This window comes from Coregonus clupeaformis, chromosome 12 (assembly GCF_020615455.1).
Source record: "Coregonus clupeaformis isolate EN_2021a chromosome 12, ASM2061545v1, whole genome shotgun sequence".
In the NCBI taxonomy this organism is placed as follows: Eukaryota; Metazoa; Chordata; class Actinopteri; order Salmoniformes; family Salmonidae; genus Coregonus; species Coregonus clupeaformis.
The window spans coordinates 23793428-23865516 of NC_059203.1; the positions used below are offsets into that span (position 1 = coordinate 23793428).

At 42.3% G+C, this 72089-nt stretch overlaps 2 protein-coding genes across 3 annotated transcripts in view; both read left to right on the top strand.

Moving 5' to 3' along the window:
* The first annotated feature begins 15022 nt into the window (after nucleotides 1–15022).
* LOC121578016 (thioredoxin reductase 1, cytoplasmic) lies at nucleotides 15023–37847 on the top strand. 2 transcript variants are annotated; one of them, XM_041892054.2, is made up of 16 exons: nucleotides 15023–15348; nucleotides 15837–15897; nucleotides 17184–17293; nucleotides 18336–18443; nucleotides 18862–18934; nucleotides 19199–19321; nucleotides 22763–22905; nucleotides 23351–23466; nucleotides 27664–27889; nucleotides 28412–28504; nucleotides 28789–28865; nucleotides 32295–32451; nucleotides 32833–32940; nucleotides 35069–35164; nucleotides 35508–35642; nucleotides 37618–37847. In XM_041892054.2, exons 1-16 carry the CDS (start codon nucleotides 15232–15234, stop codon nucleotides 37678–37680), a joined length of 1806 nt encoding a protein of 601 aa, XP_041747988.1. In that variant the 5' UTR covers nucleotides 15023–15231; the 3' UTR covers nucleotides 37681–37847. The 2 variants fall into 2 exon arrangements, with proteins under 2 accessions (XP_041747988.1, XP_041747990.1); XM_041892056.2 differs by lacking the exon at nucleotides 15023–15348 and adding an exon at nucleotides 15541–15570.
* An 8277-nt stretch (nucleotides 37848–46124) lies between these two features.
* The window catches only part of LOC121578015 (carbohydrate sulfotransferase 11), a 29527-nt gene continuing 3562 nt past the window's right edge, over nucleotides 46125–72089 (top strand). Inside the window, exons 1-2 of the mRNA XM_041892053.2 lie at nucleotides 46125–46628; nucleotides 67574–67656. Of these exons, the coding sequence (XP_041747987.1) occupies nucleotides 46535–46628; nucleotides 67574–67656 (177 nt within the window). The 5' untranslated portion in view covers nucleotides 46125–46534. The remainder of the gene's footprint in view (nucleotides 46629–67573; nucleotides 67657–72089) is intronic.

The window sequence follows — 72089 nt, forward strand, 5'->3', positions numbered from 1 at the left end:
CTAGCTTAAAAATGGACCAATAGAATTATAAAGAGGGGTTCCTGCAGATGTAGGAATGTCTACATGCAGGAACGCCCCGAATTGCGGGCCGCAATTGCACCCTTCTCGAGTTTCACTGAGTGTACAAAACATTAGGAACACCTTTGAATTGCACCCCTTTTTGCCCTCAGAACAGCCTCAATTTGTGGGTGAATGGACTCTACAAGGTGTCGAAAACGTTCCACAGGGATGCTGGCCCATGTTGACTCCAATGCTTCCGACCGTTGTCAACTTGGGTGGATGTCCTTTGGGTGGTGGACCTTTCTTGATATACTTGGGAAACTGTTGAGTGTGAAAAACCCAGCAGCATTGCAGCTCTTGACACAAACTGGTGCGCCTGGCACCTACTACCATACCCCGCACTTAAGTATTCTGTCTTGCCTGTTCACCCTCTGAATGGCACACATACACAATCCATGTCGTAATTGTCTCAATGCTTAAAAATCCTTCTTTAACCTGTCTCCTCCCCTTCATCTACACTGATTGAAGTGGATTTAACAAGTGACATCATTAAGGGATCATAGCTTTCACATGGATTCACCTGGTCAGTCTATGTCATGGAAAGAGCAGGTGTGCCTAATGTTTTGTAAACTCAGTGTATATTTCCACACTATGAGGTTGGAATAATACTGTGAAAATTATGATAATGCCCTTTTAGTGTAAGAGCTGAAATTTCAGCCTGTTTTGGTGGGATGGAGTTTTGGCCTACCTGGTGACATCACCAGGTGTTAAATTAGTTAAGAGATCAATAAGAAAGAGAGTTCCAAACCTCTCTGCCAATAACAGCTAGTTTTCAGTTTTACCCTCCCCATTCAGACCACTCCCAGGCAGTCGTGGCAAAATTCTTGCTTGAGAAATTGCTCTTTGCTAAGAATCTATTTTGGTTTCTTTTTTTACAATTTTAATTGAAAACAATCACAGTAAGGTACATCATTGTTACCCAGAAATGATTTGATATTGAGATTTTTTTTTACCAGCTGCACTGGACCTTTAAATTAACTCTGATAATCAAATCAAAAAAAGTTATTTTTTCTGATTTTACACACAGAATGTTTCACATAGTAGAATTAATCATCATGGGTTGAGGATGGCATGTGTTACAGGCCCCCTATGATTCCAGATACAGATCTGTAAGGCACTGATGAGAGAGGAGGTGCCTGATGAAACCTGGGGTTTATCTGATATTAAAATCAGTTACACTAAAGGTAAGAAGACATTCTCATGTGGCAAAATGCATTAACAATGGAGATTCTGCTTCAGTGGATATACTAGTGTATATACTATTTAAGTCCTGCATTTGGTTAAATCTGTTTCTTGAAAACAAAACTTTATAATATGGGTTAATAAACTGAAAATGAAATGAAAGTGTTAAGTTAACTCGCATAGTGTATTAGTTGCTAGACATGTTTGCCAACTTCCTGACTACAATAACATTTCTTATGAGTGTAATAACCACTAATGCACTTCAACATTAGAGGCACTAATAGGTGGATATCCAGGGAAAGTGAGGATGAGGGGCAGACTGAGAAACAACCAAGGCTCAGTCCAAGACCACACAGAAGAATCAGGGACAGAGTTTACCTTCTGCACCAGTCATTAGACCACCACTGTGTCCAGGCACTCCGCATTGCGTCGTGCTTAAGAACAGCCCTTAGCCGTGGTATATTGGCCATATACCACACCTCCTCTGGCCTTATTGCTTAATTAGAGTTTGGTGAGAGCATGGTTGTCCTATGGTTATTTTGCATACTGTCACGCCCTGACATTGAGATCTCTAGTTGAGTTGGTCAGGGTGTGAAATCTAGTTTATATATTTCTATGTTGGCCGGGTGTGGTTCTCAATCAGAGGCAGCTGTCGGTCGTTGTCTCTGATTGGGGATCATACTTAGGCAGCCGTGTTGCCTACCTTAGTTGTGGGATCTTGTTTCTGTTTGGCTTGGTTGATGTTTAGCCTCTTGAACTTCACGGTCTGTTGGATTTTGTTATTTTGTCGGTGTTTATTAAAATAAACGACTATGTATGCATACCACGCTGCACCTTGGTCCGATTCTTTACACAACGAACGTGACAGAAGATCCCAACCACCAACGGACCAAGCAGCGTGAACAAGTGGGGAAAACATTTTGGACATGGGAGGAGATATTGGCCGGTAAGGGACCCCAGCAGGAGAGAAAAAACGGCGACTCAAAAGGTCCCGATCACGAAGGAAGCCCGAGAGGCAGCCCCAAGAAAAAAAATTGTGGGGGGCACACGGGGTGGTTGGCGGAGCAGCAGGAGGCCCTGGAAGGGCTGATTGTGGAGAGGGAGATAGCGTTAGAGGAAGCCGCTATGATAGATGCCCTCCAAGACCTGCAGCTCAGTACTCTGAGAGAGGAGACCACCGCCTTACGGGAGCTGTTAGTTAAGAGGGAGCAGGGGCTCTTCCTTCAGAAGGAGGCGCTGCAGGAGGCCCACAGGGAGAAGGAGTTAGTGGATGCACGGAGAGAGGAGCTGGCCAGGTAACAGGAGGAGCTGAGAGAGGAGTTAACCCTCCAGCAGCAGAGAGCTCGGTCCTTAGAGCAGAGGCTGGCGGAGCCAGGTTTAGCAGAGCCAACTCCCGCACTCGCTTTGAGGAGCGTGTGACCGTGCAGGCACCAGGCTATGCGCCGGCTTTACGCACTGTGCCGCCAGTGCGCCTTCACAGACCGGTACGGCCCATGCCTGCTCCTCGCACCAAACCAGTGGTGCGTGTCCCCAGCCTGGTACGGCCCGTGCCTGCTCCTCGCATCAAACCAGTGGTGCGTGTCTCCAGCCCGGTGCGCCCTACCTGCTCCTCGTACCAAACCAGTGGTGTGTGTATCCAGTCCGGTACGGCCCGTTCCTGCTCCTCGCACCAAACCAGTGGTGCGTGTCTCCAGCCCGGTACGGCCCGTGCCTGCTCCTCGCACCAAACCAGCGGTGCGTGTCCCCAGGCCGGTACGGCCCGTTCCAGCACCACGCACCTGATCTCCAGCGAGGGTCAGCTGCTCCAGTCCGGAGCCAGAGCGGTCCGCTCCACCGGAGCCCAGTCCAGCTCCGGTCAGCTGCTCCACTCCAGTGCTAGAGTAGTCCGCTCCACCGGTGCCTAGTCCAGCTCCGGTCAGCTGCTTCACTCCAGGGCCGGAGCCAGACGTCAACCCCTCTCCAGGGTCGGGGTCTCCCACACCAGGGTCCAGACAGGACTTGGTGCATCACGGTAGGACTGCCGAGCCGGAACCAGACGTCGGCCCCTCTTCAGGGTTGGGGTCTCCCACACCAGGGTCCAGACAGGGCTTGGTGCATTGTGGGAGGACTGAGAGGGGGAGCATCGCGCCGGGGTCCAGACCGGACCGGCCATGCAAAGGGGAGGCAGGATGGAAGAAGAGTTTACTGCCTACATCACGTCCGAAGCCGGAGCCACCACCGAGGCTAGATGCCCACCCGGACCCTCCCCTAATGAGTCAGGTTTTTGCGGCCGGAGTCCGCACCTTTGGGGGGTACTGTCACGCCCTGACATTGAGCTCTCTAGTTGAGTTGGTCAGGGTGTGAAATCTAGTTTATATATTTCTATGTTGGCCGGGTGTGGTTACCAATCAGAGGCAGCTGTCGGTCGTTGTCTCTGATTGGGGATCATACTTAGGCAGCCATGTTGCCTACCTTAGTTGTGGGATCTTGTTTCTGTTTGGCTTGTTTGATATTTAGCCTCTTGAACTTCACGTTCTGTTGGATTTTGTCTGTGTTTATTAAAATAAACGACTATGTATGCATACCACGCTGCACCTTGGTCCGATCCTTTACACACCGAACGTGACACATACAACATTCCCACAATGTTATGGGAATAGTGCAGGATAGTTGCTTGGCTTTGGAACATTCTCAGCACATTTGAGGAACTTAACAAAAACGTTATTTTCTTGGTATTTCATTACATTAATAGAATGTTTCCTAAAAGTGTAAACATGGCTTCATTTCAATTTTGGTAATGTTCTAGGAACGTTCTCCAACTGGTTTGACATTGGGAATGTTCTCAAATATGAAAGAGAATGTTAAGAAACAATGTTCTTCTGTGGGAATTTCAGCACTTTAGCAGAACATGGTTCTATTTAAAGTCATGTTCTCAAATTGTTCTGAGAACGTTAAGAAAAAAATTCAACTTTATTCAAGTTCAGAGAACATTCTAAGAATGTTATTTAATAACATATACATTCCCTTCTCAGCATTAACAAAACTCTCTCTATCCTCTCTAAGTGTGTTCAGGTGTGTTGGCCCGGCAGCGTCCACTAATTGGCCACACCTGAGATTAGTCACTGGCGTAGCACCAAACTGGGATAATGTTCTAGGTTACACCGCCAAGTATAGAAATATTTGCCAGGGCATATTATTTAATTATTAATCTGATTATTTCACATGGAAACTCTTTCATATTTGTTTAGCCAACTAGCTAGCAAGGGAGCTTAGATGTTGCTGATGCCTGACAGATCTTGCAACGCCTGGATCGGTATTTTAAGTATTAGATAACCACATATGTTATAGCAATCTGTCAGTCGATGACACAGTTGATGGCAAGTTTGTTGTGTGGCTTCGCCTTAGCTGTGGAACTCGCCCAACAAGAGAATGTGACTGTTCTTTTCCATTCACCACAAATGAGAAGACAAGAAAACCTCTGCTATCGCCCCCTTGTGAATGTTGCTATTTGAGAGTCTGGACCAGTGAGGTATTATGTTACAAAAGGTGCACGTTGCTCCAGAAAATCAGACTCCACCAAAGCGCACGCACGCGCGTAGACAGCTTTATGCGAAGAAACCTAAAGTTTCAAGTTTTATTAGTCGTATGTATGGGGTCCACATGGTAAACAGCGTCTAACGAAATGCATACTTGCAGGTACCTTCACGACAATGCAACTACAATAATACAATTTATAAAAAATAAGAATACGAACATAAAGTAAATGGCTCAGTAGAATAGAATAAATGTTTTATCATAAGTACAGTGAGGGAAAAAAGTTTATGATCCCCTGCTGATTTCGTACGTTTGCCCACTGACAAAGAAATGATCAGTCTATAATTTTAATGGTAGGTTTATTTGAACAGTGAGAGACAGAATAACAACAAAAATATCCAGAAAAACGTTAGAAAAATGTTAGAAATTGATTTGCATTTTAATGAGGGAAATAAGTATTTGACCCCCTCTCAATCAGAAAGATTTCTGGCTCCCAGGTGTCTTTTATACAGGTAACGAGCTGAGATTAGGAGCACACTCTTAAAGGGAGTGCTCCTAATCTCAGTTTGTTACCTGTATAAAAACACCTGTCCACAGAAGCAATCAATCAATCAGATTCCAAACTCTCCACCATGGCCAAGACCAAAGAGCTCTCCAAGGATGTCAGGGACAAGATTGTAGACCTACACAAGGCTGGAATGGGCTACAAGACCATCGCCAAGCAGCTTGATGAGAAGGTGACAACAGCTGGTGCGATTATTCGCAAATGGAAGAAACACAAAAGACCTGTCACTCTCCCTCGGCCTGGGGCTCCATGCAAGATCTCACCTCGTGGAGTTGCAATGATCATGAGAACGGTGAGGAATCAGCCCAGAACTACACAGGAGGATCTTGTCAATGATCTCAAGGCAGCTGGGACACTAGTCACCAAGAAAACAATTGGTAACACACTACGCCGTGAAGGACTGAAATCCTGCAGCGCCCGCAAGGTCCCCCTGCTCAAGGAAGCACATATACATGCCCGTCTGAAGTTTGCCAATGAACATCTGAATGATTCAGAGGAGAACTGGGTGAAAGTGTTGTGGTCAGATGAGACCAAAATCGAGCTCTTTGGCATCAACTCAACTCGCCGTGTTTGGAGGAGGAGGAATGCTGCCTATGACCCCAAGAACACCATCCCCACCGTCAAACATGGAGGTGGAAACATTATGCTTTGGGGGTGTTTTTCTGCTAAGGGGACAGGACAACTTCACCGCATCAAAGGGACGATGGACGGTGCCATGTACCGTCAAATCTTGGGTGAGAACCTCCTTCCCTCAGCCAGGGCATTGAAAATGGGTTGTGGATGGGTATTCCAGCATGACAATGACCCAAAACACATGGCCAAGGCAACAAAGGAGTGGCTCAAGAATAAGCACATTAAGGGGTGGTGTCCAGACTTTGAGCTTGGTGTCGAGGTTGGAGGGAACAATAGTGTTGAATGCTGAACTGTTGTCAATGAACAGCATTGTTACAGGTGTTCCTCTTGTCCAGATGTCTTACGGACATGTGAATAGCAATGGAAATGGTATTTTCCGTAGATTTGTTGGAGCGGTAGGCAAATTGGAGTGGTACCAGTGTGCCTGGCACGCTGGCCTTGATGTGGGCCATGACCTGCTTCTCGAAGCACTTCATGATGACCGGGGTGAGCGCGACAGGGCGATAGTCATTTGGGCATGTAACCTTGTTTTTCTTGGGCACTGGGGCGACGGTGGTCTCCCTGAAGCAGGTGGGGACTACAGGTTAAAGTTGTCAGAGAAGATGCCCGCTAGCTGTTCAGCACACACTCTGAGGGATGCCATCTGGGCCGGAGGCTTTGTGAGTATTTACTCTTTTGAGAGTATCTAACGTCAGCTTCGGAGAGCAAAAGCACCTGGTCGTCCGGAGCAGTGAGAGTCTAAAATCAAATCAAATCAAATGTTATTTGCCATATGCGCCGAATACAACAGGTGTAGACCTTGCAGTGAAATGCTTACTTACCTTAACAAACAATGCAGTTTTAAGAAAATAAAAAATTAAGTTTTAAGTAAAAAATAGAAAAATAAAAATAGCAAATAATTAAAGAGCAGCAGTGAAATAAAAGAACAGTTGGGAGGCTATATACAGGGGGTACCGGTACAGAGTCAATGTGCGGGGGCACCGGTTAGTCGAGGTAATTGAGGTAATATGTACATGTGGATAGAGTTAAAGTATAGTATCAGCAGCGTAAAGGAGGGGGTGGGGGTGTGGTGGGGTGGGTGGACAATTCAAATATTTCAGGTAGCCATTATTAGCTGTTCAGGAGTCTTATGGCTTGGGGGTAGAAGCTGTTAAGAAGCCTTTTTGACCTAGACTTGGCGCTCCGGCACAGCTTGCCGTGCGGTAGCAGAGAGAACAGTCTATGACTAGGGTGGCTGGAGTATTTGACCATTTTTAGGGCCTTCTTCTGACCGCCTGGTATAGAGGTCCTGGATGGCAGGAAGCTTGGCCCCAGTGATGTACTAGGCCGTACGCACTACCCGCACTAGCCATGACCAGCCTTTCAAAGCACTTCATGGCTACAGACGTGAGTGCTACGGGTCGGTAGTCATTTAGGCAGGTTATCTTAGTGTTCTTGGGCACAGGGACTATGGTGGTCTGCTTGAAACATGATGGTATTACAGACTTAGTCAGGGACATGTTGAAAATGTCAGTGAAGACACTTGCCAGTTGGTCAGCGCATGCTCGGAGTACACGTCCTGGTAAATCGTCAGAGCCGGTGTAGTACAATTCAATCTTAGTCCTGTATTGACTCTTTGCCTGTTTGATGGTTCGTCGGAGGGCATAGTGGGATTTCTTATAAGCGTCCGGGTTAGAGTCCCGCTCCTTGAAAGCGGCAGCTCTACCCTTTAGCTCAGTGCGGATGTTGCCTGTAATCCATGGCTTCTGGTTGGGGTATGTACGTACGGTCACTGTGGGGACAACGTCATCGATGCACTTATTGATGAAGCCAGTGACTGATGTGGTGTACTCCTCAATGCTATCGGAAGAATCCCGGAACATATTCCAGTCTGTGCTAGCAAAACAGTCCTGTAGCTTAGCACCTGCGTCATCTGACCACTTCCTTATTAACCGAGTCACTGTTGCTTCCTGCTTTAGTTTTTGCTTATAAGCAGGAATCAGGAGGATAGAGTTATGGTCAGATTTGCCAAATGGAGGGTGAGGGAAAGCTTTGTACGTGTCTCTGTGTGGGGAGTAAAGGTGGTCTAGAGGTTTTTTTCCCTCTGGTTGCACATTTAACATGCTGGTAGAAATAAGGTAGAACGGATTTAAGATTCCCTGCATTAAAGTCCCCGGCCACTAGGAGCGCTGCCTCTGGATGAGCGTTTTCTTGTTTACTTATGGCCTTATACAGCTCATTCAGTGCAATCTTAATGCCAGCATCGGTTTGTGGTGGTAAATAGGCAGCTATGAAAAATATAGATGAAAATTATCTTGGTAAATAGTGTGGTCTACAGCTTATCATGAGATACTCTAGCTCAGGCGAGCAAAACCTAGAGACTTCCTTAGTATTAGATTTTATGCACCAGCTGTTGTTTACAAATATACACAGACCGCCACCACTTGTCTTAACGGAGTCAGCCGTTCTATCCTGCCGATGTAGCGTATATATCCTGCCAGCTGTATGTTATCCATGTCTTCGTTCAGCCACGACTCGGTGAAACACAAGATATTACAGTTTTTAATGTCCCGTTGGTAGGATAACCTTAATCTTAGGTCGTCCAATTTATTTTCAAACGATTGAACATTGGCTAATAGGATTGATGGAAGAGGCAGTTTACTCGCTCGCCGTTGGATCCTTACAAGGCACCCCGACCTACGTCCACGACATCTCCGTCTCTTTCTCATGCGAATGACGGGGATTTGGTCCTTGTCGGGTGTCTGTAGAATATCCTTCGCGTCCGACTCGTTGAAGAAAAAATCTTTGTCCAATACGAGGTGAGTAATCGCTGTCCTGATATCCAGAAGCTCTTTTTGGTCGTGAGACAGAAAGCCAGTGAAAGATGCGGGTGGGGTATGAAGAAATCAGTATGGCATAGAAATCTACTGTGCACCATGACAGTGAATCCTGTAACTTTAGAACTGTTTATTACTGTGTCAGTGTGAAAAGTAGGGACTTCGCTATGGAAACTGACAGATCAATAACTTTACATGCCATACTGACTAATAAAAACACACATTACAGTGAAAAAACGTCAGAATATCGGTCTTCAATCATTTGGGTTTGATTCAGGTCTAGTGTGACTGAGGCAAAAAAGAATAGCTAACATTAGCCAACTTTTGGCCAGCTCTCTCTCTAACAGTAAATAAACTGGCAAAAGCTAGCCAAGTTCATTTACTTCTGTTGAAACGGGACAAAACAAAAGCTACAAAATAATTCCATACAAACAACAGCTGTTAGATAGCATATGAGGTGGCTATTATTACTATCTGCCAGATAGGTAGCTAGAGGCTAAAGCTGACCTGGCTGTGGTAGCTACTAGTTAGCGTAGCTAATTCATTCACCTCAGTCTAGAGGGGATTAAAGATTTTGTAACATTACATGTCAGTTACAATACTAGCTCAGTACTGAAAATAAACACTAGTTTCGTTTTTTTCTGTTAAGTTAAACAGTAGTTACCTTGCAAGCTACATCAGTCAACTAAAGAGTAGCCAGTTTCTGCTCTGCTTACTTTTACAACTCGGTGAAAGAGTGCAACACATACACACTGAACTATGCTCAACTCTCCTGTGCTGGTCAAATCAAATCAAGCTTTATTTATAGAGCACATTTCAGACATGGAATGCAACGCAATGTGCTTTACAGGAAAAACTAATAAAAAACAATGAATATAAAAGTTGAAATATTTACTACACAACAAACATAAGATAAAAAACAAAAGAATGACACAAACTGAACGACTAAAAAGCCAGCCTTCCAGAAGCTTTGCCTTCACACAGCCCCCTCTGAGGTGTCTACCTGGTCCTAAATCCAGCCAATCGCTTTGAGGCGTCCACATGGTCCTAAAACACACGATTTGCACTTTTTGTATCACATTGCAATGATACAACTGGAGGGGATGACATAAATGCCATTTCAGAATGTGGGGTGGACATGCCCCCCCCAGTGATAGTTGCGCCCCTGAACAGTCAACCACAAAATACCCTAGTCTCCAGATTAACAAGGGTAGTCTGTGTTTCATTGGACTTTTCTCAAATGTTTTTCCTCAACTCCTGTGTCCTCTCTGGACTCCTGTGTCCTCTCTGGAATCGATGAGAGGCTGCGAGGAGAGGGAAAGTGGATGAAAATGCGCTTGAATGAAATGACTCTCATCCAATCTCGCGTCATCAGGCAAATTACATTTACAGGGTGGAATCCCAAAATAAATGTATGAAGTGATAAAAACAAATATAGCTACTTGTGCAAGACATTTTATCGATAAAAGTATAAGTAGCATCTAGTTTTTATTAAAAACGTTTTAAATGTTTGCATACTTTTCTCCTTTGAGAAAACATTAGCTGATTGAAAGGGGGTGTGTGACCATCAGTCCGACCGACTGAGGGGTGGAGCATGGCGTCTTCAGCGAAAAGACGAGCAGTTGGAAAGGGAGTAAGTCCCGATGATAGTGAGGATAACAGCTCCGATGAGGGATCGGAAGACGATGGTGATTCAGGAGAGGAGGACAGCGGATCAGAAGAGGAGAGCAATGAAGAGGTCAAGGCCGAGGATAGAATGGACACAGGAAGGGAAAGGAGGGGGAAAATGGAGTCCTTAGAGAAGGTAAGAAACAGATATAGGTTTGGAGAAACGCAGTATTATCATAAGGAGACATATACTTGGGTGAATGAGGAGGAATGGAGGGAAAACAGAGGCAGAGGAGGTCTAAGAGAGAGATGGAGGAAGATTGTGAGTTTGAGTCAGTTAAAAATGGCGGGGAAAAGGGAGAAGGTTTGTTAAAGAAGAGTGGTAGGAAATGTAAGCAAAGTGAGCTGAAGACAGGAGTAGAAATGGAAGTGAATGAGGGTGATGTATCGGAGGTGGAAGGTGTGGTGAAGTACTCGGAGCCCGAGGATTGCACAGCGGGTCAGGATAAAGATGAGTCTGTGATAGTAGGAGTGAAGTTTGTGGAAAAAATGGATCCTTGCCTTTTGGCTGATCCAATTGTGGTTTCATGATGGGTGAAAAGAGCGTTGGGTAAAGTGGAATCTGTGAGGGTAACCAGAAGTGGTCTAGTGATAATTGTTTGTGTTTCTGTTGGGCAGAGGGAGAAGGCGCTCAGAGTTAAACAAATGGGGGAAAGAATTGTGAATTGTTTCGCTCTTAAGAAAAGGGAGCCATTGAGAGGAGTGATTACTGGAGTAGCAGTGAATGTAAAAGTTGACCAACTGAAGGAGATGATTCCCGGTGTGTGTGATGCTCGTCGTTTGGTGCGACGTGAACAGGGTGCCGAGAGTGGGGAAACAGAAGAGTCATTGTCTGTTGTTTTGAGTTTTGAAGTTGAGTCTTTGCCTGAGAACGTGAGGTTAGGATATATAAGTTATCCAGTGCGAGCATATGTGCCGAATACCTTAAGATATTACAGGTGTCAAACTTATGGGCATGTTGCAGCAGTGTTGTTAGAAATTGCGTAATTCAAATCTGGTATTGGAATAAGAGAAAACATAATCAAGAGATATTCAATCCAAGCTAAATTTATTATATGCAAAATGTATGTATGATAAGTATGTTGGTTCGTATACGGGCTCACTGAAATACCACACAGGGCAGACAGAGAACTGATCCATTGTTACAGGTTCTTCTTCAAATACTCTGACAGAGATATTTCCCACTCCCTGCTGGCCAATCAGAGTAGAGACTGAGCGTGGTTTAGACTTACTCAGCCTATCCGTTGGCGCACGGGCTGGTCCCAGCCCCTTGGCGCTCCACTGTTGCACACTGTTGCCAGGCATAAGTTGTTATCATAACAACCTGTAGAGTCAGCACCCAAAAGACACCGTTCCACTGTACTGCAAGTACCTATGTTCAAGGACGGTTCACAGACAACGGTTCACAGACAACAAAGAGGCAGTGTTCGTATCTGTAAGAAATACAAGTCTTATCTCATCCTTCCCCCTAACGTTCCTCACATGAATCACAGCTTGTTATGTGAAACAATTCATATCAGTACAGTACAAACCTTCTATGTTTTAATCACCAATGAATTCCTTCTAAGCTATTCATTCCTCCAGTTATGAGAAAATAGATCCCCACAGTGTGTAGGAGGGAGATTCCAAGGTGTGAGAAGTGTGCAGAAGGGCATGAGACAAAGGAGTGTGAAGCAGTGGGGAAAGTGGTGGTGTGTGCTAATTGTAGGGGTGGCCATGCGGCTGGGGATCAGACATGTCCAGTGCGAGAGAAGCAGGTTGAGGTATCCAGGGTAAGAGTAGAGAAGAAGTTGTCATATGCGGAGACAGTGAAGAAAGTAGAGGAAGATGGGTTAAGGGGGAGGGATCCTGAGAGAAATGTTGTGAGTAGTAGAGATGTACCAGTACAGAGGGATAAACCAAAAAGTGATATATGGTTCAGCAAGATTGGATTTTTAGCGTTTATAGCAATGGTTATTAATTGTACTGCAGGGATGGAACGCAAATTGATGAAAATTGAGGTGGTGGTGGCAGCTGCAGAGAGATATTTGGGTGTGCGAGACTTGACAGCAGAAGAGTTACAGGGAGTACAGAGGGATAAACCAAAAAGTGATATATGGTTCAGCAAGATTGGATTTTTAGCGTTTATAGCAATGGTTATTAATTGTACTGCAGGGATGGAACGCAAATTGATGAAAATTGAGGTGGTGGTGGCAGCTGCAGAGAGATATTTGGGTGTGCGAGACTTGACCTGAATTCAGGTCGAGGGCATGAGGTAGGAGTGAGTGTATTTAAACAGTGGAGAAGGGTGGGGTTAATTATTAATTGTAGTGTTGAAGGTGTGAGTGTAGTGTTAGATGGTAGGATATTTATTTGCTTTGGTTTATTTTATTTTTCAAGGAAAGATAAGGGAGTTGAACTCCAGTCTAGTAGGTGGCGGTAATGCAACAAATTGGATGCCAACCGCCGTTAAACCTCATTGAAGAAGAAGACGAACAAGCGTGGCCGATTTCAAAACTCAGGTAGATACGCTTGCAGTTCCTTGCCAAAAGGAGGCTATCGAGGAGGGGAGGACAATATTCTGTTTGCCTACTAACGAAACGAATTGAGGGAGGGACAGCCTAAAAACACGCCACTTCTATACAGCTATGACCGAAAGTGACTTTTTCGTAGCAGGTTAGGAGAATTTACGCAGCAGGTTAAAATAATTAACATACCAGGTTAGGAGAATTTGGTTAAGGTTAAGATTTAACGTATAAGGGGATATCCGTGAACAAATGCCGGGGTCAAGGCTACGACGGCGCCAGTGCAATGAGTGGAGCATACTCAGGTGTTCAAACGCGCATATCAGACCGAGAGCCTGATACTTCTTAGGTCGTTCTTCATGAGTTTTAGTTTAGGAAACGATCTATCCGCAGAAGCGACAGTTACAGGATGGTAAAAACAGATTGATTGTCGTACCAACGTCAGGGAAATTGGGCAGAAGGGAGTTGTTCTTGAAATACAGCAGTTCTGCAACATCTTTTATTGAATCTCTCATGCTCCTTAATTGGGGGGGTTGATATGTGATTTACTAGTGAACATTTGAAAGTGGAATGTGAACAGTTGAAGATATAAATCATTAATTAAAACAATAATGAAAAGACAGCAAGTGGTCTAATTTACTGTTTAAAGCGCATTCTATGGTTGGGACACTGGGAGTGGGACCTTGATGTACACTTGCTTTCCAGCAGATGGTGCTATGAGCCAAAACATTGGGTCTGAGTAATCGCTTTCTAATTGCAATGGATTATAAGAACCATATATCAAATAATTAATGTAGCCTAAAAAAGTACAGACACAGAGAATTTAAGTTTATAGTCTTTAAGAAAAAAACGTGTAATCCTTATACTGAGTAATACATACATGTGGAAACAGATGCATCGATCGATGCAAATAGAAACATATTTATGCATTTCTTTGTGCTCTCCCCCTCAAGAAAATTGCATGTGGCTATCAAGTATTTTTCTTTGCTATCCGGAATCCTTGGGACGTCCTTGGCTATATCATAAACATTTATGAAAACTAAAATGAGCTTTTTGGTAATTTTAGGTTAGGGTTAGGCATAAGGTTAGCAGTGTGGTTAGGGTTAGGTCAAATATGATCTGTTTTATTGATTGAGGCTTCACCTCTTCTTCTCTGGTTAGATTTAAAATCCGATTTTAAGAAGATAAATTGTTGAAATAGGCGGTTTTGTCTTTTTTTAATACCTTTGTTTAAGGTTATCTAAAAGGGATACAGCTTTTGTCCAAATGGACTTTACGTAGCAGGGTTAGGATAATTTGGTTAAGGTTAGGAAAACGGTTAGGGTTAGCTAAATTGCCCCCAAAAATATACCTTTGACGTGAAATTACACAAAAGCTGTATTTCATCTAGACATGACCAAAATATTCATCTAGACATGACCAAAATATTCATCTAGACATGACCAAAATAGGCGGGGTTTAGGACCCTCTGAAAGCTGTCGAATGCAATCTTATAGCTGTCTGAAAATATTGCCTGTTGATCCTCCAACAATTTTATGAATTCGTATTAATATTACATGCATTATCGATATCAGTTTCACTGATTCATCAGTTTTATTTTATAATATGGTTGGATCACATATAAATACATTTATTCCGAAAAAGGTTTAAACAAGTGTTAGTATTCATTCAGGCATGTAAACAGACATCCCGCTGACACACACGGACGCACAGGGTTTTCACTAGTTACCACAGCCACAAAGTCAAAATTGCCTATATCTTAAAAATTAATGAAAAAAATAAAATATGTTTTTGTCTTAATTTAAGGTTTGCAGTGTGGTTAAGGTTAGGGTTAGGTTTAGGTTTAAAATCAGATTTTATTTTAAGAATTGAAATTGTAGAAATAGGCGGGGTTTAGACATTTGTGGCGGCAGGCAGGCAGGCAGGCAGGCAGGCAGGCAGGCAGGCAGGCAGGCAGGCAGGCAGGCAGGCAGGCAGGCAGGCAGGCAGGCAGGCAGGCAGGCATTCGCGGTGTTGATGTACTGGGCGCGGTGTTGATGTACTGGGCGGGGTGTTGATGTACTGGGCGGGGTGTTGATGTACTGGGCGGGGTGTTGATGTACTGGGCGGGAGCTGAAACGAAATGAGGACAAAAGTTGTCCCGTTGGAATTGTAGTCCAGAAGCTAGCTAGAGTCTCTTTATCTGTTATTCGCAAGGACAATCAGTTGGAGGGAGTTTCGCTCCTCTCTTCCATTGCTAGACACAAGTTGAAGCTTGCCAAGAGGTAAGGCAGACGGAAATAGTCCGAAAATGCCTCCCATCGACAATGACACCGGGAGGAATCAACTAAAGTCTCGGATACAGGAGCTTATTGATTCTAATCAAGTGTTGGTATTCAGTAAAAGCCACTGTCCATTTTGTGTGAAGGTAAGTCCAACATATGCGTTTACTTTTTGTCTAACTGGCTAGCTAGCTTCTTTTGTCCTACTTATTTCTCCCGCGAGTAAGTTAGGCACATTCTCCCGCAAGTAACGGTAATTGGCTGCATGTAGAGGTCTTCACTGGTCCACCCAATCGGGTCTGGTCTAGACCCGGACCTGTTAGGATACGGGTCGGGCCTAGGGAGGATTGTCCTGGGTCCATAACTAGGTAGATATCTTGGGCTAACGTTAGAAAACTTAACTAACTTTTAGTTGTCTTTACTACTAACTAGTGTTTTAGCTTTCCATGAAAAAATGTATTGACTGAGGCGCCGCTTATCTCCCTGTTACGTTGTTGTGTAACGTTACGCAGAACTAGCTGGATGACTACCACGCTGGCTAGCGAGTTACATCGCTGGTAATAGCCCTATAAATAGATAATACCGCGAAGATAAAACAACGGGGTTCAAGCAGCATACATCTTTTTCTTTCCAGGTGAAGGATCTGTTCAAGGAGCTGAACGTGAACTGCAATGTAGTGGAGTTGGATTTAATTGGTAAGGAGTTGTTCCCAGGACTTGTCAAGCTTCTTTCTTGGAAGACGGGTGTACTCAGCACTGTCTTTTCTCAATTTATGCCAGTCACACCACATTACGTTTACATTTAAGTCATTTAGCAGACGCTCTTATCCAGAGCGACTTACAAATTGTGTAGTTATCTTTGATCGGTATGATCAAAATTGTACCAACTTGGTCTGTTATTGTGACTGTAATACCGCCACACCGGTAGTCACGACTCATGACTGCAGTTGAGTCACGGTAACTAGGCTTCTCCAACTGCGCTCTGATGCCGCTGATGTACATTAGTAGCCTTCCAAACTTGCCTGGTACTCCGCACTCTATTGTCCCTCCAATCACTCTGACATCAATGCAAATTAAATCGAAAGTGAAATAAGTGTTCCTAGACGTCTATGTTGCGCAACATTTCTATAGGCTATGCAATTGCTTGAGGAAATAGTTTTGATGGCTCTATTAAAAAGAGGAAGAGCCGATCAGCTTTCTATAGGCTAGGCCTGCTATTTTATTTATTTATTTTACCTTTATTTAACTAGGCAAGTCAGTTAAGAACAAATTATTATTTACAATGACGGCCTACACTGGCCAAACCCAGACGACGCTGGGCCAATTGTGGACCATTCGCTATTCCCGTGTAGCTCAGTTGGTAGAGCATGGCGTTTGCAACGCCAGGGTTGTGGGTTCGTTTCCCACGGGGGACCAGTATGAAAAAAAAAAAATGATGCACTCACTAACTGTAAATTGCTCTGGATAAGAGCTTCTGCTAAATGACTAAAATGGATGACCCCCCCCCCCTTCTGACAGGTGCATGATATTGGCCCATTCTAAATTCACACATCTTATTTACTATATGTAAATAAAATAAATAAATGAAGAATAGCCGGATGGGTGTGCTATTCAAGTGCATACGGATGAAGTCTCCCCCCCCAGCCATTTGATCTCTCACCAGTCACAGCTGTTCTGGTATAAATACACACTGTGCATGGAATAACTATTGCTCTGGCAAATACACTTAGAAAAGATTTCCAGTACTGAATTATGCAATTTATTTAAACACACTGTGTTTGTTTGCAGAACCAAAGTACATTTACATTATAGACTGCACAGGCTGTCAGCACTTAGAATTGAAGTCGATGGTGTATGAATGCATGTCATGTATATGACTCTAGTGTACATGTCAAAGATATGAAAGGAACAGTAGGATTAATGATTAATTTCATATAAATGTAGCTGCTACTCTGCTAACATCTCTTAACGGTTGTGTCTAGAGGATGGATCAAACTATCAAGAACTGCTGCTTGAGATGACCGGACAGAAAACTGTCCCCAATGTCTTCATCAACAAGACACACGTCGGTGGCTGTGACAAAACAATGAAGGTATGGATCGGTGTAGCTGCTTTCATGAACCACAGATCATTCTCAATTCACTCGTGGTTTTGCAAATGCCACCGCTTTTAGAATCTTGGGCTTATCCTGTCTTGAGATTCAAGCATGCATCAAACTTAGGCTAAAATCTCAGGTTTTGGCAATGAAAGATATCTTTGCGTTTGATGTCATAGGTTCCCCTTTCATTTTAGCATGTGGTAAATGATGCCCACCGCAGGCTTTAATTGTGTTGCAATATTACGAAAGAGAGTCTTTGTCCGTTTGCCAGAAACAAGGGTTGAGTGAATCTATTTGGGTCAAGTGTGGTTAAGCCAATTTACATCAAAATGCACTCCATTTGTCTTTTTACATCAAAATGGCTCCTTAAGAACACCCACACCTAGAGTATTCTCTTCCCTCTACACTGAGCTGCAATTAGCTAATGATACACTTTTTTTTGCCTGGTCATGCTTTGCATAATCTAGCACTTTGTCAGCATGACACAATAGCGTATATTTCACTTGAAACACATTCTCCTGATGTATTATAATCCTGACAATATCACCATGTGTTCTGTCTCTTGCCCTTTTCTAGCAAATGCTGGTTAATTTCCATCATGTGGCACGGAGAACATCCCTCCGGCATGAATGGTGTCAGCGTCGCTGTTGAATGTAGAATACCCTTTTTACATTTTAGTCATTTAGCAGGCACTCTTATCCAGAGCGACTTACAGGAGCAATTAGTGCCTTGCTCAATGGTACATAGACATATTTTTTCCCCCCGCACTTAATCGGCTCAGGGATTATAACCAGCGACCTTTCGGTTACTGGCCCAACGTTCTTAATTGCTAGGCTACCTTCCGCCTCTCATAGCCATGCACACTTTTCAGTAAGCACCATTTTTGGGATCATAAATTAGCATGCTGGTGTCCTTACTGTATTACACTTGTCTATTTCCCACCAGAAGCAGACCTTTTTTTGTGCCCTTTTAAGACTGCTGGGTTAATATTGTTTTCGCCATGGTATCTGACCACCTGTCGTCATCCTCTTCTCAGGCCCACAAAGATGGTGTCCTGCAGCAACTGCTGTGCGGGGAGAATGAGGTCTACGACTACGACCTCATCGTCATCGGGGGCGGCTCGGGAGGCCTGGCCTGCTCAAAGGTAAGAGCCTCCCAGATAACGCGTTTAAAATCAACCTTACCTCCAGACCTGCACCTTTCTAGTGTAGTATTGAGGCCCATGAAGGAAGGCTGTAGTCCAGTCTATCATGGGCTCTGTCTGAGAACGTTACTAGCTGTACAATCCTTGCGTCCTCTGTCCTTGTTTCCTCAATTCCTCTCAAAGCGCATTGGAGGAGAGGACCCAAGCTCCCTCTAAAGAGCTTGGAGATGAAGTTAGGATGGGAAAAAGCAAAGACATGACAGCTAGTAACGTTTTCAGACAGCCATGGTGAGTATTTCAGATGGCTCGTCATCGCAGCAATACAACTAAAGCATACAAGCTGAGCTAGTTGACCAGTGGTTGTCTTAATCAAGTTGTCTAAATGGCTGTCTGCCCTCTTGTGCTTCTCCTGGGACAGGAGGCAGCATTGCTGGGCAAGAAGGTGATGGTGTTGGACTATGTGGTGCCCACGCCGAAAGGGAACACATGGGGTGAGTATGGCTTCACGTGTCACACTCTTCTTCGATGGACATTGATGAGTTGAGTCACGTGCGTCTCCTCGACTGAACTGGTAGTTATTTGTGGTTGTTTCAGACATCCTCTTACAGCACACTGCTGCAGGCCCACCGAAGCACAAATCAAAATAGCTTGCAGAATACTGCTGTTATCAGTAGCAACATGTCTGCATGTGTCAATGTGGATCCAAATGAAATCTCCAAATGTGTGATTCTGTATGTGTCTTTGGCTCGGGACAGGCCTGGGCGGCACATGCGTGAACGTGGGCTGCATCCCCAAGAAGCTGATGCACCAGACGGCCCTGCTAGGGACTTCCATGCAGGACGCCCGCAAGTTTGGGTGGGAGTTGCCCGAGGAGACAGGTAACGTCTGGGTCAGCGGTTTAGGTTCTAATATCCATTTTAGTCACTTGGAATGCATGCCTAACACTAGGAGCGGGCATGAGTACTCGAACGGACATTAAAACTCGATCTCTAACCAGCGATAAACAAAAAACATTTCAAGTACTGTAAAACTATTTGGTGGAGTGTGCTTTGTGGCTTGTCCCGAAAATGATATTGTCTTGAAGACGACATTAATTTGCTTTGACTCTAGTGTTCCATTTGTACATGTGCATTTGCGGAACACAACAAAAAAGAAACCAAGGCAAGCATCACAGTTCTTCTCCCTAAATTTCCTTTCCCTCCACGTCTCACTCAATTGCGTTAGGACTGCTCCCTCTACACAAGCTCCCATTAGGCCTACAGAAATAAATGCCTATTAAAAATGGAGGGCATAAAACAAATGCCTCTAACTGGTGGGATACACAAGCTACATTCCTTGCCAAATAACGACAGTTTCCAACAACGAGCTGCAGTTTTGGAATAATTCCAGCCGGTCTATTTTCCACTTAGGCTACTTTGAGAACTGCTAGTGCCATTTAGAATTGGTTAGCCTAGGCTATAACCCCCTAAACATAGACAGATTCCACGCTGAAAATATGTAAAATCATTAGTTTGATAAAGAAAGTGTATTTTCATCAGAATCATTAAGCCTAGGCCTACTGACCAAACCGATGATGTGGCCGTAATTCATCACCATACAGTGTTCAATGTGGAGTTATTAATCCATTTAGAAAATTCCAAAGAACAGGCAGATTAACTAAATTGTATGTCTGTACGCCTATATCGAAAGGAAGACCAGATTTTGTTTTGTAACCATGGAAAAATTGTCTTTCAACGCACCAAACTAAGCCCCGTTTCAAGTGATCAGTCTTTGAGAATACAGTGAGGGGAAAAAAAGTATTTGATCCCTTGCTGATTTTGTACGTTTGCCCACTGACAAAGAAATTATCAGTCTATAATTTTAATGATAGGTTTATTTAAACAGTGAGAGACAGAATAACAAAACACAATCCAGAAAAACGCATGGGAAAAATGTTATAAATTGATTTGCATTTTAATGAGGAAATAAGTATTTGACCCCCTCTCAATAGAAAGATTTCTGGCTCCCAGGTGTCTTTTATACAGGTAACGAGCTGAGATTAGGAGCACACTCTTAAAGGGAGTGCTCCTAATCTCAGCTTGTTACCTGTATAAAAGACACCTGTCCACAGACGCAATCAATCAGATTCAAACTCTCCACCATGGCCAAGACCAAAGAGCTCTCCAAGGATGTCAGGGACAAGATTGTAGACCTACACAAGGCTGGAATGGGCTACAAGACCATCGCCAAGCAGCTTGGTGAGAAGGTGACAACAGTTGGTGCGATTATTCGCAAATGGAAGAAACACAAAATAACTGTCAATCTCCCTTGGCCTGGGGCTCCATGCAAGATCTCACCTCGTGGAGTTGCAATGATCATGAGAACAGTGAGGAATTAGCCCAGAACTACACAGGAGGATCTTGTCAATGATCTCAAGGCAGCTGGGACCATAGTCACTAAGAAAACAATTGGTAACACACTACGCCGTGAAGGACTGAAATCCCTCAGCGCCCGCAAGGTCCCCCTGCTCAAGAAAGCACATATACAGGCCCGTCGAAGTTTGCCAATGAACATCTGAATGATTCAGAGGAGAACTGGGTGAAAGTGTTGTGGTCAGATGAGACCAAAATGGAGACGTTTGGCATCAACTCAACTCGCCGTGTTTGGAGGAGGAGGAATGCTGCCTATGACCCCAAGAACACCATCCCCACCGTCAAACATGGAGGTGGAAACATTATTCTTTGGGGGTGTTTTTCTGCTAAGGGGACAGTACAACTTCACTGCATCAAAGGGACGATGGACGGGGCCATGTACCGTCAAATCTTGGGTGAGAACCTCCTTCTATTCAAGCATGACAATGACCCAAAACACACGGCCAAGGCAACAAAGGAGTGGCTCAAGAAGAGGCACATTAAGGTCCTGGAGTGGCCTAGCCAGTCTCCAGACCTTAATCCCATAGAAAATCTGTAGAGGGAGCTGAAGGTTCGAGTTGCCAAACGTCAGCCTCGAAATCTTAATGACTTGGAGAAGATCTGCAAAGAGGAGTGGGACAAAATCCCTCCTGAGATGTGTGCAAACCTGGTGGCCAACTACAAGAAACGTCTGACCTCTGTGATTGCCAACAAGGGTTTTGCCACCAAGTACTATGTCATGTTTTGCGGAGGGGTCAAATACTTATTTCCCTCATTAAAATGCTAATCAATTTATAACATTTTTTGCATGCGTTTTTCTGGATTTTTTGTTGTTGTTATTCTGTTTCTCACTGTTCAAATAAACCTACCATTTAAAATGATAGACTGATCATTTCTTTGTCAGTGGGCAAACTTATAAAATCAGCAGGGGATCAAATACTTTTTTCACTCACTGTAACTGTTGTAGACACGCATCACTTCGCATTGGCAACTTTTTCATTTGGAAAAATATTCAGTACTATTTTATTCTGCTATATTTCATGTTTTTTTCTATTAACAGTGGAGGCTGCTGAGGGGTGGACGGCTCATAATATGGCTGGAACGGCACTAATGGAATGGCATCAAACGCATGGAAACCATGTGTTTGATGTATTTGATACCATTACGCTCCAGCTATTACAACAAGCCTGTCCTCCCCAATTAATGTGCCACCAACCTCCTGTGGTGCTATGTAATAGGTGTCTTGACTGTGATAGGTGTCTTGTCTGCTAAATTAACCAAGCAAGGCTATGCCATTGCACAGCCACAGGCTTCTACAAGCAAGCGCCACTGCTGAGGTTACAGCCTTTTGGAAGATTGTGTTCCACAATATAATATAACCAGTTCATATTATGGTTTCAATAAATGAATCTTAAAGGGCACTTGCTTTTTTATGGACTCAATATACAGTATATGAGGCAATTTAGCAATGAAGATGTGTTATAGCTAATGGTTATGATAAATGAGGCATTGTTGTGTACTGTTGGCATATAGATAAATGGCCAAAAGTATTTTCTTCCAGTGCAGGTCTTGCCCTTGTGTTCTAAAGTAGATACTTTTTCTCCCCATTCCGAGTACTCTGAATTTTTTGGGAGTGAGTACTCGAACATTCAAATGCCCATCTCTACCCAACACATGAACTCAACCAAAGTAGTAAGGATATTGGAGCAGAGCCATGGCCAGTGCTAGGAATGAAACATGAGAAGGTATAAGTCACTTTTTGATTTGAAAACAGTATTGTTTAAGCCCTCTTCGTGAGCCTGAGGTAACCGAAGGTCATGGAAATGTCAATGTTACATTTCCAGGGGAGTACTTTTGCAGTAATGGTAGTAAACAACTAAAGACTTGTGTGGTCATTGTTGACTTTGTAATTCTCATCTGGTTCTTTAGTGAAGCACAACTGGGAGACGATGAAGACGGCGGTGAACAACTACATTGGCTCGTTGAACTGGGGCTACCGGGTGGCGCTGCGCGACAAGAACGTCAACTACGTCAACTCCTATGCTGAGTTCATCGAGTCGCACAAAATCAAGGTTGGTCGGCGCTTCGTGAGTTTACAAGCAGATGTTTGACCACAGTTATTAATGCTTTATAATGAATTGACTGCCTTCCATTTTACCCGTTTAGAAGGCAGTCAATTCGGTATGAAAATGGATGTGAACTGTTTTAGATGCACAGCACATGATGTATTCTCAAACTGGATAGTAACTAGCTTTGTTAGTTCCTTGGCTTAAACTAATCCCAAAGATATTTAATGGCTCTGTACACTTCACAGCACTTAGTAAAGCAGCTATTGTCTCTCCCATGGGAGGTTCTAAACCGCACACCCTTGACTTGACACATTGATTCTTGCTAACCACACTCAACAAATGAGATGAGGCTAGGTGTTGGTTTTAATGGAAATTATTTAGTGTGTACGAGAGTAAAATAAATCTGTGAAGAATGTTTGACACCCTACTTACCCCCTCCACCCACCAGGCGACCAACAAGCGAGGGAAGGAGACCTTCCATACGGCCGCAAAGTTTATCCTGGCGACGGGCGAGAGGCCACGTTACCTGGGCATCCCCGGTGACAAAGAGTACTGCATCACCAGGTGAGTCCTTCCCCTCCTCCTTCCCTCCCAGCACACAGCAGGCATTATTTAACCCGCAATCCAATTACACTGCCGTTCAGCCAGGGGAAAGCCCTCGTTATTCAATCACCACAATAGAGACAAACACACTGAATGGTTGTATTCTGTAGTGCACACCGTGGCGAAACCTTTTGCAACAAATGGAAAAACAAGCATTTCTAATTGGACAAGATCAGGTAATCCCTCCCTGTTTGTCTGTGTCCTTCCATTTGGAGCCTAGTGAATATGACCCAGCTCTACCAAGACTGTACAGATTAAAGCATTTGTCTGTAATGCTGACTCATGTAACATGTGGTGGGTATAAGGGATGTGGAACATTGTAGCTGAGTTTGCGCTCTGACACACACATGCACACACACACACACACACACACACTTTGCAAGTAAGCTCACTTTTCTCATTTCCACCACAGGAAGCCTTGTATCTCAGGGTACTCATTTAGTAAGACTATAATCTCCCACCAGCCTAAACACAGGTTTCCTAGAAGATTACCCCCTGCTGCTGTAGACTGGTGTGTTGTTATCATAGGAACAGACCCTGGTAGCCATCTCTGTACCATTTGAAGCAGGTTCTATGTCTAATGGTTGTATTGTGACTATGGCTGTCCCTGACTAAAACAAATCTTGGTTGACCAAGAGTCATCTGTTCTTTTGACCAGTCGATTGGTCGACATTTTAAAAATGTGTTTTAATCAAATCAACTATCTGCACTGAGCTTGTCTGATGCTATAAGCGAACTGTTTGATGAAATTAAGACAGAAATGACTAGGAGTCCGACCGCAATTGATTTGATTGTGCTCAGACTTGCTGTGTTAAAAAAAAAAAGACAGCAAGTGACTGTGTGACTAGCACCTGTTTTCTCCCTGTCCTCCCTGCTGCAGCGACCACCACAGAACATTAACAGTTTATTTCGCTGCTCTCTTTACGTGACACGTATGCGTCGCATGCACGTTGCATACACGTGACCAATAGGGCCTGACCTATAGCATATCATAATTACATCAATAAATTGGTTATAACAAACCCTTAACACTAACGCGTGACAGCAAAATGGAGGACGTGACAAATAAACTCAAAACGGGGGAATGTTTACTGGTTGCTCAGGAGGTAAAGGGGAAAGTCAGACGTGTAGAATACATTTGACTAGTTGTGGAAAATACTGGAGATCAAGAAAAATAAGGTGAGTAGCCAGCGCTGCGTGCATGTAATGTGTGCCAAACAGGTGCTGTTAGATTACAATAAAAAATGTCTGACCATTTGTTCCAATGTAAACAACTCTAAATTATAAGCGTGCCAGAGAGTTTGTAACACCTTTATTACAGCAAAGACTAAAAACAGTCGCATTAATTAGTGAATGCAATTTCCGAAATGGAACGGTTTAGGCCTATTTATTGTTAATGCTAATTATTAAATGGTCGCTTTGTTATTTTAAAACTAAAATGCTTGATTGCATTTCAAATCATGAATGACTCGTGTGATGACATGAACGAATAAGTGATTGATACAGTAGCCTATATACTGTAAGTATTGAAATATAGGCCTAAGTAAGTTACGGCATTAAGACTAAAGAGGATGCGCTCTTAGGCCTACAGTTCGATGGTGGTTATGCAAGGCTGCTATACTAACCCTACTAATGACATTACTTATTATGATGAAAACAACGAGATCAAGGAAAAAGGAGGGTTTTTATTATTATAAATATAATTTAGTAAACAACACAAAATAAATAATAAAGAAGAGACTGGTCTAACGAGGAAAAAAAGTGTAAAGCCTTTATTACAGCATAGCAAAGATTAAAAACAGCTGGATTTGGGAAATAGTTTATCAGATGTGGTTGCGTGAGGCTTGGTGCTGAGGGAATCAGTAGGCTATTAAACAAACACTCAAACAGGCAACAGAAGTAGGATGTGGCTTATTTCTGGAGATGTACCAGTCAAAAGTTTGGACACCTACTCATTCAAGGGTTGTTCTTCATTTTCTACATTTGTAGAATAATAGTGAAGACATCAAAACTATTAAATAACACACATGGAATCATGTAGTAACCAAAAAAGTGTTTTATATTTGAGATTCTTCAAATAGCCACCCTTTGCCTTGATGACAGCTTTGGCATTCTCCCAACCAGCTTCTTGAAGGATTCCAACATATGCGGAGCACTAGTTGGCTGCTTTTCCTTCACTCTGCGGTCCAACTCATCCCAAACCATCTCAATTTGGTTGAGGTTGGGTGATTGTGGAGGCCAGGTCATCTGAGGAGGCACTCCATTACTCTCCTTCTTGGTCAAATAGCCCTTACACAGCCTGGAGGCGTGTTGGGTCATTGTCCTGTTGAACAACAAATGATAGTCCCACTAAGCGCAAACCAGATGGAATGGCGTATCGCTGCAGAATGCTATGGTAGCCATGCTGGTTAAGTGTGCCTTGAATTCTAAATAAATCACAGACCGTGTCACCAGCAAAGCACCATCACACCTCCTCCTCCATGCTTCACGGTGGGAACCACACATGTGGAGATCATCCGTTCACCTACTCTGCGTCTCACAAAGACACAGCGGTTGGAACCAAAAATCTCCAATTTGGACTCATCAGACCAAAGGACAGATTTCCACCGGTCTAATGTCCATTGCTCGTGTTTCTTGGCCCAAGCAAGTCTCTTCTTCATATTGGTTTCTTTGCACCAATTCGACCATGAAGGCCTGATTCATGCAGTCTCCTCTGAACAGTTGCTGTTGTCTGTTACTTGAACTCTGTGAAGCATTTATTTGGGCTGCAATATGAGGTGCAGTTAACTCTAATGAACTTATCCTCTGCAACAGAGGTAACTCTGGGTCTTCCTTTCCTGTGGAGGTCCTCATGAGAGCCAGTTTCATCATAGCGCATGATGGTTTTTGCGACTGTTCTTTAAATTTTCCGTATTGACTGACCTTCATGTCTTAAAGTAATGATGGACTGTCGTTTCTCTTTGCTTATTTGAGCTTTTCTTGCCATAATATGGACTTAGTCTTTTACCAAATAGGACTATCTTCTGTATACCCCCCTACCTTGTCACAACACAACTGATTGGCTCAAATGCATTAGGAAGGAAAGAAATTCCACAAATTAACTTTTAAGAAGGCACACCTGTTAATTGAAATGCATTCCAGGTGACTACCTCATGAAGCTGGTTGAGAAAATGCCAAGTGTGTGCAAAGCTTTCATCAAGGCAAAGGGTGGCTACTTTGAAGAATCTCATTGTTTTAACACTTTTTTTTTGGTTACTACATGATTCCATATGTGTCATTTCAGAGTTTTGATGTATTCACTATTATTCTACAATGTAGAAAATAGTACAAATAAAGAAAAACCCTTCAATGAGTAGGTGTGTCCAAACTTTTGACTGGTACTGTATATGGATGATTTATAGTTAGACTATTGATTATAGACCTAATTAAGTTTGTTTCCTCACTTTTCTTAGACAATTAAGGCAAGTGCTGTTTTCTCGTCTCCCAACTCCGCTGCTGCTTGCTATGTGCTATTATGCACATAGCAACATGGTCTAGGAAATGAGCCAATTTCAGAACCGTGGACAGTGACCACTATCCAACGTGGGAGAAGGCCCATTTGTTATAAAATATATAACTTTTCTTTGTTGCACCATTGTTCTTACATAATATAACCATATATAATTTCAGTCGCACGTCTTAGAGTGATGGACTGTGCCATCCCCACGGCCTCCACAATGGATTAGTCCACTCAGACAGGCGCAAATCAGGCAGGTGTCTTGTACACCATTAATTATTTAATTTTTTTGCTACTGCTCGACTAAAGCAGTCTTGGTCGACCAACAGCCTATCAACCAAACAATCGACCAGTTGACTAAATGGGGTCAGCCCTAATTGTGACTGAATAACTAAGTTCTCAGATGACATACTTATCTACTGGTCTCATAAAGTCCCAGGCTCACCAGTCTTTTTGTGTATAGTTTGGGAGATTAACTGTTGACATTTTAAAGATGTAACTTTGTTTAGTGAATCAATCTGACAATCCAATTATTTCACATGCTAATTGCAGAAAGAATGGGTGAATTGTGGCGTTGGTACATTTTAAGAGCATTATGGTTTTAACGAAGGTGCATTCTACTCTGGCTGCTATTCCTGTGTGTGTCCCTCCCTTGTACGCAGTGATGACCTGTTCTCTCTGCCCCACTGCCCCGGCAAGACCCTGGTGATCGGGGCATCCTACGTAGCGCTGGAGTGCGGGGGTTTCCTGGCGGGCCTTGGCCTGGACGTGACCGTCATGGTACGCTCCATCCTGCTGAGGGGCTTCGACCAGGACATGGCCAACCGTGCCGGCAAGCACATGGAGGAGCATGGCGTAAAGTTCCTCCGGAAGTACGTCCCTGTCAAGGTGAGCCAATGTGACTTATCTACTACCAGACCTGGGTTAAAATAGTTTTTTGAAATCTTTCGTTTTGCTTTAGCCTGCCTGAAATGTCAGGTGGGTAGTGTGTGCACTGTTGGAACTTTTCTATTGGTTCCATTGCAACAGGTAAGCTCAATCAAGCACAGCTAGTATTTTAAATTATTTCAAAAAGTGTTTGTCTACTAGGACCTTGTATGTTTCCTCAGCTGTTCAGGGCTTTTATGACTCATGGCTTGGAAATGCCTGGTACTAAATCGCTCTGTCATCGGGGAAGTTGTGTAATATGTTGCTCTCTATCTAAAGAGTCCTGTCATCAGTTTAAGTCTAACCTTGATTGCTGTTAGCCTGTGAAGGCAAACTAAATTAGAAACCACGTGCTCTTTCAGAGAAAAAGATTCCTTCAGTTCACCTGGCCATTATAGCGTTCGACATTTTGTAACTAGATATAAAACGAATTGTATGCAAGATATTTGTATTCGTGTGTGTGTGTGTGTGTGTGTGTGTCAGGTGGAGGAGCTGGAGGCAGGCACTCCTGGGAGGCTGAAGGTGACAGCCAAGAGCACGGAGGGAGACGAGACCATCGAGGGAGAGTACAACACTGTACGTACGCATCACCATCCCCTTAACCCCCAATATCCCATAGCTTAGGCGTCCCAAAGTCAATCTAGCACTTATAAATGAAACCAATAGTTAAGAGTTAAATCCGCAACCATATTGCATTAGGAATTAACTCTGCATGGTTGTCCGTCTTAGAGCATTTGTCATAACTAGAATATGTTTCGTCAGCGAAATGGAGTAATTCCTGCTTTATTTGAATGTTTTAATGACACGCTACAGCTGGAGAAATGTCCTGTTAACCAGGTGACTTCCTTGTCCTCCCTCAGGTGTTGATAGCCGTGGGGCGCGACGCCTGTACAGGAAAGATCGGCCTGGATCAAGCCGGGGTCAAAGTCAACCCCAAGTAAGTTTCCTTCCCTTTTAGTTTCTCTCCCTTATTTCATTCACCCATTCGCGCTTGCAGCCGTCACCAAGGAGACGTAGACGTAGAGGGGGGGGGTTGTGTGTGCCTGTACCTTTTAAGAATCACCACAGTCATGGTGCCCTTTAAGAATCACCACAGTCATGGTGACCTTTAAGAATCACCACAGTCATGGTGACCTTTAAGAATCACCACAGTCATGGTGATTCAGCACTATTGCCACCCTGAGCTCGGGGTCTGTGTGTGTGATCCATTCGTTTATTTCAATTAGGGGACGGGTGGTAGGGTTAGGGGAAAATAATAAAGGTATGTGTACGTACAGTGCAGTGCATTCTGAAAGTATTCAGACCCCTTGACTTTTTCCACATTTTGTTACATTACAGCCTTATTCTAAAATGGATATATATATATATATTTTTTTTATTCTTTATCAATCTACACACAACACCCAATAATGACAAAACAAAAACAGGTTTTTATACATTTTTGCAAATGTATTTAAAATAAAACAGATACTTTATTTACATAAGTATTCAGACCCTTTGCTATGAGACTCAATTGAGCTTAGGTGCATCCTGTTTTCATTGATCATCCTTGAGATGTTTCTACAACTTGATTGGAGTCCACCTGTGGAAAATATAAATTGATTGGACATGATTTGGAAAGGCACGCACACACCTGTCTATATAAGGTCCCACAGTTGACAGTGCATGTCAGAGCAAAAACCATGCCATGAGATCAAAGGAATTGTCTGTAGAGCTCCAAGACAGGATTGTATCGAGGCACAGATCTGGGGAAGGGTACCAAAATATTTCTGCAGCGTTGAAGGTCCCCAAAAACACAGTGGCCTCCATCATTCTTAAATGGAAGAAGTTTGGAACAACCAAGACTCTTCCTAGAGCTGGCCACCCAGCCAAACTGAGCAATCGGGGGAGAAGGGCCTTGTCAGGGAGGTGACCAAGAACCCGATGGTCACTCTGACAGAGCCCCTGAGTTCCTCTGTGGAGATGGGAGAACCTTCCAGAAGGACAACCATCTCTGCAGCACTCCACCAATCAGACCTTTATGGTAATGTCCAGACGGAAGACACTCCTCAGTAAAAGGCACATGACAGCCCGCTTGGAGTTTGCCAAAAGGCACCTAAAGACTCTCAGACCATGAGAAACTAGATTGAACTCTTTGGCCTGAATGCCAAGCATCACATCTGGAGGAAACCTGGCACCATCCCTACGGTGAAGCATGATGGTGGCAGCATCATGCTGTGGGGATGTTTTTCAGCGGCAGGGACTGGGAGACTAGTCAGGATCGAGGCAAAGATGAACGGAGCAAAGTACAGAGAGATCCTTGATGAAAACCTGCTCCAGAGTGCTCAGGACCTCAGACTGGGGCGAAGGTTCACCTTCCAACAGGACAACGACCCTAAGCACACAGCCAATACAACGCAGGAGTGGCTTCGGGACAAGTTTCTGAATGTCCTTGAGTGGCCCAGCCAGAGCCCGGACTTGAACCCGATCTAACATCTCTGGAGAGACCTGAAAATAGCTGTGCAGTGATGCTACCCTTCCAACCTGACAGAGCTTGAGAGGAACTGCAGAGAAGAATGGGAGAAACTCCCCAAATACAGGTGTGCGAAGCTTGTAGCGTCATACCCAAGAAGACTTGAGGCTGTAATCGCTGCCAAAGGTGCTTCAACAAAGTACTGACTAAAGGGTCTGAACACTTATGTAAATGTGATATTTCAGTTTTTTTTTTTAATAAGTGTGCAAATCTGTCTAAACCCGTTTTTGCGTTCTCATTATGAGGTATTGTGTGTAGATTGATGAGGGGGGGGGGGGGGAACAATTTCATCAGTTTTTGAATAAGGCTGTAATTTAACAAAATATGGAAAAAGACAAGGGGAATGAATTACATTGAATACTTTCCGAATGCACTGTGTGTGTATATGTGGGGATTGGAAATGACGCAGACAATTACATTGATAGAAGCCACAATCGATATGCAATATTAAAGTTGATCCACCCCCTAAAGAAAAAATAGTTTGAGCTTTGTAAGGAGAGAAACCCCCTTGTGCTGGGGTTGCAAATAGCCTAGAAGTTAAGAATGTTGGGCCAGTAACCGAAAGGTCGCAGGTTGAAATCCCCGAGCCGACTAGGTGAAAAATCTCTGTGCCCATAAACAAGGCACTTACCCCTAATTCCTCCGGTAAATCACTCTGGATAAGAGCGTATGCTAAATGACAAAAATGTAAATATAAAATGCTGTAACATTAGGACCCGCCTGTATCTAAAAACCTTGTGCTTCTTTACAATCATGTAAACTGGATTGAGGACAACGTGTTTTTCATGTTGTTCCTAACATCGTGTTTGGTTATGAATGGGTCAGCCTTACAGAGTGCTTTAGGTCATAGGGATTAAGCAATCGCATGAGTGCGCCTCTGAGTCAGTCATATGACTGGGACCCTATCAGCATTTAACATGGGGCTGACTGACTGACACACGGCTCAAGGTGCACCGGGGTTCCAGGGCCACCACGAGGTTGTAATACATGAGTGTAGGTTACGTGAGGGTAGGAGGGGTTATTGACAAAAGCTAATTGTCTGATGAATAACAGTGAAATTGCTTGTTGTTTTAATGTGACTTGAGAAGTTGTTCATTGTGGCATGACATTCTCTTGTATAGACACACACGCATATTCTCTCCAAACTCTCTAGACCTGGTCGGAATTATTTTGCATGGTCAGATATCAGATCAGATTATGCAAATGCATACATACTGGTTTTTCCGGGATCAAAATGGGGCTTAGGTGGTTTTTAAAGCTAATTTCATACAATTCTACACATTCGCTGTTATTCATAAGACAATTATATATCTTTATCTGGTTTTCGTCGTTTAAATTGACACTGAAAACATTTTACCATTCCGTAAATTATTTCCCAAAAATATAAATACTTTTGGGACTAAGGAAAAATCACTTGTCTATGCAGAAAACTCTGGCACAGACTGTCTCATCATTTGCGCTACATGCTATATCATCGTCTGTATACTTTTTCTCCGTATTGGCCATGACAAGATCTTGGCCCCACTCTGTCAGTCATTCAGTCCCATTCTTCATGGCTACGACCTTTGTCTGTCACTGTCAGATAAAACCTAGACATATATGGTATTTTCTTTACTTAAATAATGCATCATAAAAATTGTCCCCCCCCCCCAACACATCCTGTTATTGGTTTACCCGTGAAATCATAGAACAGAGTTCTTTGTATAGTGACATTTCTCAAGCCAGGGAACTGCAACTTGTGGCTCTTTAACTGCCCCTTTGTGGCTCCATGGGGATCTAAAATTAGTCAGATGGGAGTCACCAGTTAATTTCCCCTCGCTAAGCTTCCACTCTCTCATTCTCCGCCTCCCCCAGGAACGGAAAGATCCCGGTGAATGACGAGGAGCAGACTAACGTGCCGCACATCTACGCCATCGGAGACATCCTGGAGGGCAAGTGGGAGCTGACGCCCGTGGCTATCCAGGCTGGCAAGCTGCTGGCACGCCGGCTGTACACGGGCGCCTCGCTCAAGGTAATTGTCGGACAGCAGGCCTCAATTCACCACCCAGGAGTTGACATTTTCTATTGGTAGACCATGGCAGTTTGACAGTGTGACCCTTCGGCAGTGTGCCCCCCCCCTTACTATCTCTGTTGTGCCTCTGCTTTGAGGAGATTAGCTTGTTGCTTTCAAATGAAAATATGGATGTTGGTGTTATGTGGTGGGGTCTTTGCTCCCTACCTAAAATGTATAAACTAGGAGAAACCCCTTACAGTATTTCCCTTGCTTCTATCATCGTACTGTAGGATGTTCTGCCTGGCAAACCTCCGATGTGACACAACCTGGTACAGACGGTCAATTGTCACACCCTCTTTGTTGTTATTATTAACTGCGGTTGAATGTTGTCGTGTGCAGTGTGACTACGTGAATGTTCCCACCACGGTGTTCACCCCTCTGGAGTATGGCGCCTGTGGTCTGTCTGAGGAGAAAGCTATCGAGCTGTACGGCCAAGACAACCTGGAGGTACACATGCTCCACTTCCAGCCTAGTGGTAACAGGGCCTAAAATGAACACCCTGCCAAATGTGGGTAGATTTTGGCATTGGCGGGTAATAATGTCTAATTCACCATCCACATTGGTGGGTGGTCACACTCAGGGTTCTACAGTGCGAGCATTTAATAAAAATAGTCAAAAGTCAAGTATGGCCACGTGAGTTGTGATTTTATAGAAAAATAAATGCTGCAGTAGTAGTTTTTTAAATATTTCTGCCGTTTTGTTTCATATTTGGTAATGCACAAAGAAATAAGAATCCTAACGTTATAGCTATCCCACCTCGCGCAGCAACACTGCCTGTCTGGGGGGCTGTGCACACTTGAAAGATTTTGTTTTTAGAAGCAATGTGCATAAAAGTTGGTCTAACTTGTGTACTAAATTGAGATTTTCCTTGTGTTTCTTGGCTATTTATACTGAACAAAAATATAAGCGCAACATTACATTTAAATTTTTGTCAATTAGCAGACACTCTTATCCAGAGCGACTTACAGTTAGTGAGTGCATACATTATTTTTTTTATTTTGTCATACTGGCCCCCCGTGGGATTCGAACCCACAACCCTGGCATTGCAAACGCCATGCTCTACCAACTGAGCTACATCCCTGCTGGCCATTCCCTCCCCTACCCTGGACGACGCTGGGCCAATTGTGCGCCGCCCCATCAACATGCAACAATTTCAAAGATCTTACTGACTTCAAGTTCAAATAAGGAAATCAATCAATTGAAATAAATACATTAGGCCCTAATCTATGGATTTCACATGACTGGGCAGGGGTGCAGTTTTTCCCCACAAAAGGGATTTATTACAGACAGAAATACTCCTCAGTTTCATCAGCTGTCTGGGTGGCTGTTCTGACGATCCCACAGGTGAAGAAGCAGCATGTGGAGTTCCTGGGCTGGCGTGGTTACACGTGGTTTGCGGTTGTGAGGCCGGTTGGACGTACTGCCAAATCCTCTAAAATGATGTTGGAGGCGGCTTATGGTAGAGAAATGAACATTCAATTCTCTGGCACGCTCTCTCAACTTGAGACATCTGTGGCGTTGTGACAAAACTGCACATTTTTTGTGGCCTTTTATTGTCCCCAGCACAAGGTGCACCTGTGTAATGATCATGCTGTTTAATCAGCTTCTTGATATGCCACACCTGTCAGGTGGATGGGTTATCTTGGCAAAGGATACATGCTCACTAGCAGGGATGTAAACAAATTTGTGGCCAAAATTTGAGAGAAACAAGCTTTTTGTGCGTATGGAACATTTGATGGGGATCTTTTATTTAATCTCATGAAACATGGGACCAACACTTTTACATGTTGCGTTTTATATTTTTATTCAGTATACGTTGTTATGTTCACAAGCTACATTGCTTTTCAATGTTTTTGGAGTTTGCTTCCACTGCTAGCAAAGATACATTTTTGGCCTCTACTATTGAGATTCCTCACAGGCATGCCTCGTTACCTAGGTAACCTTAAAGGGGCAGCTGAATTTGTCTTATCTGTGATGTTCTGGTTAAAAGACTCAGGTCACATAATATTAAATTGAGCAAAATACCACATTATTTCTTACTAGTAATACATTTCTTGTTTTAGAAAGATTAGTAAGCGTGTTAATTTTTTGTATTATATATTTATTTTGTAATTATGGCAGCAACCAGAAATTGTCTGGTAAAAGAATCTGAGGGACTGGTAGAATATTATTTTTTTACAACTACCTGCCACAGTGGCTGGTAGCCAAAGTTAGTTTTAGGCCCTGATTGGTACTTCAGCCACATCACACACTCGCAGCCCACTGGCACTGAATAATACATATCGGACCGATATCAACTGACATTTTGTCTCTGCTCGCATATGCACTCTAGCTAGCATTCCAGTTGAAATGTGGACACTGGAACAAAGCCTTCGACTCGCCAGCTAAAATGGCCTACTATTATTTGACAGTGGAAAACCATAACTTGTGTGGTTCTGTGTGTTCACTTATGGTTTCTGCTTCTTCTTTCATATTTTCTAACTGATACCTAACAGAAATGTTTTTCGTATTAATAAAATGCATGTTATTCTGCCTTTACGGTATGTGTATTTTAATGTCCTTGTTAACTGTGTAGGTGTACCACAGTCTCTTCTGGCCTCTGGAGTTCACCATCCCCAACAGGGACAACAACAAGTGCTACTCCAAGATCATCTGCAATAAACTGGACAATGTAAGAACCCCCCTCTTTTCAAACTTACCTGACTACCTGTTTAATTCATAGGTACAGCAATTATTGTCACCTATTTTGCCATATAGAGTTCAGACCTTCTCACATTGAAAACGGAGAATGTGCGGGAGCCAGAGAAATTACATGGGAACAAAAGGCTTCCACCCTTGTCTCTGGTCAAGAGGCTATGTGAACCCATTGTCACTTTGACACCAAATTCAATAGCCATATTGAAGAAGAATACACGTTCCTACATGCGGGGTCTGGCTAACATAACAAAATGGTAGATTACCGATACACTTGATCTATCAGACCCCGTAACACTGCTCTCTCTCTCTCCCTGCAGGACCGTGTGATCGGGTTCCATTACCTGGGGCCCAACGCGGGAGAGGTGACGCAGGGCTACGGCGTGGCCATGAAGTGTGGCCTGACCAAAGAGCAGCTGGACAACACCATCGGCATACACCCCACCTGCGCTGAGGTAAGACTGATCCCAGACCAGCTGCAGGCCGCATTTCATTTTAGTTGCTCCCTTCTTTTTGCCCCCACTACCATTGGCGTTGGAAGCACCATGCTCTACCTAGGTGGATAGAGGGCGTACGTCCTATCTTTCCCATGAATTGCTTCTGTGACTGCCTCTGATAGACACCCCCCCCCCCAAAAAAAAACAACAACATGGTGGCAGGTATAATAAGTCCCTCCACAGTGCAAAAAAAGTGGTTTCATACTCCGAGCACTGTCTGATTGCCTGAGTTGATCTGGCAGTGAGCCACGACAGATTTTTTGACAAATTAGAACTCAAATCAAGAATTGAAGAAGTATTGTCAACTGAAGGCTGAAAAACAAACCACTGTAACAGGTGACCGTTAGTACCATAGGTCAGGGGTTCTCAAATTCATCAGGGATCCCCTCATCAGAACACAACTCGAGTTGGATAGAAAATTGCATACAATACGTTTTATGACTTTGACAGTGCATGGCTGGACAAACCAAGTCTTGGGCCCAGGGAAGGAACCTTTTTTTAAAGGCCCGCCTCTTGGCATCGTAGAGAAAATGTAACAGTTGTCATGCACATTTCCTGCAATTCTACAAAGTATTTCAAGAGGCGGAGAGAAAACGTTGCAGTTTTAAAGCAGAAATTACAGTTAATTTATGAAGGGGAAAAAAATGGGTAATGGAAGTATTGAGTTGAAATATTGATAATTGGTACTGTGGATACCATAACCCAGTGAGCCTCCAGGCCCATGTTTCCCAGGGTTAAGAACATACACTACAATTTTTTTGTCCATCAAATTGATCAGAAATATGGTGTAGACATTGTTAATGTTGTAAATGGCTATTGTAGCTGGTAACGGCTGATTTTTAACGGAATATCTACATTGGTGTACAGAGGCCTATTTATCAGCAACCATCAGTCCTGTGTTCCAATGGCACGTTGTGTTTGCTAATCCAACTATCATTTTAAAAGGCTAATTGATCATTAGCCTCCTGAGTGGCGCAGTGGTCTAAGGCGCCGCATCGCAGTGCTAACTGTGCCACTAGAGATCCTGGTTCGAATCCAGGCTCTGTCGCAGCCGGCCGCGACCGGGAGACTCATGGGCGGCGCACAATTGGCCCAGCGTCGTCCAGGGTAGGGGAGGGAATGGCCGGCAGGGATGTAGCTCAGTTGATAGAGCATGGCGTTTGCAACGCCAGGGTTGTGGGTTCGATTCCCACGGGGGGCCAGTATAAAAAAAAAAAAATGTATTCACTAACTGTAAGTCGCTCTGGATAAGAGCGTCTGCTAAATGACTAAAATGTAAAAATGTAAAACCCTTTTGCAATTGTTAGCACAGCTGAAAACTGTTGTGCTGATTAAAGAAGCAATAAAACTGGCCTTCTTGAGACTAGTTGAGTATCTGGAGCTTCAGCAATTGTGGGTTCGATTACAGGCTCAAAATAGCCAGAAACAAATAACTTTCTTCTGAAACTCGTCGGTCTCGTCAGTCTTTGATCTATTTTATTTTAATGGACAAAAAAATTGCTTTTCTTTCGAAAAACAAGGAAATGTATAAGTGACCCCAAACTTTTGAACGGTAGTATACACTGTAGATTAATAATATTACATTGCATTGTGTTACACCCTCAACTTATTTCACAGATTCCTTGGCCAAAATCCATTTAATCTTTTTAGTAATATTTGTAAAGAATAACGAAAATACATATATTTTGAGATTTGGCTGCGGGCCCTCTGCAGTACTTTGTCCGCGGACCCCACTGAGAACCCCTGTCATAGGTAACTACATAATGTTCAAGGCGAATGCCATCAGTCTTTCGTGGCAAGTGCACCCTCTATCCATCTCTATGGTTGGAGCTTTGCTCGCTTGGCTTTGACCATAAAAAATTATATTGCGAACGAGTCATGCCACCTCGCTACGATGCAGAGCTCAACGGGCTTTCTCCTCCCTCTCTTCCAGATCTTCACCACCATGGAGGTGACCAAGAGCTCGGGCGGTGACATCACCCAGACGGGCTGCTGAGGTTAAACCCTGCTCGTTTAACGGGCTGTCCTGTTCTCCATCTTAGATCTCTCGCCTCGTAGCTCTGCGCCAACCTGGCCCCCTCTCAAATTCTACACCCAAGACCAATCGCTTCTCAGGAAAAACCAATAAGTTGATCCGAAACCGGGGGGGGGGGTCTGAACGGATGAAACCACTCATTTGGGATTAGGGGTGGGTGGGGAAACAGTGGGTCCGTATAATACTGTCTGAAAGATTGAGCCAATAAATGCACTGAGGGGGCCTGTAGGGTGGACATACAAGGCAACATAATGAGGTGAGTTACTATCTATGGGACAGCCTGCTAGATAGCGGGGATACTTGGCTGCTTTCACAAGGCACCCTGTGTGTCTTTCTCAGAGGTGCACCACCCCTCTCTAGGGATGGATGAGTGCTGTTTGACGTCCTGGCCCTTAACCCAGTCACTGTGGTGGGCTAGGACCGATGTCCCTCTGTCCAAAGGCACAAGGGGTGAACCGAACCCTTCGTCCAACTTAAACACCCATATATATATATACACACACACACACATACCGTGGGGAAAAAAAGTATTTAGTCAGCCACCAATTGTGCAAGTTCTCCCACTTAAAAAGATGAGAGGCCTGTCATTTTCATCATAGGTACACGTCAACTATGACAGACAAAATGAGAAGAAAAAAATCCAGAAAATCACATTGTAGGATTTTTGATTAATTTATTTGCAAATTATGGTGGAAAATAAATAAGTATTTGGTCAATAACAAAAGTTTCTCAATACTTTGTTATATACCCTTTGTTGGCAATGACACAGGTCAAACGTTTTCTGTAAGTCTTCACAAGGTTTTCACACACTGTTGCTGGTATTTTGGCCCATTCCTCCATGCAGATCTCCTCTAGAGCAGTGATGTTTTGGGGCTGTCGCTGGGCAACACGGACTTTCAACTCCCTCCAAAGATTTTCTATGGGGTTGAGATCTGGAGACTGGCTAGGCCACTCCAGGACCTTGAAATGCTTCTTACGAAGCCACTCCTTCGTTGCCCGGGCGGTGTGTTTGGGATCATTGTCATGCTGAAAGACCCAGCCACGTTTCATCTTCAATGCCCTTGCTGATGGAAGGAGGTTTTCACTCAAAATCTCACGATACATGGCCCCATTCATTCTTTCCTTTACACGGATCAGTCGTCCTGGTCCCTTTGCAGAAAAACAGCCCCAAAGCATGATGTTTCCACCCCCATGCTTCACAGTGGGGTATGGTGTTCTTTGGATGCAACTCAGCATTCTTTGTCCTCCAAACATGACAAGTTGAGTTTTTACCAAAAAGTTCTATTTTGGTTTCATCTGACCATATGACATTCTCCCAATCCTCTTCTGGATCATCCAAATGCACTCTAGCAAACTTCAGACGGGCCTGGACATGTACTGGCTTAAGCAGGGGGACACGTCTGGCACTGCAGGATTTGAGTCCCTGGCGGCGTAGTGTGTTACTGATGGTAGGCTTTGTTACTTTGGTCCCAGCTCTCTGCAGGTCATTCACTAGGTCCCCCCGTGTGGTTCTGGGATTTTTGCTCACCGTTCTTGGAATCATTTTGACCCCACGGGGTGAGATCTTGCGTGGAGCCCCAGATCGAGGGAGATTATCAGTGGTCTTGTATGTCTTCCATTTCCTAATAATTGCTCCCACAGTTGATTTCTTCAAACCAAGCTGCTTACCTATTGCAGATTCAGTCTTCCCAGCCTGGTGCAGGTCTACAATTTTGTTTCTGGTGTCCTTTGACAGCTCTTTGGTCTTGGCCATAGTGGAGTTTGGAGTGTGACTGTTTGAGGTTGTGGACAGGTGTCTTTTTATACTGATAACAAGTTCAAACAGGTGCCATTAATACAGGTAACGAGTGGAGGACAGAGGAGCCTCTTAAATAAGTTGTTACAGGTCTGTGAGAGCCAGAAATCTTACTTGTTTGTAGGTGACCAAATACTTATTTTCCACCATAATTTGCAAATAATTTCATTAAAAATCCTACAATGTGATTTTCTGGAGAAAAAAATTTCTAAATTTGTCTGTCATAGTTGACGTGTACCTATGATGAAAATTACAGGCGCCTCTCATCTTTTAAGTGGGAGAACTTGCACAATTGGTGGCTGACTAAATACTTTTTTCCCCCACTATACATACATACATACATACATACATACATACATACGAAGACTCCTGTAGTATGTTAACAGCTGGCACACAGCCAGGGTTTGACTGAATATAAATAAATAATTATCTGATCCAATGTGTGGTGGAAACGCCTGGTCATTTTTACTCTGTAGAAGTGAAATATTATGTCCTAAAATATGTTTATTTTGTCTCTTCTCTGGCAAGCCATCAACATTCCAGGCATTTTTTAATAATAATTATTTCTCGTCAGAAGTGTATATTATCCGATATCTCAGATATGGAAAATGAAAAATTGAGTTTGAGGCAATGGATATGTTTTTGTTTTTATCAGTATTTCTCATGGTGTCGTCCTTGCCGTTTCTCCACATCGGGGTCGTCGGCCTCAGATTAAAGACGACTCCCAGTTCCAACTTCTACCAAAGTGTTAACCAAAAAGGTGCATGTTGGAGAAGTCAAAAGAGAGCCTCTGAACCATCATTCAAATATCCGGTATAGCCTGCTTCAGAAAACACTGTTAGTAATTCTAATGAATGAATGAATACATAAAACACAAATTGTACTGAATGTAAAAAATAATATATACTTTCAAAGTTTTCAGTGGATAATTAAATGACTGCTTCTTTGTATCAGTTTGATCTTGCTGTTTCGTTTGCCTCTGCGTTGTGTGTATGTAAAATGTATCCAATCTGGTAGAGGACAGTATTTTAAGAGTTTCTATCTGACTACTGTTGAGCAGTGACACCGGTCAAAATGTATAAATGACTGCTTCACTGCTATCACCACTTTTTTTAGATTACTTTTATTAAAGTCTTGAAAGACAACGTCAACATGAAACTATCGTCTTGACTCGTTTTGTTTGTTGTGTCAAAGTGAAAGATAAGTGACCTGTTCCGTGTGGTTACCTAGTGGGTTTAGTGGTTGATGGGGTAAACTTGTGCATGCAAGAACATAATGTCAGGTTTACAGGAAATATCGGGTGATTGGGCATTCCTTAGCAACCTGCCTCTTAATTTCCTGAGATGAGATCAGAGTTCATAATCAGGAATCGGGTGTGTAAAAAGTCTTATTAGTGTGCCGAGACATTTCCTCTTTACTGGAAAGGACCAGCAATGTGGCTTACACCCAGATCGGTTTGACCTATCTTTCCAAGCGAGACAAGATGGCACAAACAGATCTGGGACTAGACTATCAGCAATTCATGACTTTTATATCATAAACCATTAGTAGGTGTATTGGGAGGGGGAAATGTCTATATTGTCGCAATTGTTCTTCAACCCGTATTCTTGAACTTGTAAGTTTCAGAAATTATAATTGAACATTTGACAGAACTGAGGCACATTTTTAGGAAAACCAATATTCTGTTTGCTGAGAACTGTCTTTCAGTACAAAGTGGGTGTGCTGTTTCATAGTGATGAGATTATTATTATTATTGGATTATTTTAATCCTCTTCATTCATCGCCCACATTGGTACATTCGATCAAACCATGTTGAAGTGGGCTTCCATTCATTTCCCCATACATCAGACAAGGACGTTTGAAAAATGTATAATGGGGTATTTCCGTTCAGATTTGTGTATCTATTGCTATGGGTCTATTCAGCCAGTCAGTGGCGGTCATGATCAAAAGAGCCTGGACGGGTGTGAAGCTTCTGTTGGGTTTAGTGGTTCTGTCCTTCGCTTGGGTGTGTAAACGGTGTCACCTGCACATGCTGCCATGACAACACTGGTCTTTGTGATTTTTAATTAACTTTTATAGTCCCTCAGTTGAATTGAAATGCAATCTACCGGAAATGTGATTCAATTATTTTGTCTGTTTATCATTGAGGAGAGCTTTTCAAACAAACACTGAGCTCCATCCCTCCGTTCTTAAACCCTTTCCCAGAGTTTGTTCAAGGTGATGAAGTAATTCAAGTCAGAGGTATTAGAAATCTGTGGCAACCTACCGGAATAGTCCAAACGGGTTGAATAAATTTGGAAGTAAACTCTTCCAGTTCTGTTCTATCCTTTTGAGATCAGGGCCCATATTGGTAAAGAACAAGGCCTGTTCCTCTCTCACTGAGAATGAAATTGTGTCAAGGATTGCAAACATACTCTACAAAGACCCAAAAACCACTTAACATTTGGTCTCCTATCAATCTTCTCCCATACCTTTGTTATGGTACAGAAGGAAATGTACCCAAGGCTGGCTAGATAAAGTGACCTCGAACTTTGCATGCTCTGTGATTGTTATCAGAAAAGAGCTGACAAATGTGATTCACAATGACAAGTGATGTTATTCCTACTTCACCGCAAAATAATGACCCTAACCACCACTGTTGTAATGAAGGAGTCTTGTGTTGAAACATGTAGTTCGACTATAAGAACAGGTTTTATGTAGCCTTTTGTTATTCTTAGAATCAAACAATCATCAGTCGTTAATAACTTGATTACATTCAATGGACATATACAGTATGCTTAGTACTTTGCATTGAAAACTGAACAGGTAATGCAGTTTGGTTTATTACAAGTAGAACTAAATGTTTAAGACTTCCTTGAGCTTCACTGACTCATCCTGCATCAGTGACTCAGGAACAATATCTAGTATGAGTGGAATGATCATTTCCTATTTCTGCGTAATGTACCTCCTTCCTCCTATGATTCACTCTATTTGTTCACACAATGGAAGAGTGCGGGGTATGGACTCAAGTGTCCCCTGCAGGTGCTTTGGATGGTCAAACTTGCTGATTAAAAGTCAATCTGCTATGTAGAGTGACGCATTTGATGCATTTATATAGGCCTAATAAAGATCTTACGAAGGCTTCCTTGAGTCTTTATAAGATGCATTTAGACCCTAGTTTAAAGGTGCAATATTCAGAAATCGCTCTGCCATTTCCTGGTTGTAAAAATTCTAATAGTTCGCCTAATTTCAGTTTGACAAAACAAACAATGTATAGTGTAGAGAATCATTGTGCAATCTAAACCGCTGTAACCACAAATATTTTCAGTTGTTTGAAGGTTGTTTACAAAACCGGAAGTAAGAGGCAAAAAAATAGACAGATCTACGTAATACCAGATAAGTACAGATGTAAAATGAGTAACAATTTCAGTTACAAACTTTGAGTTATGAACAAGGAGAATCATGCTTCTGTAGTTTTCTGTAAGACTTCTGTCATCTCAACGTTTCACCGTTTTATCATTGTTGTCCAGTAGGGGACAGCACAGTTTCACTAGTCCCAGGTGTCCACCAAGAGCTAAACAATTCTTTGCATAGAGACCAAAACAGTCCCCATATTTTTTATCCTATTGTGTTTATTGTTTTTATTTACCCATTTTATGTGGAGCCATTCACGAAGAACCATTATCAGCTAATGTCTTGGTCTCTTTCCACCAGAATTCCCTTGAAATGTCTGCAGTTTGCTGTACTGTCTGGGAACATGATGTTCCCCATAAACAAATGGACCCTTCTCCTCTGGACAAAAATGTGTTTGCAATGAATCCTAGGAGCCAGTTTAGAGGAGGAGGAGGGATGGCTAGATGGGATCCAGCTTTTGTCAAAAATAAATCTATTTTTACACTTTAGCTAACCCTAACCTTGACCTAATTCTCCTAACCTACTATGTTAATTATCCTAATCTGCTATGGAAAGTCAAATGTGAAGTTAATTTGACAAAAGCTGGATCCCTTCTAGCCATGACCGAAGAGGAGGATGAGGTGGTGAGGGAACAAGGAAGGGGAGTAAGTGAGCTCTTCCACTTCTCTGACAGGCCTGCTCTCCCCCCGCTTCCACATCTCTGACAAGCCTGCTCTCCCCCCGCTTCCACTTCTCTGACAGGCCTGCTCTCCCCCCGCTTCCACATCTCTGACTGACAAGCCTGCTCTCCCCCCGCTTCCACTTCTCTGACAGGCCTGCTCTCCCCCCGCTTCCACATCTCTGACAGGCCTGCTCTCCCCCCGCTTCCACTTCTCTGACAGGCCTGCTCTCCCCCCGCTTCCACATCTCTGACAAGCCGTCCCCCGTCCACTTCTCTGACAGGCCTGCTCTCCCCCGCTTCCTGCAGCCTGCCTCTCCACATCTCTGACAAGCCTGCTCTCCCCGCTTCCACTTCTCTGACAGGCCTGCTCTCCCCCCGCTTCCACTTCTCTGACAGGCCTGCTCTCCCCCCCTTCCACTTCTCTGACAGGTTACCAGATGTGGTGTGACACAGCAGAATGAATCACTGACAATAAGTATTATGGTGGAATGCAGACTGCCCTGGCTTGCTAGTCTATCATGCCAATAACCAAAACAATGTTGGAGATTTACATTCTCAAGAACAAAAATGTCAAATATCAAAGCCGCTTATCTTTTTCGTGTGTCTCTTTTGTGTTATGTAACAGGTTGACTTTGGAGGCAGGGCAAAGGTAAATATATGTTAGAAACGTTTGTGTGTCCCAACTTTGTGATGTTTATTTAAGTGTCTATAACAGTCAAATCATTGAGACTCTGGGAGGGGAAGCTACGTGAAGGGTAGTCCAAATGAACAAGCGCGTGACTTTTTAAAGCACATACGGTATGGTATGGTTTTGCTTTTATTTCCTAAGTCTTTTTTTTGTTTTGAATAGCCAAACAGATTATTGGTTGTGGATCAATAACATTTCAACACCTTTCCTAAAGGCCTTGTTTGCTCCATTTATACACGGTAACAGGCTATCTTCACACCATCTCGCTACGAGGGCCCTCGTTTGATCACTCACTTGGTTCCTAACCCACACTGGCTCCTACCAGGACCTTCTGCCCTGAGACCCAGGGGGAAGCGGACATGCCAAATGTCTGGATGGTCATTTGATCAGCAAACACAGATTATTCAGTCTGTCTAACAACCACATGTCCACGTAATGTGTGTCCCTAATATATGTACATAGACTGGTATGCTGTAACTACAAGTAGATTGTTGCCTATATATCCACGCCTTTCGTAAGAGGGTTACATATATACACATTCTGCAGGTATGTGAGACGTAAGCACGCTAATATCCATGTCTACACTGTAATGACATTCTACTTGCTTATGTAGCTTACATGTAATAAGTGCCACATCATTCTCTTCCTTCATTACTGATGTTTAGTCAGCTACTAGAGGTATCTGTAGGAAAATAAAACCCATGCCAAATATTGATACATTTCTAAAAGGCCTATACAAATATCACTGTAGTCATGAATGGTGGTGTGTGGCCCAGAACTGATTGTTATCTGGGTATATGTAACACTGTCTATACTGTAATTACCCTACTTGCTTATGAAGCTTACGTGCAATAGGTGCTAGATCATTATCATCTAGTTGCAGAAAAAATAAACCCATGCCAAATATTTATTAGTTTCTAAAAGGCCTATATAAATATCACTGTAGTCATTCATTTTATACCAGGCATTAATTTGAATTGATATCAGACTGCAGGACAACACATTGGTTCACTGAATACGCATCATATGTCTTTCCCAATTTCCCCAACTAAACTCTTGTTGTGTGTGTATGTATACTGAACAAAAATATAAACGCAACATGCAACAATTTCAAAGATTTTACTGAGTTACAGATCATATAAGGAAATCAGTCAGTTTAATTAAATTCATTAGGCCCTAATCTATGGATTTCACGACTGGGCAGGGGTGCAGCCATGGGTGGGCCTTGGAGGGCATAGGCCCACCCACTTGGCAGCCAGGCTCACCCACTGGGGAGCCACAAAATTGCTTTATTACAGACAGAAATCCTCCTCAGCACCCCACCTCAGACAATCCCGCAGGTGAAGAAGCCGGATGTGGAAGTCCTGGGCTGGCGCCACGTCTGCGGTTGTGAGGCCAGTTGGACGTACTGTCAAATTCTCTAAAACGACATTGGATGTGGCTTATGGGAAAGAAATGAACATTCAACTCTCTGGCAACAGTTCAGGTGGTCATTCCTGTAGTCAGCATGCCAATTGCACGCTCCCTCAAAACTTGAGACATCTGTGGCATTGTGTTGTGTGACAAAACTGCACATTTTAGAGTGGCCTTTTATTGTCCCCAGCACAAGGTGCACCTGTGTAATGATGATGTTGTTTAATCAGCTTCTTGATATGCCACACCTGTCAGATGGATGGATTATCTTGGCTAAGGAGAAATGCTCAGTAACAGGGATATAAACAAATCTATACACAAAATTTGAGAGAAATACATTTTTTGTGTATGGAACATTTCTGAGATGTTTTATTTCTGCTCATTAAACATGGGACCAACCTTTAAAATGTTGCTATATTTTTGTTCAGTATAGCATATGCGTCACCCCGTGCCAGCCATGTTTCTGGAAAGTAAAGAGTTAACAACAAAGCAAACGTTTGGAAAGAGGCTTCTACCGGCATATAAACCCCTTCATCATAAAAGTAAATTGTTGTTTTTCCCCTGGCCAGTTGTGTCTACAACTAATTATTTGCTGGCTTCACATACCGGTAACTGTCGCTCATTTTGTGGTTGAACTGTTGCAACTATTCAACGGCGCAGGACATGCGTGGATGTACAGCAAAATGACGAATTGCACAAGTAACAACCAGCAATTTTACTTGAAGAAGAGGCTGTTCTATATGTACCCGGGCAATGTTCTCGAATGTCCAAATCCCTAACATTACTTGAGCGTCGAACGGTCTTTATTTTTTCGCATGAACTACAAACGGATTTGGGTCGGCTTTGTCGTTCCTAAAGATTCAGGATGAGAAAACCCAAAGTTAATCGGATGGTTCTTGTGATGTGCTTGGGGTGTTTTATAATGGTTATATTCTATTTTCAGAGCAACCTGAAACCAGGTGAGTCGAATACCCTGCACGAGCTTTTTATACTTCGACGTGAATATACGTTCATAGTTTCACCATGTGTTTAGCATACAGAGTAACTTTGGAACATACAGTATGTATATTTAAAGCTCTCAAATGGCATGCCATACCTTGGGAAAGATTTTTTTTTTTCGTGTTAATAATTATCCAAATTGTACAGTAATAAGCACTCAATATTTACCAACAGCAATTCATTCCTGTCATCCGTGTCTCCTGTGTTCTCAGTGTTGCTGAATGGTCCAGTCTCAGCCCTGACTTCAATCAGCTTATAAAACAGAGACAATGTTTGAATATTGCTGTTCATGAATGATTCCCAACCAAATGTAATGAGCTTGAGCAATGTTTACTAAAACAATAGATATAGCTTGCCCTAAGAAAAGAAAGTGTAGGTTGGTAGAATCGTATTCAAAATGATTCACAGCTTTCTGTAATGGCTGCCAAAGGTGCTTCCACCAAGTATTTAGCAGGCAGCTCAACCAGCCTAATTTTGACAACCAATTTTAAATGAAATTACACATATTATCTCAACTAATGCCATTTGGTAAAATTATCATGCGGTTTTCATTATTGGACTATTTTTTGAAATTCAAAGATGGTTCAAACCAGTAAGTGAACATGAGCAAAACGTAACCTCATTTACCACATATGTTTTTGTACTAATTGTGTATAAAATGGGGAAAATACAACGTTGTAAAATGTTGTTGCCCTCTAAAACATCATTTAAGAATGATTTAATTACTTAATATGTTTTACAATTTTAGGAACTTTTGAAAAATATGCTCTACCAGGCAGTTGAGTTGGCCATTTAAAGGAATGCTATTAAAGGTGCACTATGCAGAAATCACTCCACCATTTCCTGGTTGCTAAAATTCTAATAGTTAGCCTAATTTCAGTTTGTGACAAAACAAGTAAATATAGTGTAGGGGATCATTGTATCATCTAAACCGTTGTGAAATATATTTTCCATAACCAAAAATATAGTTTTTTCAGCTGTTTGAAGCTGGTGTACAAAACCGTAAGTAAAAGACCTTAAAAACGAAACATAAGAACGGGAAGCATAGAAATGGCGCACATAGACCAGATCTACAGTGTCTTAGACTTGCTTTCAATGAGAGTGACAGATCTATAACTAATATTTCTATGAATTTGATCGGGTCGCCCAAAACGTACATATTGCAGCTTTAAATCAAATCTAGTGATAATGGAGAAATATTGTAATTAGATTTTGTTTGTGCAAATACAAAAATCCTTTCAAATCCATGTCATTATTAATTGTCTGCCTGTTATCTTCAATATGTTTCACAATATCGTTCAGTACATGTCATTTTATTGGTATTCTAAGCATATAAACTGTAAACGCATTAATTGACATGCGTTCTAATATTCATATTTTGACACAAATGTATCATATTTTGTTATTTGAAATCTGTCCTATATTCCATAATAAGTAAATGAAGCAGACATACTGTATATTAATGTATCATATTTGAGATGATTTAAAGCAAATTCCAATGCAAAATTAGTTTACTCTAATTGGGCAACTCAACCGGCTGGTTGAGATGTTTGCGATGCATTATTTATCAAAGTTTAAGTCACGCAGACAAAAAGTATTCATTTATGACCTATACTAATATTTATTTATTGTTGTGCCAGTTAAAGGGTTAATTCTGGGGTGTAAAGACATACGCAATCAATACATCCTCATTTTGTATTTCTTAGTAATTTAGAAAATGTTCTATCATTTTTCTTTCACTTTGAAAATGTGAGGTAGGTTGTGTCGATCGATAGGAAAAAACATATAATTTAATCCCTTTTTAGATGTAATTTTAAGGCAGCAAAATATGAAGACTGCAAGGGTTTTGTAGACTTTCAATAGTCTGTATGCCCATGTACTTAGTAATTTGACTTAAGTGAGAAAGTTTGTCGTTTTGCAGACTTGGCCAAGTTGGCCAGACTTACACCACACTACAGATATAAACGCATCTCCAATGACTTGCAGTCAGTGAGTAAACCACAGAGACGGTGTCTTTACAGTGTGTGTTATTGTTGTATTGGGTCTCCACCCCACTCTCAACAGCTTTCACTAATGTTTTACCTCCTGGCCCAACCTCTGTCTCCGTTTCCCTTTGGTATGTGATCTAGAATGGAGGAAAACTTTAATTACCAGCCTGATTGGTTCACTGTTTCCTCTGCTATGTGGAATAACGTGGTGAGAGTTTGCAGCTGTTGCTGGATTTATTTTACTGCGAGGCCTTCTCCTCTATCCCACTTGTGTCCCTCTTTGCCAATACAAAAGCCATATTCAGATATGCCCAGGCATACTGAGACCAAGTAGGCCTAAAAGAGAACATTTATGGGCTTTTTATAAAACGTTTGAAAATAATAGTCACCTTTTGTGGACCTCTGATTGTTGCTCTACTTGTTATAAAATTGTTTTTAAGAACTTTTTCTGTTGATCAAATCAAAGTCCAAAACGTAAAATTCTGTTGAAGTTACTTGGTTTTATTCTTTCTGTTCCTATCAAGCATAATGCCATGAAAGGTTTTGCTCGAGCTAAAGCCGATCAATGTGGGTTTGTCACTAGTACATTGATAACCAAAATGCATCTTACAGGTATATTGTTGGTCTTCACCACGATAAAAGCACAAATGTATGCATGGATTTCTGTAACATGAAATGCCTACTCTGAGCATTCGGAAGTCAATAGGTATAAATGAAAGCAGGGGCGCAACTTTCACTGGGGACAGGGGGGAAATGTCCCCCCCACATTCTGAAATTGCATCTTTGTCCCTCCCAGTTTTATCATTGGAATGTGATACAAACCGAGGCAACGGTGTGCTTTAAGACCATGCGGACGCCTCAGAGCGGTCGGGTAGGCTGTTTGGAGCGTTTATTCTACTTCTAAAACCAAAGTTGCGCTCTTCATACCGATGCACAGGTCTGGGGAACAGAATCTGCACACTTTGCTAAATTCATTTAGATAAGCTATAAGAGAGAGAGCGTATCAGATGGTAAACAGTTGTATCACACTGCACAGTTGAGACTGGTAACATTTACATTTCTAAGTCTGTATGGTCAGACCCCAGTCTGTGAAGAAATACAATGTTTTTCTATGTTAACACAAAGCTATAAGAGAAGGTGTCATGTCACACTGCACAGCATTGTAACTTACAGTAGATGGTGTCATTTGCTCCCACTTGCTGAATGGGATTCCTGTGTGCAGTGTCATCACTGTCAAAGCTCAAGAAAGATAATTATATAGGCTGCACCAGATGCTGCCTATAGCATCTGATTCCCTGACCCAGGGGACACAAAGGACATTTTTGTGGTGGCCACACTAAAGTTGTTGTGTATTTAACCCAAGATGCCCTATGTGGTTTGCAGCGAAAGCCAGTGGTGGACTTTGAAGTTGTGACAAAAGCCTTGCTAAAACAACACAACTACACAATCTGCCTAAACACAGACACTGTCAGTATCCTCCCACCTAGCGACGACCCGTCATTCAGGGCAGGTGGGGCACTAAAACATATATTTTTTTGTTCACTGTTTTGCATGTTATTTCGGCATTAATACGTGTCACATATCAGTTTGCAAACAATGTAAAAAAAGATATAATAATAATAATAATTGAGTTAATAAAGTCGCATACAAACATGGTCTCTGTTTTGCTTTCTTGAGTAAGGCAGCTCCAAAATGCAGGTGTTTCAGCCTAGCTCAGTGCTTTCTGTGGTGGTGGGGCAGCCAGCGGAAAATACAGAGCGTAGGGGTTGGTAATGTTCTAGTTGTGCCATGATTGGCTCAGTGTTCTGTCACTCATGGGGACACTACGTCACCGCAAAATCTACGGGAAGAGCTCAAAATTCAAGCCCCTTGGGTGCTGCCATAGATTTACATTAGAACTGCCCATCCCAAAAAGGCTCAAGGTCATTGGCCACAGATAAAATGACGTCAAATCACGTTATATCTACCGTAGCTTTGATTGGACTGATCATGTCAACATCATACTTTCACAATATTAGCTAGCAAGCTAGACAAGCAGTTATCATCATGAATCAAGTCGACAATCAGAAATTATAGATAAAATATATCGGTGCTCATCGGCCATTGGACATAAACATTACACAACAAGTTGGAAATCGCAAATTCACATATGATTGGTTTGGAAGGAATCAGTGACTAACTGCAAGCATTGCAAAGCAATCACTAGCCTGCTATTCAGTGGAGAGGGTGTGTGGTCCAAGTCTGGGTTTAAGGGTCTCTATTCCAAGCTTAAAAGGATACACATTCCCATGCAACACCACGGGCCAGGAAAATTGGACTCCAGACAGAGATTGACCCAGAGTGCTGGTCTGAGCCCAACCATAATCATTATGGGTGATAAATGAAACCTGTCTGTGGAGCAGTGCTTCGGCGAACTATCAGGTTACACTATGAAGCTGGTCCCCACCTCATACCTGCCTTGCCTGGGCTTGACTCAAGGGCATTCGGGTTATATAAGATGTACCTGCTCGACACGCGAGTGTCAAGAACAACTGCAGCACCCCAGACTAATACAAATCCCCTTAGGCACAAATCTGTACATTCTGTTTCCTGTCAGAAGAGTAGGAGCACAGTCTTGAAATATGTTCTCGGGGAATGTTCCAATTTCTCGTTTTTGAAGTGTTTGGCATTGTTGTTTGACTTCAGTCTAGAATTTAGTGTCCCAGAAGCGATAACAGCTGACTGTCTCTCATTAAGTAGATCTCGATGGCACTCCGTCCCAGTTGAAATCAGTTCTGCCTGGGATTTCCGTCAGATCTGTAGCCATCTTGGGAAATTGATGAGAGCTTGATTTGGCTCTGCTGTTCTTTTCCCCCTGCCGGCTGCATATTCATGATGACCAAGCATTACAGGATTAGATTATTTTGTGATTCCGGAACACTGATTTCTTCGCTCACTGAGTTTGGTTCATAATTGGCCTACATTACTTCCAGCTGCTCTCACCAAGGCACAAACCCCACGTAGGATCTTCTCACACAGAGAGGACTACTGGGAATGCCAATGGGAATTCTCTCCAGATTTTGTCTTGCATAATTTGTATGTACTTCGTAAGCCTTTTATTTTGATCTACGGTCAGTCTAGCACTGTCTGTCACCCAAATGTTAGTTTTGGCGTTAAAGCTGTTCCAAGATCTCTGCTAGACTGCCCATGCTGACTCAACTTTGATCTGTGAAATTGCTGAGTGCCTTAATTAGATGTAAATTCCCCTGTTTTGAGGACCTGCGTGGTTCTGGTACCGGTTCCGACCGACATTTTCACGTATAAATCGATATGTGGACACCATAGATTCTCACGGACACAGGAGTATGTCTCTTCTGCCTGTGTGAAGCAGGATGGGAAATCTGACACCACTTGAAGCTGGGATGTCCCTCCTACCATTTCATTCACTTTTCTGACTGTCCTTCAACTTCTGGCTGAACCCTACGTTACAGCCACTAGCAACGCATATGCCTGGAATCCTTACGTCGTAACGCAACAGGAGAGAGTGGCTTTTATCGCTGTAGCACATTCAGAGATAGATCTAAAATAATTCATAGATTTGAAATAAAAAAATGCTTTCTGTTTGTCATAGACGGACAAGATTAATATGCTATCCTAACAAGTTCAGGAAGCAATGCTAGAGCTCGGTGAGATGTTCACAGCGATTGGGGCAGATGTTTTGATCGAGAGACCTTTAGAAAATATGCACATTTTCTCTAACACAAAATATACAAATATGTATTTTACAGTTATATGGAAGGTGAAATCTTATAGTTAGTCGTTTATAAATTGATTATGCTGTATTTAGAAAAAATGTCATTTCAAGCCTTATTCTTACAGTTTTGTTAAATATGGTCCTCTGTAGCTCAGCTGGTAGAGCACGGCGCTTTTAACGCCAAGGTAGTGGGTTCGATCCCCGGGACCACCCATACACAAAAAAAAAATGTATGCACGCATGACTGTAAGTCACTTTGGATAAAAGCGTCTGCTAAATGGCTTATTATTATTATTATTATTATTATTATTATTATTATTATTATTATATATTATTAAATAGGCAATACATCATAAAATATTTTATATTTTCATATTTTTAATCATATTTGTACTGTGTACTTGAGTGTGTGTCCTCAAAAGTGACTACACCTCAGCATTTTATAACTATATTTACCAGAAAGGTGAGATTTGAACCTTTCTTGGAGTATGCAGCATTACTAGTTATTGTTTATGGACCTATCATGATAAATAATTACTTTTGCGGATTACGTAGATTACATTTTCGATTACATTTAGTTACATTTTAAGAGGTTAAGAGCCTTGTTCTCAACACTTGACTCCTGATCGGCACATGTGTAGGTGTAGCACTGCATCGCAGCTAACTCCTGAGTGGCGCAGTGGTCTAAGGCACTGCATCGCAGTGCTAACTGTACCACTAGAGATCCTGGTTCGAATCCAGGCTCTGTCGCAGCCGGCCGCGACCGGGAGACTCATGGGCGGCGCACAATTGGCCCAGCGTCGTCCAGGGTAGGGGAGGGAATGGCCGGCAGGGATGTAGCTCAGTTGATAGAGCATGGCGTTTGCAACGCCAGGGTTGTGGGTTCGATTCCCACGGGGGGCCAGTATAAAAAAATATGTATTCACTAACTGTAAGTCGCTCTGGATAAGAGCGTCTGCTAAATGACTAAAATGTAAAAAATTTAAATGTAGCACGCAAGGTGTTCCCAGGACAGCCTGGCGGGCAATCAATCCATCAATTAAAGACTTAAACCTTGGTGATGACCCAAGCACCACCTGGAAGATGACCCTCCTTGTGGAACACCATGGCCTGATTTGCGTTTTGGGCTGCTTCCTACCTAGCAGCTTTGCTACTCTTTTTTTTTTTACCCCCACAAATGTACTTATAGGCAAACAGCCTCCACACGTTCTGTAATCCACACAATGTGTCTCGGGGACCAAGACCAAGAAGATACCTGCACCACATCTGCTAACACTCTCTCTTAAGACTCTCACTCTTGTTAAACAGATACTACACACTCGTCCGTGCATATGAACGAACACCATTCACACACATAGCGGCAACAGCGGGGATTGGCCTCCACACAGAGCAGTGTCTCTCTCACTAAAGCTCCTCTCTTTGGCAGACCTGGAGATCCTGTGGAGGGGGAGGGGGCCCCTGCTCCCGAGGGATTTCCACACAGACCAGTGTTCATGGCAGGGACATGAGGAACGCACATTGGCCTTTCTATATTCTGCATCTACTAAGCCATTGCTAATGTACCAGAGAGGGAAAGAGTGAATCAGTATGGGGTTTAGTCAAGAGTAAACCAATAGGACTTAACAGCTGGCGATAAATAGGTTTAGGTTGAGTGCTAAAAAACTCCCTTGTAGGGTAGACTGGTGTCTACTTGGGTTTCACTGTTTTCATTTTTCTCACTTAGCTAGCAGATGATCTTATTGGGCAGTCGGTGACCATATACAATGAGCAATTCTTGGGTCGTACTTAGATCTTCAGCAGTTCGGCTTGCAATGCTTGCCAATTAAACGACACTATATGAACAGTTGTAAGTGCTAGGCTCTATAATGTGTACCTACTCTGTAATTAACTGATGCATCAGAGGAATAGCTACAAACAGTGATTTGCATTTTTTTTGGTGTAATTTTCAATGGTTGTTGAATGATAATAAAAGGAAGGTAAGGTACTAAGAGCACTTAGTGGTTCATTGTGTCATCTCTGCTTGTTCCTGAAGTACAGTAGCTAAAGTCACTTTCTGCCAGGTTCAGTTATTTAGACTGACAGTACATTCAAAAATTGTACTGACGTTACCTGTACTTCTGGCATTTAATTGGAAAAAAGGAAAAGTTAGGGAGTATTTAAAATGTCTGCTGCCTTGACTCACAGCCGCAGTTTCCATAAGGAAGTGGTGATGTGTTTAGAAAACACAATAAAAAAAGTATGTACTGTAACACTGTTCACCACAAAATGCTGGGAGAGGGCCAGGCTGAAGTGACAAAGCCCCTACTCTCTATTACTGTACCAGTTGGCTCCATTGACAATGAGGCAACACATTTTTGTGATTGGCCAACAAATAGTAAACCCATGACTGTTGAGGAAGTAACCTTTAAACGGTCTTCTGCATGGAAATAGTTGTTTCTCTACACAAATATAATTTCTATTAGCAAGACATCTGTACAATGAGAAAGTTAAAATTGGCATGCAGTTATTCAGATCTAGTTTGCCTACTTAGCAGCTGTTGGGTTTAATGCAAATGGACAGCAGATGGCAAATCTAGAGACTTGGTTTAATATGTATCTATAGCTTCTCCCCTCTCCCTCATGGCGGTGCATAGCTCATAGGTTATCCCCAGGTACGGTGGGCTACAGTATATATTTAATGCATGCCTTGCTGTGGCATGGAGCGTGTGAGTGGGTTCACTGTTCACAAGCGGCTTGGCACTCAGACTTGCCAAGCCTCACACGGGCGTGAAGAGAGAGACACACACATCGCCTGTCTGCCTTTTTCCTTGCCACACACACACACACACTACATTTTCCCTCCATACTCTCTATTGATCTTACAAATAGTATTAAATTGCATTTAGCCATGGTGGAACTACCACGAAACGTTGAAACAGCGTTGTAGATCACGGTGTCTGTCACTTAACCCTAAACAGTGCATTCAAATTGCCATTGATAAAATGCAATTGTGTTTGTTGTCCGTAGTTTATGCCTGCCGATACCATAACCCCACCGCCACCATGGGGCACTCTGTTCACAACGCTGACATCAGCAAACCGCTCGCCCACACGATGCCATCTGCCCGGTATAGTTGAAACCGGGATTTATCCGTGAAGAGCACACCTCCAGCGTGCCAGTGGCCATCGAAGGTGAGCATTTGCCCACTGAAGTCGGTTATGATGCCGAATTGCAGTCAAGTCAAGACTTGTGCAGAAATTCTTCGGTTGTGCAAACCCACAGTTTCATCAGCTGTCTGGTGGCTGGTCTCAGATGATCCCACAGGTGAGGAAGCTGGATGTGGAGGTCCTGGGCTGGTGTGGTTACACGTGGTCTGCGGTTGTGAGGCCGGTTTATGGTTGGGAAATAAACATTTAATTCTCTGCCAACAGCTCTGGTGGACATTCCTGCAGTCAGCATGCCAATTGCACGCTCCCTCAAAACTTGAGATATCTGTGGCATTGTGTTGTGTGACACAACTGCACATTTTAGATTGGCCTTTTATTATCCACAGCACAAGGTGCACCTGTGTAATAATCATGCCGTTTAATCGGCTTCTTGATATACCACACCTGTCAGGTGGATGGATTATCTTGGCAAACTAACAGGGATGTAAACAAATTTGTGCACAACATTTAAAAGAAATAAACTTTTGTGCGTATGGAAAATGTCTGTGATCTTTTACTTTACATGTTGCGTTTATATTTTTGTTCAGTGTATATACATTATTTTAATAGGACACTGTAAAGTCCATTATTTCTCTGAATTAGGCTGTTTGAGAAGATTTGAATCCTAAGCAACCTGCATACACATTATTTGAAGTACAATAGACCAACATAGCTACTGTAGTAGGTCAAAGCTGTGTGCTGGAGAACCTACTACAGTAGCTATACACATTTCCACATGCAAAGCCAGATTTTTTTTTGCAACCAAAAGTCTGTCATTGGCAGTGCTATTGTAACCTTTAATTTGGCCTCTGCCAAAAGGTCTGTGCCTTAATGACACAGGTGGTGTGCGTGCATAACTGCAAGGGTTGCTGGTTTAAACCCTGGTCTGCTGGCTGTTGTCCTCCTAATAGCTAAAATCAGTTTTGATCTAACTATTACAGTATGTTTAGCATTTACCATGGATAAAGTAATTGTCTGCAGTTTTCAGAAGGTGAGTAGCTCAATTGATTGCGACAGTTTATATTGTAAAATATGACTCAATTCCCACTGAAAGCAAAGTAAAAGATAAACGTCTTAAGTCATTGACTTTTGAAGGTCGTATAACTCAGCCATAGAGACTTGAACCTTTTACAGCCTGTTTCTAGCCTAAGGAATTGCAGAGTTATGCATCCTATACATGTATATAATCTGGGTTTTGGGGAGGCATTAGCCTCCTCCCCCCACCCCTAGAGCCTCGCCATTGGAATGGCCGTGCATGGCAGAGTTGTTGACAAATATCCAACACATGGGCTAGTCCAGCGTCCAGATCGGAACTGTAAATGCAATCAAGACGGTCAAATGGCAGAGTTGATAGTTTGGCACTGTTGATCAACACACATTTTGATTAAAATGTCAGGAAAACGGCAGAAGGAGCGTACTGGAATTTAATCTGGATGCTAGAAAATTTAGAGTTTTTCTGATGCTAGCAAGCATGCATTTGCACACTGCAGTGCAGTGCAATGCTCAACCAAGGTGCTGTTTACATGTGCATTGGTGGTACATGTAGCTAGCAATATGTTTTCACAGCTACAGTTTGAGTTGTGTCCTGTCTGACAGTGAAATGTGGCTAGCTCTTACCGTAGCTTGGACTATGGCATAGCTAGCTAGCAGCGTGACAATTTACCCAAAGTTTGGTGTTGGTTTTGAACTGATGTCGCTAGCTAGCTAATTAGCTATCTATAGTAGCCTAGGTTTGTTCTTCTCATCCACTTCTTATGACTACAGTGTGGTGGAGCAGCAGCTGTGTGGTTGCCAAGCAACAGAGTTGCTCAACCACTTCTGAGCTTCAGCTGAAAGAATTCAACATTTTAAAATAATCTGTTGCACCTACAAACTTAGTCAATCTGACCTTTTTATGTCCAATGGTAATTTTATGTCCGCTACCCTTACAAAAAAAGATTGCAGTTTTGAAACTGCAGTAACTGCAGTCGACTGTGGTATTTCGGACGCAGTAATTGCAGAATAACTGCAGTGTACTGCACTCTAACTGCAGTTACACTGCAAAATTACTGCAGTAATTGTATTTTTTTTTTGGGGGGGGGGAGCAGTATTTGCAGCATACCGCAGTTATACTGCACTCTAACTGCAGTTACACTACACTTTGACTGCAATCTTTTTTCGTAAGGGTATAGTCTCGTTTTAATCTGACGTCTAGAATTTGAGCCCGGTGGATGAAAAAAATACTCTGAAAAACTAAATTGCTAACGACCCTGTTAAAAATCCGGTATGTGGTTCTCGTTTATGGCCGGACAGCTCACAACCTGATGCGTTGTGTACCTCCCAAGTTGATTTGCGAATTGGTGTCATATTGGCTTAAATATGATGGTAGGGAGATGTAACATTGAGCTTCAACCAATGCCATGCTATCGCCCCCACAATAATAGTATAATTATTGCCCTTATTGATTACACAATTAAGAAATTGTGTTTGCTTATATATGTGAGACTAATTGGATATAATGATACTTAACCTGATGGGTATTTATAGAGCTTGGAGTTCAACTGTGTTGTAAATATTGTGATGGCATTTGATTGGATTGGGCTCGGGTGAGATTATGGTTGCTATCAGAGCCGGGCTATTCGATGTGATAGCATGAATGCTAACAAGACTAACATTATCCTTAGCTATTTTTTACGCTAAATCTCATTTGACATATTAATTTGCTCCAGGGGCACTGTACTACTATGGCATACCCTGTAAAAAAACACATTTCACTGCACCTATCCGGTGTATGGGACAATAAAACATCTATATTTTTTATTCTTAACTCTCCCCGATCCTTGTTGCTTGTCTAGAGGAAAGTCTTACTCTGTGGAATTCTTGATGCACCCAGCCCTTCCTCTTCTGTCTGTCTGTCTGTGTGTCTGTGTGTGTGTGTGTGTGTTTAAGTTAATTCACACAGCAGTTAGGTGTCACTTTCCTCCCTCTCTCTGAATGTATGCCTTTTGGGTTAATCCGTCTACAGCATGTTGAGTTGCTTGTTTACAGAACTGCTGAGGTAAAAAGTCCTTTGAGAAATCCTTGGGGCCTTGTGGGTTTATCTTGTCCAAAATACATTTCTCCAGAATAAACACAACAGTCGCCATGAAATCATACCCTGACTCATGCAATAACTGCCTTCCAATAACTGTTATGTGAAAGTTAAAGCAAGGCTCATAAAGTTTGCTCTTAAAACGGGTAAATTGCATAGTCATTTGCGTTGGGTTAGTGTCGCAGTACCATACTCCCAAGCGTGGAATCAAGGCTAGTGTTGGGTCTACATACAGATGCCACTTACAGGAAAGATTCACCCATTTTGAATGTTATAATTTTTGTGATTACTGTTCAAGGAGGCAGAAATACAGCCAGTATGACAAGGTTTGCATCATATCATATAAGCCAGGTCTCTAAAACCCATTGGCAGTTTGAAGTGACTCAAATCCATTTTTTTGCATATCTGATTCTAATCTGTTCTTTTTCTGGCAGTCTTAACAGCCAAAAAGCACATGGAATCAGATATTTCAAGCCACATTTCAAACCACCATAGGTGGTATGAAAACAGATAGAAATCTGATTCCTGGCCATGCGATTTATTTGCCCTCAAGTGGTATTTAGACTTATTTGGTATATCTTGTTGCTTGCTAGCTATTCTGTTGACAGTTTGAGAAGAACATATGGTATCTAAATATCGTGTTAATTGTTAAGTTAACAAACAAATTACTGAATGTGCTAGAAGGCTAGCCAAACAGCTACCTAGCTAACTGACTGCTGTGGCTAGCCAAAAAGGACTCATTCTGAAAGTAGGATTATCTTATCCTTTGAGGCTTTAAGTGTTCTTACAGTATGATTTTGAACAGTCAAAGCAACTGGGAAACATCCATGCAGTGGTGGAAAAAGTATCCAATTGTCATACTTGAGTAAAAGTAAAGATACCTTAATAGAAAATGACTCAAGTAAAAGTGAAAGTCACCCAGTAAAATACTACTTGAGTAAAAGTCTAAAGTAAATTGAATTGCAAAAATATACTTAAGTATTAAATAATTTCAAATTCCTTACATAAAGCAAACCAGACAGCATCATTTATTTTTAGATAGGGGGATACCTAGTCAGTTGTACAACTTAATGTGTTTTCCGCATTTAACCCAACCCCTCTGAATCCGGGGAACTGTGGGTTAGCTGCCTTGCTCAGGGGCAGAATGACAGACTTTTACCTTGTCAGCTCGGGGATTCGATCCAGTAACCTTTCGGTTACAGGCCCAATGCTCCTACCCGTCAGGCTACCTGCCACCTCCGCCAGGCTACCTGCCGATAGCCAGGCACATGCTCCAATACTCAAACATAATTTACAAATGAAGCACGTGTGTTTAGTAAGTCCGCCAGATCAGAGGCAGTAGGGATGACCATGGATGTTCTCTTGATAAGTGTGAATTAGACAATTTTCCTGTTCTGCTAAGCATTCAAAATGTGGCGAGTACTTTTTGTGTCAGGGAAAATGTATGGAGGAAAAAGTACTTAATTTCCTTTAGGAATGTAGTGAAGTAAAAGTAGTAAAGTACAGATACCCCAAATACCTACTTAAGTAGTACTTTCAAGTATTTTTACACCACTGCATCCATGGCAGGCATTGTTGTCACCATAGCTTGCTACATAACTTTTGAGTGATCGTAAACAGGAGCACCACCACCAATCAGCCTACACCACTGCGCCACACCCATGGTTACTATGACAACTAGCATTAGTCACTTCTAACTTGCTGTTTGGACAGTGAGTATTCCAAAACTGATTTTTAAAAGAAAACTGATTTGAGCATTAAGGCCTGCAGTGTGAACAAGGCTTAAATGCCTCCGTATAGCGTTACTCTAGAGTTGAAACATGGCAGGTTTGAGAAGCACCTCTGTATAGCGTTCCTCTAGAGTTGAAACTCTTTGCATTTGAACGTGAGACTGACTGCTTTTACAGTCTTAACAGGACTGAGTTAGTACCAGTCATATTGACAGGAACAGTGCAGGTCATTTAAAGCAGGGGAAAATATATTAAAAGCAACTGAAAGCAGGTGTACCTGCCTAACGAGCTGGGAAAATGATTGAATTTGGGAATTTTCTATTGTGAAGCCTATGCAAGGATACAGACCACACCAGATGGCCTTCATACTGCTAGAACGTATGGCCTGGTTACAGTATGTGCTTCCGCTGTTTGCAATGCCCCTTAAACTTAACATAAACATTAACTGTCTTGCGTTTGCCAAATGAGCAGAACATATAGGAACATATGGGATGACTGTATAAACATATTTTCTGAATGTTGATGTCCTCTTGTGCTGACGGATCTCGGGTGTGCAGTGAGTAGACTACACATGCAATACTGGTTGAATCAAGCACTAGTGACTAGTATGATAACGTTTCATTTTAGAGGTCAGTTTGGTACATAGGAAGACCTTGTGCAATCAGTAGCTGGCTCTTCAGTCGATCTCTCCACCAGACTGGTGTACCGTAGGGTGCATGAGTTGGTGGTGTTGTTCTCTTGTTTGATCTTGTACTCTGTATGTGTGTGTGTGTGTGTGTGTGTGTGTGTGTGTGTGTGGCGCGATAGTCTGTTTTGCCCAGTCGCAGAACAATGGTGGAATCTGTCCATTTCAACAAGACCTTGTAATATGGATGGGCCAAAAGAAAAGAAAAATACCTTGTAATGTAGGATTTGTCTGGATCTGACAGAACCAAGATTAGTTATTGAAGTTCCTTCCCTCTGAAAGTATTTAATTATACTGAACAAAAATATGAACGCAACATATAAAGTGTTGGTCCCATTTTTCACGAGCTGAAATAAAAGATCCCAGAAATGTTCCATACGCACAAAAACCTTATTTCTCTCAAAGTTTGTGCACGCATTTGTTTACATCCCTGTTAGTGAGCATTTCTCCTTTGCCAAGATAATCCATCCACATGACGGGTGTGGCATATCAAGAAGCTGATTAAACAGCATGATCATTACACAAGTGCACCTTGTGCTGGGGACAATAAAAGGCCACTCTAAAATGTGCAGTTCTGTCACACAACACAATGCCACAGATGTCAAGTTTTTTTAGAGGAAGTGTGCAATTGGCATGCTGACTGCAGGAATGTCCAACAGAGCTGTTGGCAGATAATTGAATGTTAATTTCTCTACCATAAGCCACCTCCAACGTTGGTGTATTTCTGTCTTTCAATAAAGCCCTTTTGTGGGGAAAAACTCATTATGATTGGCTCGGCCTGGCTCACCAGTGGGTGGGCCTGGCTCCCCAGTGGGTGGGCCTATGCCCTCCCAGACCAACCCATGGCTGCACCCCTGCCCAGTCATGTGAAATCCATAGATTATGGCCTAATGAATGTATTCCAATTGATTGATTTCCTTCTATGAACTGTATCTCAGTAAAATATTTGAAATTGTTCAATGTTGCATTTTATAATTTTGTTCAGTATAGTTACTGAAGTCTTGCTAATTAATTTAAGTTTAAATCATAAGCATCTCAGTAGCTGAATGCGCCATTCTTGTACATTCCCTTAAAGGAACACATTTGGTATTCTATGCCATTCATTATGTAGGGTTTTGAAGTCATGCTTGATGGTACCGAAATGCAGACCATGATCTCAGCCATGCCCTGTCTGGCTGCACCTACCCCTCCCCTGCCTAGAGGGACCATATCTGGGACTCTTTGTCTCTTCCCAGCTAGCACATAACGTTCTGAGAACCATATGTTTCTTAGAGCTTGGTGAGAGCGTGGTTGTCCTGTGGTTATTTTGCATATAACCTTCCCACAACTTTCTACGGTGCAGGATAGTTGCTTGGCTTTGGAACATTCTCAGCACATTTAAGAGACTTGACAAAATAACTTTATTTCTTGGTATTTCATTACTTCAACAAAGTTTCCTAAAAGTTCAAACATGGTTACATTTCGTTTCAATTTTGGTAATGTTCTAGGAACGTTCTCCAACTGGTTTGACATTGGGAATGTTCTCAAATAGTTCAGAGAACGTTAAGAAACAACATTCTTCTGTGGGAATTTCAGTACTTCAGCATAACACTTCCTACAGGTTTCCTCATGGTTCTATTTAAAGTCATGTTCTCAAATTGTTTAGAGAACGTTAAGAAAATGTTCCATTAAAAACCACAAGAAAACTTTAGTTACATTCAGAGAACCTTCAAAGAATGGTATTTAAAAACATATACATTCCATTCTCAGCATCATCAAAACTCTATATCCTCTATCTCAGGGGTGTCAAACGGATTTAACCGCGAGATGATAAAAAAAAAAAAGTATAAAAATGTGCTGCAATTTTTCAATAAAATAAACTGCTGTTCCAATTGCGTCCACTGGATGGCGCAATAGCAATTGTGTTAAGCAAGCAAACTGTTTATACCGGGGCAGAGCAAGTAGGTCAAGCACGTGCAGCCAATGAGCTACTTTGTTTTGCCCGCGATATTTATTACGGCTTCTACTTTTAACATTATGTGCTTTGGCACCCTCATTGCCCCAATATGTCTCTGTCAAAAAATAGAAAAGTGGACGCAGAGTGCAGAGTGTTCCAAGAAAAATTGTCATCCTATTTAATCACGGAATTGAATGGGAAAGCTGTATGTTTGGTGTGTTCAGAGCATGTTGCAGTGCTGAAAGAATATAACCTTCGTCGCCACTATGTGAGTCTTCATGCCGACAAATATGACAACTTTCAAGGACAGCGGAGATGAGAGAAGGTGAATGAACTGTTGGCGGGTCTGAAGAAACAGCAGTCTGTGTTTACTCACAGCCGAGACATCAGTGACGCTGCAGTGAAAGCTAGCTACCTCATTGCTAATGAAATCGCAGTGGCTTCAAAACCATTTAGTGAGGGTGAATTTGTAAAAACATGCATGATGAAGGCAGCGGAGATTGTGTGCCCTGAAAAGCGGCAGGCTTTTGCAAATATCAGCCTGACAAGAAACACAGTTGCAGACAGGATTTCCGATCTTTCAGTGGATTTGGACAGCCAGTTGAAGCAAAAAGTAAAGTCATTTATTGCGTTTTCGGTTGCAATTGATGAAAGCACGGACATTACAGATGTTGCACAACTGGCCATTTTTTCATCCGCGGAGTTGATGACACATTGACCGTCACCGAGGAGTTCGTGGAGTTGGTGCCGATGACAGATACAACGACAGCAGCTGATATTTTTACCGCACTCGTCGGGCGCGCTGGACAGGGTCGGAGTGGACTGGTCCCGCGCTGTCAGCCTGGCTACAGATGGTGCGCCCTCAATGATCGGGGAAAAAAGCAGGCGTTGTGACAAAGTTCAGAGAGAAAGTGCAATCTGCAAATGGAGGACGTGATTTTTTGACTTTTCACTGTATTTTGCACCAGGAGGCTTTGTGTTGCAAGTCATTAAAGATGGATAACGTCATGAAGGTGGTCATCCAAACTGTTAATTTCATCCGATCCAGAAGCCTGAATCACCGTCAGTTTGACAGCCTTCTCAGAGAGAAAGACCACATCTATGGCCTGCCATACCACACTGAGGTAAGATGGTTAAGCCGAGGTGCTGTGCTGAGGCGTTTCTTTGATTTACGAGAAGAAATTGAACAGTTCATGGAAGAAAAGGGCAAACCAGTGTTAGAATTTCATTCCGCAGAATGGATGCCGGACCTTGCATTTATGGTGGATGTTACAGAGCACCTGAATAACTTGAACAAACAGCTGCAAGGGCGCAACAAAGTTGTCACGCAGTATTATGACAGCATACGTTCTTTCAAGTTGAAGCTGTCATTGTGGGAGACGCAACTTGCCGGTGGTGATGCAGCTCACTTCCCCTGTCTGAAAAATGTGTGCGCGACCCAACATGTGGCAGACATGAAGCGGTTCAAAGATAAAATAACGGGACTGTTACGGGAGTTTGAGCAACGCTTTCAGATTTATGTTTATATGTTTTTATGTTGATGTGCTATTGTTTTTAATTGATTTTATTTTATTTGTATATTTAACCTATTCTTGACTCTGTGGTTCTTGCACTTGTTTGGGGAACAGGATTTCATTATTTTTATCTATATTTCTGCCTGAGAAATGACACCCTGATATAGTTCTGTGATATACTTCTGTGAATCACTGAGGCATTGTGTGTTTGTGTGTTCTTTGTCCTCAGAACTTTCAAATAACTTGAGGTGTTTTATGATTAATAGTGATGTTGTGCTTTTGGACACTGTCCTCAGGCTCCAGCTTTATGTTTATATGTTTTTATGTTGATGTGCTATTGTTTTTAATTGATTTTATTTTATTTGTATATTTAACCTATTCTTGACTCTGTGGTTCTTGCACTTGTTTGGGGAACAGGATTTCATTATTTTTATCTACATTTCTGCCTGAGAAATGACACCCTGATATAGTTCTGTGATCTGTGAAACAGTTCTGTTAATCACTGAGGCATTGTGTGTTTGTGTGTTCTTTGTCCTCAGAACTTTCAAATAACTTGAGGTGTTTTATGATTAATAGTGATGTTGTGCTTTTGGACACTGTCCTCAGGCTCCAGCTTTATGTTTATATGTTTTTATGTTGATGTGCTATTGTTTTTAATTGTTTTTATTTTATTTGTATATTTAACCTATTCTTGACTCTGTGGTTCTTGCACTTGTTTGGGGAACAGGATTTCATTATTTTTATCTACATTTCTGTCTGAGAAATGACACCCTGATATAGTTCTGTGATCTGTGAAACAGTTCTGTTAATCACTGAGGCATTGTGTGTTTGTGTGTTCTTTTTCTTTAGAATTTTCAAATAAACTTGACGTGTTTTATGATTAATAGTGATGTTGTGCTTGTACTATTTTGGACACACTGCCCTCAGGCTCCAGCTTTATGTTGTATGTTGATCGTATTAAAACAAAGAAAACAATCTGAAGTTGTTGTTTTTAAGTTATATATACCATGATTTTTCCGGTCCGGCCCACTTGGGAATAGATTTTCCTCCATGTGGCCCCTGAGCTAAAATGAGTTTGACACCCCTGCTCTATCTTGTTAAGTGTGTTCAGATGTGTTGGCTACGCCCACTAATTGGCCACACCTGCTCTTAATGACTGCTTGTTTCCTTTGGGGTCTGTTTGAATAGACTAGAAGGAACAGCTTTGTATGTGATATAAATAAATAAACTGCTAGCTCTGTCCTGGTGGCGCAGTGGACCAATTCCATGGATAATAAACATAATATTATTGGTTCAAATCTCACAGATGCTGTGTGACAAAAAAAGAAATGCGTTTGCATGATTAATGCCTAAGGAAATTAATTTCCATGTGTCCTATATCTGTGCTTGGAATAAATAAAATATAATAATAATAACAATAATATGCCATTTAGCAGACGCTTTTATCCAAAGCGACTTACAGTCATGTGTGCATACATTTTTATTTAAAAAAGTTAACCCAAAGTAAGCTAGCAGTGTTATTAAAAGTCTTATTGAAACATTCAGTGAAAGTTAGGTTATTTTGAATTTTTGGAATATCTTATCATTTTCATTCTCAGAACGTTATTAAAACCTCCCAGGAAAACGTTCAAGGAACCAGAGTATAACGTTCTCAGAACCTCCCTGCAACATAAAAACAAATGTTCCCAGAACAGGTGAAATTTTCACTTCTGTTCTCAGAACGTTTAAAAAACATTCTGTTTTACTGGTCAGGAAACGTATGGCTTCGTTCCCAGAACCAATGGGAAACCAAAAACTTCCACAACTTCCAAGGAACCAAATGAGCAACAGCATATGAGTGGCGCAGTGGTCTAAGGCACTGCATCGCAGTGCTAACTGTGCCACTAGAGATCCTGGTTCGAATCCAGGCTCTGTCGCAGCCGGCCGCGACCAGGAGACTCATGGGCGGCGCACAATTGGCCCAGTGTCGTCCAGGGTAGGGGAGGGAATGGCCGGCAGGGATGTAGCTCAGTTGATAGAGCATGGCGTTTGCAACGCCAGGGTTGCGGGTTCGATTCCCACGGGGGGCCAGTATAAAAAAAAGATGTATTCACTAACTGTAAGTCGCTCTGGATAAGAGCGTCTGCTAAATGACTAAAATGTAAATGTAAATGTATATGAAACGACAACAACAACAACAGTCTAAATACCACGTCATGTTTCTTAAAGGAACTCTAAAGTCGTCACAGAGGTTTCCTACCTCTGCTTATTCTCCATCTGCCCTCTTGGTTTTCTCTCATTGCTATGCCTCAGTACCCATGTGGTTTCGGGATTTTCCCCTTTTTCCCCCTCCTCAGCTACTTCCATAAAGGAATGCTGTTTTCTGCAGTGTTGCTGTGTTGTATGTTTAGCGGAGCGCTACAGTAAGAGGTACAGTAATAGTCTGAATGGATGCACAGTCCTTTTTGAGGCCTGGTTTCTTCTCTTTCTCTTCTGTGTGTTTTTTTTTATGACAACCTGTAGTGTTGTATAAGATGTCGTTTTGGGTGTGCACCTGTGTGTTGGTGTTTAACGACCCTCAGGTGTGTACAGTGTATAATAAATAACCCATTGGCGAGTTTCTCCTCTGGTTTCCCTGAGATTCTCAATGGTACTTGTCTTGTGACTTCTTTGTTATTAGGCTGTATGAAAGTGTCTGGTTGTTGTTGCATTCATACCTTTACATTTAACATGGTTAATGATTATCCCCCTTAGGAAGTTGTACATTTTTAGTAACACACAAACTAAACGATGGCACTGATGTAAAGTAAATTTTGCCCTAGTTTCAACTAGGCTGGGACAGAGCGGTTAATTTAGCTCGCTTATCAAGCATTGGGCTCAACATAAAATTCACATGACATTTGCATTTAGATTAGATAATCAGTAATAACCTGCCATACCTTATGGGTTGCTACAATGGCATTCCATGGACTGTGTATACCAAATCAGAATGCAGCAGAGATATGGACTCCGATGGTCTTGAGTGTGTACTGTAGTTCATCTGCCTGTGGTGACCTTGACGTGTGTACCCATCTGTGTTTTCTCAGCCTCAGCACAGGGTAGTGGGAGGAGCAGTGGCCAGGGGAAGTCAGGGAGGAGTCCACTCCAGACACTCTATGACAGTGACCAGGTAAGTCCTGCCCACTACCAGGTAGGATTCACGTTGATGACCACTGAACTTGTTTTGGTCATGTTTTATGAGTTAGAATAGGTGATTTGTGAAAATAAAATTATTGGTAAGTTATTCAGTCTTTACTGCTTACTTGCTGAAAGTTTCTTATCAGGGTTTCCCCTATATTAATTTAGCTGTCGCCACTCCAAAAAATTATAAATGTTTTATGTTATATATAAATAAGTAATTTTCGGGATGGTAAAACAATTTCAGTGTAAACTTAAACGACTAAAACCAGATATAAAGTATGTACAAAAGATAATGGAGCAATATATTTTTTTATAAGATCATCTTTGAGAACTAACAATCACCAAAATAAAAATTAAACAGTCGTGGAGAATCAAAAATGGCATGGGGCTCCAGTTGATTTTGTTATGTTTGAGTCACTCAGATAGCATAAGAACATGGCATAAGCCATGACAAAATATGTAGAATTGCAAGAAATTTGCTTTAAAACTGCAATTCTTTCTCTCAGCCCCATGACAAAATGTGTATAATTGCATGAAATTAGCTTTAAAACAGCAAAATGCTGTCTCTGCGGCCGAGAAGGGCCTCTACATTTTTTGGTCGTGGATCGCACCATTGTCCACACCCATTACCACCCCCCTTATGCTAACTGTGCCACTGCTTCTGAAAAAAGTCCTAGGGGAAACACTGCTTATAATGTGATGGTGTTAACAACTTGAAATAAGAGTTGTCTTGTCGGCTTTCCTCAACCAATATTACATTTTTCAAGCAACTGCAGTATGATGATTAACATCTTTGGCATAAGTCTATCTGAATTTTGGCAGTGGAAGCCCCTAATAAAATAACTTTCCAATCCATGTTTTTTTTTTATTAATCCCACATTGCTACTACAAATGTTCCTCAAGCTCCAAGGGTTTGGTGTCTCACAATCTGTACTAATTTCAAGCCTTTCAAACTGTTACTAGTGACTGTCAGTGATTGACACAGGTGTGACCCTTGACCTTTCTGATGTTTTTGTTTACCATCTAGTTAGGGTTGGAAAATTCCAGTAACTTTTCCAAAATGCCCAGGTTTTCCAGAAATCCTGGTTGGATAATTCCTGGAATCAGGAGGGAATAAGTAGGAAATCCGGCAATTCTCCAACCAGGGTATCTGGAAAACATTGGAATTTTGGAAAGTTTCCGGGATTTTGCAAGCCTATGTCTATTACAGCTCTTTGAAGTTACTCATCAAACAAAAGCCCTGACTTGACGATTCCAGACTGCAGTCAGACATTTGTTAGCGAAATGAAATTATTTTGGACAGGCACTTGATTGAAAAATATATTTTAAAGCGACATGCATTCGCAAATTTATTTTTGCCTGCCTACTAAGGTGTGGGTGGGCATAAAACTGTCTCGTAAAAAATTGTAATTTGGCCAGGATTTGTCTCTATCTCCCGACTCTCTTTCCCACCGTTGTGTCAAGTTAGCTGGATGTCCTTTGGGTGGTGGACCATTGTTGATACACACAGTAAACTGTTGAGCATGAACCCAGCAGCGTTGCAGTTCTTGACACACTCAAACCGGTGTGCCTGGCACATACTACCATACCCCATTCAAAGGCACTTACATCTTTTGTCTTGCCAATTCACCCTCTGAATGGCACACATACACAATCCATGTCTCAATTATCTCAAGGCTTAAAAATCCTTCTTTAACCTGTCTCCTCCCCTTCATCTATACAGCTTACAGTGGATTTAACAAGTGACATCAATAAGGGATAATAGCTTTCACCTGGTCAGTCTATGTCATGGAAAAAGCAGGTGTTCTTAATGTTTTGTACACTCAGTGTATGTAGCCTATAGAGTTGTATAGGCTACTTAAGTGTCCCATGTCATTCAACTTCTAAACAAACGTGTACAGTCAGTGTGTCACTACGACAGATTGAAATTCTGGTGTCAACTGAGGCAGAAGGATAAGTCCTGGCCCACAAACTCTCTACAATTATACAGTATGACATTACCTAGGGGCTGTTCCAAAACTAAGACTTGGAGAGAGCGTGAGAGAAATGAGCTTGGTTAGTAGAGTTCTATAGGAGTTAGCTGTTGCCAATTATATCTCAGAGGGAGGGGAGTCCGAGGCCCATGCCAAAGGACTGAAGAACTCCTAAAGACATTATTTACTTTTAATCGCTTGCGGTTTTCTTTTTGTTATTTTGCACTTAGCTCGTCCCAAGTGGAACCCTGTGGTGGTGCGATACTCTGAGGAAAAGTGTTTGAATTTATGAAGACAGCAAGCAAAACTGGAAGAACATCATAACCAATTTGTTATTAATTTTACTTCTCTGTATATGCATACAGAATATTTTGTTGGGAACACTGAACGGTGTAATTAATTCATACAATATGTTTAACCTAAGCAAAGGTTTTACAATGCATGTAGAGTTGACCTTGCATTCTTAAGTTACCCCTAGGTTTACAAGGAACCCATTGAATCTACTTGAGGTAAATCGTAGCCGACAGGGACGACTCCAGATAAGAGTATGTGCCATCAAAATACATTTTGCTCCACAAATTAAGATCAAGATTTTTATGGAAGATCGTCTTTACACTATCCGTGATAATGAATGACATTGACAAGTTACCTTGTGCCTTACTGATGACAAAGATAAAGTAATAGCTTTACTTGAGGTTTTACTTTAACTTCTGCCCTGACAAAATTGTTTGATAGAAAGATGTAACTACCTAGCGAAAGTATTCACCCCCCTTGGTATTTTTCCTATTTTGTTGCCTTACAACCTGGAATTAAAATAGATTTTTTGGGGGTTTGTATCATTTTGATTTACACAACATGCCTACCACTTTGAAGATGCAAAATATGTTTTATTGTGAACAAACAAGAAATAAGACAAAAAAACAGAACTTGAGCGTGCATAACTATTCACCCCCCCCAAAAATCAATACTTTGTAGAGCCACCTTTTGCAGCAATTACAGCTGCAAGTCTCTTGGGGTATGTCTCTATAAGCTTGGCACATCTAGCCACTGGGATTTTTGCCCATTCTTTAAGGCAAAACTGCTCCATCTCCTTCAAGTTGGATGGGTTCCGCTGGTGTACAGCAATCTTTAAGTCATACCACAGATTCTCAATTGGATTGAGGTCTGGGCTTTGACTAAGCCATTCCAAGACATTTCAATGTTTCCCCTTAAACCACTCAAGTGTTGCTTTAGCAGTATGCTTAGGGTCATTGTCCTGCTGGAAGGTGAACCTCCGTCCCGTTTCCCAGTCCCTGCCGATGAAAAACATCCCCACAGCATGATGCTGTTCTCGGGGTGATGAGAGGTGTTGGGTTTGCGCCAGACATAGCGTTTTCCTTGATGGCAAAAAAGCTCAATTTTAGTCTCATCTGACCAGAGTACCTTCTTCCATATGTTTGGGGAGTCTCCCACATGCCTTTTGGCGAATACCAAACGTGTTTGCTTATTCTTTTCTTTAAACAATGGCTTTTTTTCTGGCCACTCTTCCGTAAAGCCCAGCTCTGTGGAGTGTACGGCTTAAAGTGGTCCTATGAACAGATACTCCAATCTCCGCTGTGGAGCTTTGCAGCTCCTTCAGGGTTATCTTTGGTCTCTTTGTTGCCTCTCTGACTAATGCCCTCCTTGCCTGGTCTGTGAGTTTTGGTGGGCGGCCCTCTCTTGGCAGGTTTGTTGTGGTGCCATATTCTTTCCATTTTTTAATAATGGATTTAATGGTGCTCCGTGGGATGTTCAAAGTTTCTGATATTTTTTAATAACCCAACCGTGATCTGTACTTCTCCACAACTTTGTCCCTGACCTGTTTGGAGAGCTCCTTGGTCTTCATGGAGCCACTTGCTTGGTGGTGCCCCTTGCTTAGTGGTGTTGCAGACTCTGGGGCCTTTCAGAACAGGTGTATATATACTAAGATCATGTGACAGATCATGTGACACTTAGATTGCACACAGGTGGACTTTATTTAACTAATTATGTGACTTCTGAAGGTAATTGGTTGCACCAGATCTTATTTAGGGGCTTCATAGCAAAGGGGGTGAATACATATGCACGCATCACCTTTCCGTTATTTATTTTTTAGAATTCTTTGAAGCAAGTTATTTTTTTCATTCTACTTCACCAATTTGGATTATTTTGTGTATGTCCATTACATGAAATCCAAATAAAAATTAATTTAAATTACAGGTTGTAATGCAACAAAATAGGAAAAACGCCAAAGGGGATGAATACTTTTGCAAGGCACTGTACACAATGAGTGAAGGCTCAGTTAGCATCGGTGTTGCCTGCTCCAGTGTGTCCTTGATCTTTCAGTGTCAACAGTGTCTTCTCAAAACAGGACAGAGGACCAAACATGACACCAGACATTGAGGCAAACTGAGAGCCTCTACATTTGGCTGAGTAAATGGAAGGAGTAAAT

What these genes read in the sequence shown, in the direction of transcription:
- LOC121578016 (XM_041892054.2), top strand. Translation starts at nt 15,232, where the DNA reads ATGCCTCCCATCGACAATGACACCGGGAGGAATCAACTAAAGTCTCGG. An exon ending in GCTGTGACAAAACAATGAAG is followed by an intron (nt 17,294 to 18,335) that starts GTATGGATCGGT and finishes TCCTCTTCTCAG; the next exon opens with GCCCACAAAGATGGTGTCCT. An exon ending in ACACGGGCGCCTCGCTCAAG is followed by an intron (nt 32,452 to 32,832) that starts GTAATTGTCGGA and finishes TGTCGTGTGCAG; the next exon opens with TGTGACTACGTGAATGTTCC.